Raw genomic sequence first — 72,089 nt, 5'->3', positions numbered from 1 at the left:
GTACTTACCAGGAATGGTATATGGCTGGCTGTAGTTACATGAAGATTTGGGTAACTTGACATCAGTCAATACAGTGTGTTGTACTTACCAGGAATGGCATATGGCTGAGTGTAGTTACATGGAGATTTGGGTAATTTGACATCAGTCAATACAGTGGGTTGTACTTACCAGGAATGGCATATGGCTGAGTGTAGTTACATGAAGATTTGGGTAACTTGACATCAGTCAATACAGTGTGTTGTACTTACCAGGAATGGCATATGGCTGGCTGTAGTTACATGAAGATTTGGGTAACTTGACATCAGTCAAGACAGTGTGTTGTACTTACCAGGAATGGCATATGGCTGGCTGTAGTTACATGAAGATTTAGGTAACTTGACATCAGTCAATACAGTGTGTTGTACTTACCAGGAATGGCATATGGCTGGCTGTAGTTACATGAAGATTTGGGTAACTTGACATCAGTCAATACAGTGTGTTGTACTTACCAGGAATGGCATATGGCTGGCTGTAGTTACATGAAGATTTGGGTAACTGTACATCACTCAATACTGTGTGTTGTACTGCACATGGTCCAGCAGCAGAATAACATAATTCAATGTCCATGTTAACTACAAACACTCTCTCACTCTGGTAGTTCACTACTTTGTATCTGAAAAACAGTGTAAAAAAAAATTAAAACCTGTTGGATTTTGAAAAGAAGAAAGGAAAAATGCATATAAAAAAAAAACACCCTACATTTGAATTTTTTTTTTAAATATTCATATTTTTCAAAATTACAGTTTTACAAATAAACTTCTTTTTTTTTTTAAATATTCTGATTTTTTCAAAATTAGTTTTACAAATAAACTTTTTTTTCTTTTAAATATTCTTATTTTTTTCAAAATTAGTTTTACAAATAAACTTTTTTAAGAAGATGAAATAAAATCTCAAATTCAATGTCAGCCAAGTACTCACTTAATATTAACAAGTCCTCCAAAGGAGAAAGTATCCTCTTGTGCATACTGGAAACTATACAGGGATACAGTCCTGTTAAAGTTCTCTACACCAACTGTAAACTCCTTACTACACACATCAAGGTCAGCATAAACTTTGAAGGTCGTATCTAACTTGGCAATGTCAACGCAGCAGTCAATTTTAGTACATCTGTCACCAAGGTTACATACAATACCAGAACCAGGCAATGTGGTGAGTGTTGGTGCATTCTGACATCCTGTTGGAAAAATACATGTATACTATTTTGACAGCACAAATGAAACTCTCTTAAACACTTATAGTTTTCAGTTGTTTTCCAGTCGATTTGCAAAATGAACAAATCATTATACAAAAGTAAAACATAACTTGCATTTTTATATGTTCAAAGTTTACAGGTGTATAAGGTGCAGAGAATACCACAAACTCTCTAGACTATATATAATCTCACCTGAACTAATAGCCCAGCCTTCTGAGTTGACGGGTGTATAAGGTACAAAAGATGCCACACAGTGGTTAGGCTGTATATAATATTACCTGAACTAATAGCCCAGCCTTCAGAGTTGACAGGTGTATAAGGTACAAAAGATGCCACACAGTGGTTAGGCTGTATATAATATTACCTGGACTAATAGCCCAGCCTTCAGAGTTGACAGGTGTATAAGGTACAGAAGATGCCACACAGTGGTTAGGCTGTATATAATATTACCTGAACTAATAGCCCAGCCTTCAGAGTTGACAGGTGTATAAGGTACAGAAGATGCCACACAGTGGTTAGGCTGTATATAATATTACCTGAACTAATAGCCCAGCCTTCAGAGTTGACAGGTGTATAAGGTACAAAAGATGCCACACAGTGGTTAGGCTGTATATAATATTACCTGAACTAATAGCCCAGCCTTCAGAGTTGACAGGTGTATAAGGTACAGAAGATGCCACACAGTGGTTAGGCTGTATATAATATTACCTGAACTAATAGCCCAGCCTTCAGAGTTGACAGGTGTATAAGGTACAGAAGATGCCACACAGTGGTTAGGCTGTATATAATATTACCTGAACTAATAGCCCAGCCTTCAGAGTTGACAGGTGTATAAGGTACAGAAGATGCCACACAGTGGTTAGGCTGTATATAATATTACCTGAACTAATAGCCCAGCCTTCAGAGTTGACAGGTGTATAAGGTACAGAAGATGCCACACAGTGGTTAGGCTGTATATAATATTACCTGAACTAATAGCCCAGCCTTCAGAGTTGACAGGTGTATAAGGTACAAAAGATGCCACACAGTGGTTAGGCTGTATATAATATTACCTGAACTAATAGCCCACCCTTCTAAGTTGACGGGTGTATAAGGTACAAAAGATGCCACACAGTGGTTAGGCTGTATATAATATTACCTGAACTAATAGCCCAGCCTTCAGTGTTGACGGGTGTATAAGGTACAAAAGATGTGTGTGGCTAGAGTGTTTATAATCTTACCTAAACTAATAGCCCAGTGGCTTAGACTGTATATAATCTTACCTGAACTAACCGCCTAGCCTTTATGGAAGACAGGTGTATAAGGTACAGAAGATAGGCTGTATATATCTTACCTGAACTAATAGCCAATCCTTCAGAGTACAGAGCTGTATAAGGTACAAAAGATGCAATACAGTGGCTAAGACTGTATAATCTTACCTAAACTAACACCCTTTAACCTTCAGAGTTGACAGGAGTATAAGGTGCAAAAGATGCCACACAGTGGCTAGACTGTATACAATCTTACTTGAACTAATGGCCCAGCCTTCAGAGTTGACGGGTGTATAAGGTGCAGAAGATGCCACACAGTGGATAGGCTGTATAAATTCATCTAACTGTAAAAATCTTTCAAGTTCAATGATGACAAGATCTGACAGGGGATTTGAGTTGGTATAACTGTTAGTAGTTAACCAGGTTGACAAGTCAAAACCTAAAATAATGGATCATGTGGTCTTATTTCTACAATTAGAAGTATGTGTCGAAAAAAATAAAATGTTAAGCTAGAATAATTTTAGAAATATATTCTTTTAAAGTTCTTTCTCTGAAAAAAAAATGCAATACGGAATTTTGTTTTATACTAAAAAGGTATACTTCAGGCCAACCTTAAAAATATGTTTGTTTGCAGTTTTCCGACTGTACCTTCAGACTGAAGGGTCGGTAGGTAGGGAAAATATTTTATTTTATCAGCCAAAATACAGTTTAAACAAGCAGTTACACTAAACCAAGTTTCTTGTGAAGAAAAAAAAACATTTTAAAACAACAAACACTGGCCATGCTGAAAACCAACATGAAATGAACAGGCATTTTCAGATAAAAAACTTTTTAACCAAAACTGAAACTTTAACATAGTGTCATTATCCAATTTATGACATAAAATATGGTATAATTATTAAATACTGGAACACTTATAAACAAGAAATGTCATTATGACTAGAACTGTTTTAAAGAAATATATTCAGACATGTATATGCTTCTTGACTAGAATGTTTTCAGAGTAGAGTATTTTCATCAGAAAAATGTAGATATTAAAGATTTATAAGACAATGTATTAAAGAGTATTTTTAATAAAAAAAAAAATGACCATTGAATCTTCCTCAATTGAAAAAAAGGCAACTTGAAAAAAAAGTATTAAGACATTCGACTGTTTTCATATTTCTAACAATATTTAATTATATGTGATAAGGTTATATTTTTTCCAGGCTTTAATGAAAACCAAAGAAATCTAAAGTTTGGGGTGAAATCCATAGCACCCCATTAAAAGTAAATGGTCTGTACTGAAATGTTTTTAATGCATAAAAAAAATTGGCAGCATAGCTCCTAAGGACATGTTTTAATTGAATTCACACAGGCGACAGTTTGGGTATATTTAATATTGTAAGAAAGAGAATAATTGCAATGAGTGGGGCAGCCCCCCTTATCCTAAAGGAGCATACTCATTGCAATCGAAGATAGATTTAATATAGAGAGAGTATATTTATTTTTCAAGCTAACCATTCATTTTCTCTACATCTTTGTGTAGTTAGGGTTGCTTCTTATTGATTTGGCATGATCTATATCCATTACATTTCAAATGAGCCCTTCCTCCGTATAGGCGTGTTTACAGATATCCATGAAGATTTAAGTCACGGAGGAGTGGTTTCATCTTTGTCGTCTTCACAACGATTTGTAGAAAATATGCCATACTTCAAGCTGCTGTCGAATTATTTAACCACTGAAATTGGTTCCATAAAGTCAGGCTCCACAGATTCTGTACCCGATTTGTTTGAGACAGAATGGTTATCGTGTCAGTTATGAATATCCGCTGCATCATCGTCAATGATATCATCACACATCATTACATGTGCCTGAATCTGTATAAACAGTTTATTAATAAACTTTTTTGTTTGTTATTTGTCTTAAAATTGACACGAGACGACAGCGTAAAGTACTCCTCCGTGACTTCATGGATACCTGTAAACAATTTCCATGTGCTTTATCATTAAATGGTCACATGAACGCTTGACGGGAAACTAAGAAAAACCGAACTTGAAATGCGTAATTGACCCAGACTTTAATCATTTCCAGAAAGGACCCAAAGTTCCGGATCATGTCAATAGAAGTATTAAAAAAAAATTCTTCAAATTTAAAGCAATAAAATTTTCACAGTCGGGAGGATTTTCAAGGGTCGGTCGGTAAACTGCAAACAAACAATATTTTAATTTAAGCCTCAAGTGTTTAATATTGATCAAAGGTCATGTGGTAAGCAATGCTGATACTTCTGATTAATATAAGTAACTTGGTAAATTTTTTTATGTATGAGGATGGACAGGTAAAAATTTTGATTTGAGTACATTTACATTAAGTTTGAAAAAATATACAGTTATCAAAAAGAATAAACTTATAATTTTACATCATGCAGAAGTACTAATTAATAACAAAACATTGACTTTTCTTACTTGGATTTCCAGAAAATGCAAATCTTCTACTCCAATTACAGGACTTCTTTGGTAGTTTGACATTATCTAACACTGTATGTTTAACATCACAACTGTCTCTGTCAGAAGTCTCCATACACAGACCCATGTCAACAGATACCAGGTACATTCCTTCACTGGTTAAATCATGTATCACAAAGCTGGAAAATAGGATGAAATCAGGAATACAAAAGAAGAATCATAACTTCCTGTCGATATGCACATCTACATAGTATCTATAAAGTTTCATGAAATTCTGTTGTGTGGTTTTAGAATAGTTGTGATGACAAAAAAAGCTAGGACTGGCGGACAGATTGACAGGCGGTCGGGTCATTAACATTATATCTGATGCAAAAATTGTGCGGGGTATATATAATAAAACAGATACCACAATTCATCAATAAGCACCAACCAGTACCTTAACTATTGAAATTGTCAAAATAGAAATAGAATCATTAAAATTTGTTTAATTCATCACTATAGATAACAGGGAACAATTTTCAAAACTTCAACTACACAAACTACTTCATTCTTTAAACAGCGTTATTCATTAAAATTACTACTACAGAAAAAGTAAAACTTCATTAATAACTGTCAAATAATTTGTTAAACGTGATATCAAATATAATTAAAAAAAAAATTCTTCCAGCGAATTAAAAATGCACTAAATGATTTCAGCTAATAAATATTCTTATAGCATTTACTATATTGTGTCTGGTAAAGAATTCTCATATGAACAATATTCTTACTCCATTCTTATTCCCCCTTGTAAGGCAAAGGATTGTGGTTTTCCCCAATGGAACTGTAACAAGGACATAGTCGTCTGCATTGTCTCAATGCCAAGAGTGATTTCATATGAACAGGGATTCAGTTTCAATGTAGACTGGATTTTCTTATCAATAAACCCAATGTCAGAACACATAGTAAAGGAGGTACAATCTGATTGGATGTTTAATGATACATCTGCTGGTAGAGTAATGGAATCTTCAAGTTTACCACATTCTGAAAAACAAATTTTCAATTTTACCTTTTCACCTCTTTCTAATATTTTCTATAAAATTTCACAATACAAAACAAAGTTTGCTTTAAAAAAAATTGTTTTGATTTTTTTTGGTAGAAATGTAAAATCTGTAAGTTCAAGTTCCCCTACATCTGCATATGAAACATTTTGCAAAATGTATTTATATCCTATGATTTTGACATTCTAACTAATTTTATCATGAATTTTTATTTTTAAACCCGTCAATAGATGGAAAACCATATCTGTAACTATGTAAGTGTAACTATGTTACACCAAATTTTGCCATGTTTACAATACACTTTTCATATGCTTTTACACAAACTATGTAAATTTAACTCAAACTTGAAAGTGTATGATTCTCAGAGAATTTGAAAATAGTAACACATGTTTTAATCAAAACTTTTTGAACTATAAGTCATGTTATTGCAATCAATCAGTGTGCCCAAAACCTTTGGTGAAAAGCTAGACAGAATAAACTGTTGTAATTACTTACGATCATTCAGTCTGTCAGTAGCTGTTGTGAACGGTAACACAGATTGATCACATGCTGTTACTTGAAGGTATTCACTGATTCCAGTATCTTGTAACAGTTTAGTTATTGTCACTGAAGGAAGTGGGTCCACCTTAGCTTGATTCTCAGCCAATAAAAAGTTGTTCAGAGAAAATGCTGTAGGATAAATATGCAAATTTTTTCATAAAAAAAATGCCAAAAAACTAAAAATCAACACTCTTATTTTCAGAGACTAGAGCACACCTGCCAAATCACAGGCATTTAGAGCTTGGTTGAAAGTATGTAAACTGTTGTAGGATGAATTTTTGTAAAAGATTTTATGTCTGGAGAATTTCAGAAAAGGTATCAAAAGGTACTTGGAGACAGAACAATTATTTTAAGCCCTCTCCCTTTTTTCCAGACTCTGTTTTTTTCTTTTTTTTTCTGTTAAATTCCATGATTTTCGAGTTTCTGTATACTATGAACATACATATATCAAAAATAATGCGTATTTGTTATTCACTATCAATTCCAAGTTTCTTCTTCACGGCAATCACTGCTATATTATATAGAATCTCTATATGTTATATGAATATAAACATAGTATACATGCAGAATAACGTACACGAAAATAAGTCTCCTTTCCCAGAGTAATTATGAAAATTATGTTTAAAAGTTTAAAACCGGAAGTCTTGTCTATGACTTAAAAGTCAGTCTGAAGACGGAAACAATACCAAGACGTCTTTTTTTTCGTTTTCTCCCAAAATAACCCAAACTGAATAATCATAAGAATGGATGACAAATGCAACTATGCATGGTACCTATAGTACACAGAGGCATGATGATTAATTCATTGTGGAAGGAAGAGAAGCGTCACACCAAAATAAGGTCTTCCATTATGAAACTGAATTGTTTGCCGCAATTTGCAGCAGACTTGCTGCAAGCTTACGGCAAAGAAAAAGTTTGCAGGAACACAATAAATAGTGTTTGCAGATGTTTGCCGCTAGCTGCAAACTTCCGGCAAACATTGCTGCAATCTTACGGCAAGTTTGCAGAAACATCAATGTTTGCCATAAGATTGCCAGAAGGTTTAAAATAATAAAGAATGTTTGCCGCAAGATTGTAGAAAACTTTGACCATGTTTGCCGCAAGATTGCAGAAAACTTTGACCATTCTATATGTTTGCCAGAACATTGCAGGAATTACACAATATTGACTGGGCATGCCTAGTTGGCACTTCTTGGATGCTTATAATTTGAAATTGTGGCTAGGTCATGTTGGTTGTGTTTGGAAATGCATTTCACATATAAGAGATCAAGGAGGTATTTTCGTTCAATAATATGTGATAATCAGTATGTAATTTTGTAAGTACACATGATTCATAGAACTTCATGTTTTAATGAAATAATTAATGTTATCATCATACATAATTAAGCAAGCAACTATATATACATGTATGTGTTATTGAAAAACTTTACCCATTATAAGTTTGAATTTGTAACTGATGTTGACAGTACTGCACCATCATGATCATGTTTATTAAGATTAAGTTCAATTCTGTAATGCAATTATTACCTAGCTTTATATTCTCAATACACATTTGAGATTTTACCTTGTTCATTTTTTAATACAGGTATATTATGTTATTTGAGAATGACTCCTGCCCCTTTTTCAAAACTCAAATGCATGTATGTATTTCCTTAAATCTCATGAGTTTGCAAGAATTCTTTCAATGACGTATAGTTGGTATAAAGACAGGAATTGACTTTTTAAAAATGTTGCTGTGTAATTTTTGAAAAAGATAAATTGAATGTGTCTTCACACATGACATTAGTATATGTGTAGTTCCTGCAAGTTTGCCGCAAGTTTGCCGCAAGCTTGCGGCAAATCTAATTTGCATAATTATGATTGCAGCAAGCTTGCCGCAAACTTCATTTGCATGGTAAAATGATTGAGGCAAGTTTGCAGCAAACATTTGCCGCAGGGTTTTTTTTTCGGTAAGGGTTTTCTTTTAATAGTATAGATACCTAAATTGTATATATATATTTTATGATGAAAAAACGTTAATACACATAAAAATACAGGTCCAACGATACACACATCAACTGTGCACCCATTTTCCACAACCAAAGCAGAAGACAGAATCTGTACATTCACAATTCCTACTACAGATACAGCAGGGGTACTGTTTTCAATATCAAGATTGACAATTACTTGCTTTCACTATTTTTGTAATTTTGAAATCAAGCGAGAGAACAAGCATTTTTAATATTACCATACCAAAGGCAACGAGGCAATGTGCTGACATCTTTAAATAAAAGAATGAAAAAAAAATAATTCAAGTTCGGACAAACAAAGAGTACGAAAGTATTTGCTTATTACAGTGAGTTGCTTATAGGTGTTACTGTAAAACTTAACCTATAGCTCAACCTGTTTTTAAAATTGACAACACAATAGGGACATTTAAATTGACCAGTTGGTATTGTTAGATTTAAATCTACCTTGATGCTACCTGTAAAGATTTTTATTCACCTAACCCAAAGTTTCAGCATGCTTTTTTCCTGAACTTTTTCTTACCTAGGATTATTCTATTAAAAAATTGATAGGGAAGAAAATAGTTTTGGTTTTCATTGTTTTAAATCCCTGATATATATAATTTATCTATTTTTTACCTAAAATTCTAAATCAGTAAAAGATTAAATTAAATATGTATTACTATGTTTGAAAATTAAACTGTTTTTACACACTAAATGCTTCTTTAAAATTCTAACCCTTATATATAGTATTGTCCAGCTGCCAGTGAAACAAGAAATAGCTGTTCAGGTGTTTACAGTTTAAATTTTCAGATAGATATGTTGTTCATTTGTTCACATGTCCCTTCAAGATTCTCATTTTGGATTATTATTTGCAATGCTTGAAATCTTTTGGTGTCATTGTGCATACAATATTGGATTTATTTTATTTGAATTCACTTCTAATAGATTTTTTATAGCAATTTTGCTTCTTAAAATGTGATGTGTTTTTTTCAAGATTTTATTGTCATGAAGGACATCAAGGAGGAAATAATTCATTCAAACTGTTTTGTGGGGCTTACATATGATGTTGTACATGTAAAATTCGAAAATAAGTTTGGAGTATACCTTGCTGTGTTTTTTCTTTGAAATCTATTATAATATTAGTGGGACTTTTGTGCATAAAATGCTGTGTTTGCTCAAGGAAATTCAAATTTTCATACGATGGGATTTAGTTATGTTAAAGATTAAAAAATTTCAAAACTGGAATTCAAGTAGGAGATATGGTGTGAGTTCATCCAACATGTTTCTGTGGCTTTAAATGTGATTTTAAAAACATTCATTATTAATTTGGGATCTATTACAAACTTAAGATGATTTACCATTTAAATGGGATCTTGGAAATGAAATAAAATGTTGAATTAATGCAGTGGATATACATGTAGTCTAATCTAGTGATAAAGTGAAAAATGAAAGTAAAATATTCTAAAATATTCCTAACGTGGGGAAATGTTTTAAGTGAATGTGAAATTGGAAATAGTCATTATAAAATTCTGGATCAAATATTGTTTGATTTGGAAATTTATAATAGGAAATGAAACAAGAGGCTGTCACAACGACAGCAAACCGGATTTATTAATATTTATTTGTGTCCTGGCAATATCGCAAGAACCATTACTGATGAATGGTGAAAGTGAAAATGGTCAATATCAAATTTGACCTCCATTTTGTCATCAGTATCAACATATTAAAATTTGAAAAGCTTAGATTGAATGGTTCATGAGAAAATGCAACAATGTGAATGGAAACGCCATTTTACAATCTTTCAAGAACCATAACTCCTGAACGGTAAAAGTCAAAATCGTCATTATTGAACTTGACCTCTATTTTGTTATCAATAACAACATATAAAAATTTCAAAAGCTTTGGTTGAATGGTTCATGAGAAAATGCACGGACACGACTGGAAACTCCATTTTTCAATCTTTCAAGAACCATAACTCCTGAATGGTACAAGTCAAAATCATCATTATTGAACTTGACCTGTATTTTGTCATCAGTAACAACATATCAAAATTTGGGAAGCTTTGGTAGAACAGTTCATGCGTAAATGCACGGACACGACTGGAAACTCCATTTTTCAATCTTTCAAGAACCATAACTCCTGAACGGTAAAAGTCAAAATCGTCATTATTGAACTTGACCTCCATTTTGTCATCAGTAACAACATATTAAAATTTGGGAAGCTTTGGTAGAACAGTTCATGCGTAAATGCACGGACACAACTGGAAACTCCATTTTTCAATCTTTCAAGAACCATAACTCCTGAACGGTAAGAGTAAAAATCGCCGTTATTGAACTTGACCTTCATTTAGTTGTCAGTAACAACATATTAAAATTTTAAAAGCTTTGGTTGAACGGTTCATCAGTTAATGCACGGACAACATTTGATTGCCGCCCGCCCGCCCGACCGACCGACCGCCCGCCCGACCGCCCGCCCGCCGTACATCCCCAAATCAATAACCGACATTTTTGTCACAAAAATCCGGTTAATAAAATGTTTACTGTGGATATAGAAAAATCAAGTGATATATAGTAAAAATATAAATAAAATATTACAAAATATTTGTAAAGTGAGGATAACTATTTGGAATATAGTAATGGAAATGATAAATTTTTTTTACAAGATTCTGAATTATGTATAGATTCTGCACCTGTTAAATTAGGATGTATATCATGGGAAGTTAATCAGAATTTATACTATGGATTTAGAAAAAAAATCTAGTGAAGTAGTGAAAAATTAATAAAATTGGGAATTATTTAAAAACTTTGGAATTCTGGATGAGATGTCAAATATCAGTGTAAAAAAATAAATGAAATTGTTTATTCAAATATGATTTTGATGTTTCATAAAGTGAGTGAAATATTACGATTGGATTATTTAGGGTATTAAACACTGCTAGTAAGTGGCTATGCAAACATTAAGATGAAATGTAGTGCATTTTAGGCCATGCAATTTTAAATAAACTGCAAGAAACAACATATATGATATAGTCATTCTTGTTTGGCTTGATAACTCCTAATATTTTGAATGACAGTAAAATAAAAATCTCTCAATAGAATAATCCTAGGTAAGAAAAAGTTCAGGAAAAAAGCATGCTGAAACTTTGGGTTAGGTGAATAAAATTTTTTACAGGTAGCATCAAGGTAGATTTAAATCTAACAATACCAACTGGTCAATTTAAATGTCCCTATTGTATTGTCAATTTTAAAAACAGGTTGAGCTATAGGTAAAGTTTTACAGTAACACCTATAAGCAACTCACTGTAATTACTTTTACAGCAAAATAAATTATGCATATGAACTTAATGATTCGATTAAAATCATTGATAAAAAAAATAATTATCATCTATCATATAAATTTTTTTTTCTAAAAATCAAGTTATACAGTCTCTTTTATTTTGGTGTCCATATATCCCTATAAAATGTACAAGCAAAGTTTGAGGTATGCTTTCATTTATTACAAGGAGTGTTAGCAATATCACAATTTTTGTATATTGTATATAAAATAAGTATATGTATGCTAATTTAGGCTCCTTTTTAGTTCTTTTCTGTTCTTTTTGGTATGTTCAGTAGGTCAGACCATTTCAAATGAACCTATAGAAATTCCTCTAACATACCTGGATCAAAGAAAGTTGAACCAGTGAAGCAATACTGTTTAGGAAGTTGTGTACCACTGAAGATCGTCATTTCAAAGTCACATGACCCTGATGTTTCAAAACATATCTTCATTGTCATATCCAACTGGTATTTTCCTGCTGACTGTAGATTTGTGATTGTATATCTAAAAATATATACTGTATCAAACTTTGATGTACTACAGAATTCAATAAAAAAATAATTCTTTATACTTTCAACTTTCATGAGACTTTATTTAATGTCTTTACACACATTTCTTAAAATATGCAGTATTTTTTTTTATATATATATATTTCTATAGATTTAGAAAAAAATGCAGTTTTGAGGATGGTTGTGACAAAATCTGCATAGAAGCAGATATGAAATTTGTCTTTTGTGGAATGCTTTTAATTTAGGAATACTGTGCTAACAACTGGGTGAACTTATCTCCTTTCGATTTGAAAATTCATAAACAATTGAAAAAATTGAAAAACAAAATTTTAGTGTTTTTTACACTCAACATGCAAATTTCAAACTGAAATACCTAGAAAAGTCATACAGGTATTTTTTTTCTTTGCATATTGCAATAGTGCATAATTAAATTGACTTTGTGTCAAAATTTTTAGGAAAAATCAAGAAGAGATCTTTTCTTTATCTGCTCTTAGTTATATCTTATTCAAAGTTACTGTAGAATTTAAAGAAACTGTTCAGATGAAAACAATTGTATTCTATTAATGATTTGTTTTTTTATAGTATTCCATGTCAGAATTTCTCATAAAAACCATATCTTCTTTTGTCAATATCTTACACGAGTCTAACAACATTCATCAATGTCTTTGTCTCTTCAACTCCTACAAAAAAAAATGTGTTTTTGAAAGATACTGCTTTGATCAGACATCTTCATTGAATGTTGTATGAATTTCTAAATAACTCAAGTGATTAAACCACAACTTACAAAATAAAGGTACACAATGGTATGTGACGCTTTAGTATTCTTTCTGAGGTAGCACATAGTTGGATATCAAATTGCATGGGCAACAAGTGAGAGAAAATCTTTACACTCATACAATTAGCCTTGTTTCCCAATGTAATTTAATACATTTTGTTTTAACAAAACTTCATTTTCCGTTAGAATAACAGTAGATACATGTAAACTGATTTGAAGTAATTAAAGCTCTCTAATATTCTCTAAATAGCAATAAAACTGAAAAATAACATCACAAATAGGCAGCTACGAAAAAAACTTACCAAACGCATATCCATTGAGATCAACTGTTCCTGTTACCCTTTCTATACCAAACTTAAGTTTGTGGTTACAGGGATCCAGTTCAACAAATGAATGGAAGCCTTGTTGAAGGAAGTCAGTGGACATACAACAATCTACAGCAGTACACTTATCATGGAGGTTACAAGCTGCATTGGCAGGAAGTGTTGGCAAGGTCATGTCTGCTGCACAATCTGAAAAGGAAGTAAGTGTACATACAACAATCTAAAGCAGTATACTTATCATGGATGCTACACGCTGCATTGGCAGGTAGTGTTGGCAAGGTAATGTCTGCTGCACAATCTGAAAAGGAAATCAATGTACATACAACAATCTACAGCAGTACACTTATCATGGATGTTACAGGCTGCATTAGCAGGAAGTGTTGGCAAAGTGATGTCTGCTGCACAATCTATTAAAAGTATCAAAGTATTGAGAGTTGAACATATTATAATGTCTGTACCATCTTTCAGCAGCAGATTGTGATTATAAACAATCATCAAGTAGTGTGGATTCATTTATTTTTCTTGGGTACTAATTTTCATGGATTAAAGAGCATTGTATTTGTGTGGATACTGTGAAAGTACTTTAATTCGTGGGTATCAATTTTCGTGGTTTGAGTAATATTTACATGTTCGTGGATTTTTAAATTCGTGGATATTAGTTTTCTAAAAAATAAAAGAAATTGAAAAGTTAAAGCCTTTAGAAACGAAGGTTACAAATAGTCTGGACTGAAGGAAATTACAATGTAAACATTGACCCGTGTAAATAGTAGTGACAACACTAATTAACCCAAAATAAGGTGATCAACAGATTAAGGACCATCAAAGGTGTTAATTAGGCCATAAACATGTCACCTAAAGTAATCAGTATCATAAACAAATCCTACAAACGTATCTTGAATTGCCAAATAATTCTTATCAAAATCAAGGCCAGCATCAAATTATTATATCCCATATGAACGAGAACTATGAGGATATAAAATGAACACTTTATCATACTAGCATATCAATACCGGAAATCTGACCTTCATCGAAAAAAAATGTTTTTATGAGAATTAAAAGATCAAAAGTTGTACAGTTTAGGTTATTAAAGATGAAATTAGTATAATCCTGCATGCAGTAGTAGTTCAATGACTGCTATTAAAGTATTCTCAGATTCGAGTTTATTCAATATATTCATTAGATCATATCAGTAGTCAAACCTTCATGGGTGATCTGTCCATATCTTGATTTGGACAATGGTGGTTTTATTTCGTTGGACACTTAAATTCGTGCAGGAAAACAACGAAAATTGGTACCCCACGAATAAAAGTACTTTCACAGTATATGATTTTGTGGTTTTTAAAAAGTCTGCATACAAATCTATATAAAATTTGTATTTTGTTAGCCATTTAAATTTGTGGGTCACCTGTTCCCATGAAATCCATAAAATTGGTACATGTACTGCATGAATAATAATGAATCCACAGTATACAATGTTCTTAAGATTCAGTTTATTCAACAAAAGTTAAATAATGCTGAACAGTTCAGGATGTACTTGGGTAATTAAAAACAACATAGAATTCAAAATTTATACCTTAAGTCAGAAGAGCTCGAGTTAAGGAACAAAATAACTAAAAAAAATATTGATAGTTTGAGATATTTGATTTTTCAAAATTGGTGAAAAAAGGCTGACTCTGACACTATGAAAATATAAGTGGGTGTTATAGGGCAAAATATTTTATCTTAGGAAAAAACATAAGGAGTCCCATCAAAAATTTCTTAACCTCACCAAAGTACATCCTTAAGTCAGAGAAAAGATTCATAATTGTTTTTTTCTCTTAGAATTGGAGTTAAATCTAATAGAAAATTATACAAATGAAAAATTTAAAGACATTACCTTTTTTCCATCTATCTGCATTGATTGGTGAATAATCCGACAATACACAAGGTGTTCCCAAGACATAGGAGTTTATTCCAAGTAATTTAAACAGATCAGTTCTCTCCTTGGAAGTAAATGTCTTTCCTGATTTTTTATTAATACTTTTCAGATGACTAGACAATGAAAATCCTGAAATCAACAAAAATCCAGTCTTTAATTACAAGATACTATTTCAATTTCTCTTTACTGATGATATTTGAGAATACATTAATAGGGTAACTTTAAAGTTGATGAATAGGAGGACATAGGGTTCATGAAACAAATTGCATTTGTCCCACTGGTGACTTTTTGGTGTCAATTATGTTGTCATTGTTTTCCCAATTTATTCATCTTAAGCTGTGATAAGTTCAGAAATTTTTATGCCCCACCTACGATAGTAGAGGGGCATTATGTTTTCTGGTCTGTGCGTCCATCTGTTTGTTTGTCCGTGCATCCTTCTGTGCATCATACCGTTCGTCTGTCCCGCTTCAGGTTAAAGTTTTTGGTCAAGGTAGTTTTTGATGAATCTGATGTCCAATCAACTTGAAACTTAGTACACTGGTTGCTTATGATATCGTCTTTCTAATTTTAATGCCAAATTAGATTTATTTATTTCACGGTCCATTGAACATGGAAAATGATGTGCGAGTGGGGCATCTGTGTACTTTGGACACTTTCTTGTTTCTTTTGTTTTGAGAACTGAATTTGTATAGCAAAATATTGTTCTATAAAATATTGTCCTGTAAGACAAGACAATATTTCATGACTTTGTATCATTAAGTTTTGTCCCCAACTATGAAATAATGTTCAGAGATGGACAAATTGCCATATGAAATTTTGTACATATACAGAAAATATTCCATTCATAGATAGCATGTAATTTTGTTTTGTTAAAGGGAGGTTATTCAAGGGTATATATTGTGTATATTTCATAGATGGAGTATCATGAAATTTTGTCTCTTGAAAGCAGGTTATAAACATTGAGTAATGTCTTTTATTTTATTGATAATAGCAAACAAACCTGCATTATTAATTTATGCAGCAATTTATGGTTATACACATGCTATTCATGAAAAAAAATAAGATCGAGAAAAGCTCACAAATTAATGGCAGAGTATTTCTCAGGGAAGATATAAAAAGATTAGGGAATATTTTCATGCACTGTTTCAGTGTCATGGACAAAATGGGTGGGGTGGGGAATAATAAAAATGGAGAATGTGTCCATGGGATAACCAGGTGCTCCGCAGGGCGCAGCTTTATACGACCGCAGAGGTCGAACCCTGAACAGTTGGGGCAAGTATGGACAAAACATTCAAGCATGATACAGCTCTGAATTTGGATTGTGATAAAATTTTTGACATTACATGGGGTTTTTTTACACAAAACAAATGTCAAGATTTTACAAATCAATTAAAGATTTCTTCTTCAAACTTATTTAAATCTAAAATTAAATAGTTGACACAGCATAGGTTTCTGACACAGAATGAATGTGGTCTAATGAACTTAAAAGTTTTTTTTTTGCCTTTGAGCAATTCACTATGCTGTTGAATATTAATCCTCTCAAAAAAATGTTTGAAGAAATTTTCTTTTTTATTTATGAAATCTGAAATGAGAAAAATTTAAACCCCCTCCCCCCTTTTTTTCACATCCCTGTTTCCCTTTTTCCAAAACTGATATCAATTCTAATTTCTAATGGAGTTTGCAACAATAACTACTCTTTTAAATACATCATAAAATATTAAATGTAAAATAAAATGCTTGTTATCACTGAATGGTAAAGATTGGTTGGTAGTAAAAGGGAATATACATTGTTTATTGTATAAAACAATAAAAAAAACTACATCAGCAACATTTTATATTGGCAAATTTCCAATGAAGTTATTTACATACAGTTATTGGCAAATAAAAATAAAAAATGACATCATAGTCATGTCTGGCAAATGTCTAAAAACATTTTAGATAAGATAAGGAAAAAAAGTTTCATCAGCAACATTTTATATTGGCAAATTTCCAATGAAGTTATTAACATAAAGTTATTGGCAAATAAAAATAGAAAATGACATCATAGTCATGTCTGGCAAATTTCCAACATATATTATCAACTACTATTCTATACAAAGAAAGATAACTCCAATTGAAAATTAATTGCTATTGCACAATATTGTGCAATTAGATATTTCTTGCTATTGTGCAATACTGTGCAATTGAAAATTTCTTGCTATTGCACAATACTTGATATGGAATCCTGATTTGGACCAACTTGAAAACTGGGCCCATAATCAAAAATCAAAGTACATATTTAGATAAATCATATCAAATAAGCCCAAGAATTTAATTTTTGTTAAAATCAAACTTAGTTTAATTTTGGACCCTTTGGACCTTAATGTAGACCAATTTGAAAACTGGACCAAAAATTAAGAATCTACATACACAGTTAGATTTAGCATATCAAAGAACCCATTTATTCAATTTTTTGATGAAATCAAACAAAGTTTAATTTTGGACCCCCATTTGGACCAACTTGAAAACTAGGCCAATAATTAAAAAATCTAAGTACATTTTTAAATTCAGCATATCAAAGAACCCCAAGGATTCAATTTTTGTTAAAATCAAACTAAGTTTAATTTTGGACCCTTTGGACCTTAATGTAGACCAATTTGAAAACGGGACCAAAAACTAAGAATCTACATCAAAGTTAGATTCGGCATATCAAAGAACCCCAATTATTCAATTTTTGATGAAATCACACAAAGTTCAATTTTGGACCCTTTTGGCCCCTTATTCCTAAACTGTTAGGACCAAAACTCCCAAAATCAAACCCAACCTTCCTTTTATGGTCATAAACCTTGTGTTTAATTTCATAGATTTTTATTTACTTATACTAAAGTTATGGTGCGAAAACCAAGAATAATGCTTATTTGGGCCCTTTTTTGGCCCCTAATTCATAAACTGTTGTGACCTTAACTCCAAAAATCAATCCCAACCTTCCTTTTGTGGTCATAAACCTTGTGTTAAAATTTCATTGATTTCTATTTACTTATACTAAAGTTATTGTGCGAAAACCCAGAATAATGCTTATTTGGGCCCTTTTTTGGCCCTTAATTCCTAAACTGTTGGAACCAAAACTCCCAAAATCAATCCCAACCTTCTTTTTGTGGTCATAAACCTTGTGTCAAAATTTCATAGATTTCTGTTCACTTAAACTAAAGTTATAGTGCGAAACCAAGAAAATGCTTATTTGGGCCCTTTTTGGCCCCTAATTCCTAAAATGTTGGGACCAAAACTCCCAAAATCAATCCCAACCTTCCCTTTGTGGTCATAAACCTTGTGTTAAAATTTCATTGATTTCTATTCACTTTTACTAAAGTTAGAGTGCGAAAACTTAAAGTATTCGGACGACGACGACGACAACGACGCCAACGTGATAGCAATATACGACCAAAAAATTAAAATTTTTGCGGTCGTATAAAAATGATGCCCTGCTTGCTTATAATGTTATAAAGAGACATTATTCAAGAACAGTAACAGTGACACGGAATAAATTCAAATTTAATCTGTGTTTTGGGGTAAAAAGCATTGTGTATAGGTTTCATATAATCCCATATAATAAGGTGGAGGCAAATTAAAGATAGATAAAGGAAACATATTTAGGGACATATGTAAGGACAGATGGATGTACAGACGGACATACAAGGATGACATTAAAATGTCCAATCACTGCTGTGGGGGCATAAAAAAAATATTTATATTTAGCCGAATTTATCAATGTATTAACTCTGCCTTCTACTTTACATATTCAGACTATTTCAGTTTGTTTCCATGTCAGCTGAGTTTACACAAGGTTTAAACACCTTAAAATTAACCTAAAATTGGATTACAACCAAATGATGTAACTTCAAGAGAAACAAAGTTTATGATCAAACACCCCTGTAATCATAGCCTAAGTAAAAGAATCCATTCTATCTCATTCTATCTCACATAGGACAATAAGATAAGTTAACTTACCTGATGTGGAATATGGTAGGTCCCAAGCACATTGTCTCCATGGGATTATAGCTTTAGTAAAGGGAGTTATCATTATCTCACATACTGAGGGACTGTTGAAGCATATCTGGACTTTAAGATTGACTCTGTATTGACGCTGTACTGGGAACTTCTCTATTTTGTATCTAAAAGATAAACAGACTTTTTAATAACCAATGAGATCCTAAGTATGGATATTAATTATATCGACCTCCTTTCTCAAAATGGTGTAAAATACTAAATTTTTTATGGCAAACTATGTTTTTGTTTAAAGTATTGATAACATAAATCAAATTTCTACTTACGTCAACTTTACAACTCCTTTCAAATTAAACTTCTTCTCCACACCTAAAACAATAATTATTATATAGAGAAAATAGACACCAGACATGCTTAAAGCGGAATAATGATTTTCAACAATTCATCAAAATCCCAAGCCTGTAATTTCTACACAATTTAGCAAACGAAACTAAACATAAACTTGATGTGTAACTCATCATGGTTAACTCACATACCAAAAATTAGCCCAATATTGAAAGGCGTTTAGAAAAAAACTGTATAACTGTAAAGACCGTAATTTCGGCAAAAATTAGCAGGCCGAACAAAACTCAAACTTACTGTAACTCATCATGGTTAACTCACATACCAAACATCAGCCCAATATCTGAAGCATTTACAAACAAGAATGTGTCCATAGTACACGAATGCCCCACTTTCACTATCATTTTCTATGTTCAGTGGACCGTGAAATTGGGGTCAAAACTTTAATTTGGAATTAAAATTAGAAAGATCATAGCATAGGGAACATGTGTACTAAGTTTCAAGTTGATGTAACTTTAACTTCATCAAAAACTACCTTGACCAAAAACTTTAACCTGAACTTCGCACTATCATTTTCTATGTTCAGCGGACCGCGAAATTGGGGTCAAAACTATAATTTGGCATTAAAATTAGAAAGATCATATCATGGGGAACAAGTGTACTAAGTTTCAAGTTGATTGGACTTCAACTTCTTCAAAAAATACTTTGACCAAAAACTTTAACCTGAAGCGGACGGACGAACGGAGGCACAGACCAGAAAACATAATGCCCATCTACTATCGTAGGTGGGGCATAAAAAAAGTCCATATAACTGTGATTTTCAACAACTTATCAGTCCAAAGCCCGTTTTTTTTAGCAAAAATTAGCTGAGCGGAACAAAACTCAAACTTGATCTGTAACTCATCATGGTTAACTCATACCAAAAATCAGTGTTTAGAAAAAAAAGCTCATATAATGGTTTGTTGCGGAATGATGGAATGACGGACAAGGGTAAAACTATATGGCCCGGACAACTTTGTTTTTTTTCAAGCATCATTGATTCGAAGTAGTACTCTCCACCTAGATACTTGACTTTAACACAAAATGGATTGTATGAATATATGCAATTCTGTTTATAAATATTGTGAAAATTTCAAATGCACAAATTGTCAATTAAATTTCACATTTGTGCACATGCCCAGATATGTAACCAACATGGTTTAGATTAACCAGAATAATCCAGTTGTTTTATTCTGATAATTCAATCATTAATCTATACTTAAGACAATTATTACAACAATCAGAGAATTATTATCATGACCTATTAATGCTCCAAAACAAGCCATCAACTTTTAAATTTTGTTTTCATGTGTTTTCATGAATTTCAATAATTTATACCGAATAAATATCTGAATAAGTTTATTAAACTTGAATACCCTTAATATCAATGTGTTTTAATAAATACAAGTACGTATAAAACGTCCTTGATCAAAGTAAGGAAAAAGAACTCAGGACGAAAAGACCAAGGGCAAACATGTAAACAGGGCAAACCGACCTGATACCAAATTCAAGTATGTGTACTACGAATGCCTACACTAAAAACATTCAGTTACAAGTAAACAAATAACGTTCATGTAAGATGAGATGAAATCTAATAATTAACATCAATAAAAGGGTATTTATTTTTAAATTACAGTGAGTTGACTGTTGGTGTTTCTCTCCACCAATTGCAACTCATTCAAAATTTTGACCAAATTGCAATTTGTTTTATTAAACCAAATTGTTCAACTGGACAGAATATTGAACAAATTGTTCAGTCAAAATGTGAAAGTGCAAGGTGATAAATTAAAACATACTTACAATCCTATAAGACTTTAACTCCACTTTAATGATGTTGTGACAAAATTAGTTTATCAGTTTGTATAGTTATATACTAGCCATTTCCATGCAAAAGAGGAACTGTTTATTTTGAATTGCTATAAAATTGTCCAAACTAAGCTTTCATATAGTTTTTCTTTCTAAAAGTATTCTATATTTATAAGAATCAGATATCATTTTAAATAAAACATCATATATTCAGTAAAATATGTGTGAAATAACAATATGCTATTGATAAATTTTCAGGGGAGATAACCTAAAATATTATTCTTTTGAATAAAGACTTTTTGAAAGAAAAGTTATTATCTCCCCCATGGAAACTTCCTACAAACATATATTGCAATTTTACTGAATATGAAATGTTTTAATTCACATAATGTCTGATTCTTATAAATATAGAATACTTTTATAAAGAAAAACTATATGAAAGCTTAGTTTGGACAATTTAATATAGTTTTTCTTTCTATAAGTATTCTATATTTATAAGAATCAGACATTTTGTGAATTAAAACATTTCATATTCAGTAAAATTGCAATATATGTTTGTAGGAAGTTTCCTTGGGGGAGATAATAACTTTTCTTTCAAAAAGTCTTTATTCAAAAGAATAATATTTTAGGTTATCTCCCCTGAAAACTTATCAATAGCATATTGTTATTTCACACATATTTTACTAAATATATGATGTTTTATTTGAAATGATATCTGATTCTTATAAATATAGAATACTTTTAGAAAGAAAAACTATATGAAAGCTTAGTTTGGACAATTTAATAGCAATTCAAAATAAACAGTTCCCCTTCAGCATGGAAATGAATATAATATAACTATACAAACTGATAAACTAATTTTGTCACAACATCATTAAAGTGGAGTAAAAGTCTTATAGGATTGTAAGTATGTTTTATTTTATCACCTTGCACTTTATGACTTGGCTGTGGTTTTCTACAGCAGTTGGTTCAAATTTCTGACCAGTTGAACAATTTGAATTTATAAAACAAATTGCAATTTGGACAAAATTTTGAATGAATTGCAATTGGTGGAGAGTAACACTAACAGTCAACTCACTGTAAAACATGAGAAAATTTAACACTAAAAAAGCGATTGTTTTTCAAATCAAATGATGCAGATGCTTAATCATGTGTAAAAATGGGTGTCAATAAGTGGCACGGAAGTTGTTATGAAATTGTAATACACAGAAAGGGATAGGCATACAACCTTGTAACTGTTCAATGATTTTACAGGTATGCAATGATTTTTGCAGTAAAGGCTTTCAGAAGATTTGAAGTCTATTTCCATCAAAAACTACCTTGACCAAAAACTTAAACCTGAAGCAAGACAGACTGACGAACAAAGGGACGGACGAACAGACAAACGGAGGCACAGACCAGAAAACATAATGCCCATAAATGGGGCATAAAATAGAGATTACTTACCAAAAATGGTGGCATCAGTCAAATCTAACTTTAGACTAAATTCTTCAACACCAATTTTGCCGATGTTTGTACATGGATCTAGGTCAATGTATATGTGGAATGGACGTCCCAGGAAATCAACGTCAGAACACAAATCTACGGCTGTACACGCTTCAGCAATGGATCCTACTGATGATTTATGAAGTGTTGCCATGGTAACATCAAGCGGACACGCTGTAAAAAGATTAAAATCATAAATATATGTTTCTTATAACAGTTTTAATGACTATTTGGGTTTTTTCATTTTAGGTCATGAATTGAAATTACTTTACCTTTCTTTTGTTCAAAACTTGAAAGGGACGCAGGTTTTTTGACATGAAGTTTATTGGAGTACAGTAATACATGCTCAAATATATTTTATATTTTATATTTTTACCTTTTATGCATACAGTTGGGTGCAGACCAAGCATTACATAAAGTAAATGCAAGTTAACGCCGTGTAAATTAATCTGTTAAGTTAACTATAAATTTGCATTTACTAATAAACACACGTTTACTATAATTACGTTAACGCACCCAAAATGGAAATTTTCATAAGTGTATTTTTACGTGCACTTGAAAGTAAACCTGGGTTTACTTTTTGCATTACTTAATTGCGTAAATTAAGAAATAAATGTCGTTTTCATTTCTACATTTATTTTATCAAAACAATTTTTATCTTAATATTTTACGTATATGTGTTTCAAACCAGAATAGTTCAAAAACACTTTCAATTCGAAATATTACATTTATTAATTACAAAAACTCAGTTCCAATAACTTTACTGAGTAGCAAATTATCTTTATTTTCCTTTCAAAAGTTACATAGATATAGGAAGATGTGGTGTGAGTGCCAATGAGACAACTCTCCATCCAAATAACAATTTTAAAAAAGTAAACCATTGTACAAATATTGAGGGTGTAGAAAGGTTATCCAACACATCGCAAAAATATTTTTATATGATGAGATATAAATAGAATGGTTTACATTGCTCGTTCCCCATTATGAACAGTCTCTTCATAAATATAAATCCTTGCATTTAATACATTGATTTTTAATCTTAATTTGCCTGTTTGCCTTGGATTTACATGATTAAAGATTCTGTTTTGCCAAATGTTCAAACAAAAAGTGTAGAGTGTACGTATATGTATGGGGATATTAATAAAGTGTTATATAAGTATGTACATTTGTACCATCTCATCAATTTAGACAGACTTATCCATTAAGATTATAAATGATATCTGGGACGTCAGAAAAATATACTTGATCTGAACCTGAATGAAATATTTGCCACTGGACGTTAGGCTACGAAGAAAATCAATCAACCTACATAATTATATACATTGTGTTCTAATATTGAAGTAATTTGTATTATACAGTCCCTCTTGACTTAAAATGGTAACTGAATTAGGGACGACATCAAAAGATCGATGTAGGATAAAAAACTTAAATCAAATAGTTTGGGGGTGGGGGTGGGGGGGGGGCAACATTGCTGCAAGTTTTGTTAATCTAAAATCGATTTTACATATATCCCTATTGGTCAATCAATTTTTCCCAAATTAAGTTAAGAGGGGGGGGTGTGGGGGTCAGTGAAAAAACTATGTGAATTAAGTTTTTTATCCTTCATTGAACTTTTGATGTCGTCCCTTACTGTGCTGCTATATATATATAGAGGTAATTGCCGAAGTGCAAATATGGTCAGGTTTGGTTAATGAGGTCAAATAAATTTGTTATACAAGTCATCCCGAGTCAAGACAGTCTGAGATCTGAAAACTGCTGGATTTTGGTGATGATTTAATTACTTGAATGAAGGAAGGACATGCTTGAAATGTATTTGTGCAGACAAAGAAATTTACTATGATTAATTTTCAATTAATTAAAGAGGTGTAATAACATTACTAATTAGCTGTAATCGTCAATATGTTAAATCCAAAAGGAACAGTTGGTCATTTAATTTTGATGTACTTTATCATTTGATACATAAGGTCAGTGTATCCAGGATACAATGACAATTTGCGTTAATGCGTGTTTAATACAAACAGTAAACGTGCATTTACTTTTGATGAATTTAGAAGACATGCCTTTTTTCACTTTAACGCGGAAGTAAACGCAAAAGTAACACCTGTTTTCATTTATGCCTACTGAAATTTCAGAGTTAACATAGAAAGTTGAAGTGCACACGGGTAAACTTTTTCTGCCCATCTACTTGTAATGTTTGATCTGCACACAACTGTAGTTCATAAGTAATTACTTCAACTAATGGATCAGGAATTGTCTACCACTCCATAACTTCTTAGTTCTTACAGTTTTAATGGGTATATTCTGACTTAAGTTTTCCCTGTAGTACTGTTTTGTATAACCTTGTATATCTTTGTCCACTTTATTTCGGCCTATAGTGTCATCTATACATTTTTCAACTGATGATTTGAATGCCATAATTTGCATTTTTATTCCAGATGTACATATATATATATAAACAAGTTTAAAATAAAAACTACGTTCAAACCTATGATTGCATCAACACGTTGGATAAAAAACACAATTTTTATATGTGTGCATGTAAAACAAATTTCGTTGAAGAAGGGTCTAAATACAGCACAAACAACATTTTCCAAAAGACCAAAAAAGTTAAAAAGTATATTTTAACAAAACGCATTTGATTAACAGGTTGAACAACTGATGTTCTTAAACCCTACTGACTGCTATCGGTGATTGCCAAATAAATTGATCACAAGATGTAACAAAATGGATCTTAATATAAATTTAGTACTAAACAGAAAACAATAAACTTGTGGACAAGATGTTATACCACAAACATGAGGTGTCAATATTTTTTTTGTACACCAGATCTGGATTTCGACAATAAATGTCTCTTCAGTGATGTATATATAGTGTCTAAAAATATCAACAATTAACATTGAAACTATCTAGGTGTGGATCAGTTTGTAAATAAACTGATATATATATATATAAATCAATAAATTGCAGAAAGAAATAATTTTACCATCCTTCCATCCACCAACAGATGGACTGTACTTAGCTCCTGACGGTTGACACTGTGTGGGAGACATCAGTTCACCAATTTTTAGGTATTCTAACAGCTTGGATGCCATGACAGGGTTTAGTAGTGATCCTTTTGGTATGTTATGATAGGCATACCAACTGTTTAAGCTGAATCCTAAAGCAAATCATTTAGTTTTATTTGTTTGAGAATCATTAAGTAATTAAAAGTTTAAAAAATAAGAAAGTAGCATTTTAAACCAAATATTATCTATACTATTATAGGTAGAGACTGATTTCATTGAGCCGAAACTCGTCTGAAACCATAGTTGGAAATATTTGTGATACGACCTAAAAATGTAGTGTTTTGTACTTCCTTAATTTGTCTTTGAGACAATTGTACTTCCTTAATTTGTCTTTGAAACAATCTATAGTCCGCAAAGAAAGCCAGTTTTTGAGAAAATATCCAATTCCGAGGCTTTATCAATCTGTGTCTTAAACACTTTTGCGCATGCTCAGTCACGTACTGCCCGCAGAATTTCACTTTATATATAAATAATATAAGACAGTGATGTAGATTACAAATTACACCATTCCAATCCCTTTTGTTTACCACATAATCAATATTACCCAAAAATAAACAAGGTGCGGGTTGATTCTGAATACTGAGTCACACAAGCAACAAAAGTGTATTCAGTATTTGCTATAAACATGGGTATAAAATTTATCACACCTGAACTTTGTCATCGTACAGGGAATAACTATGCGACTTATAATCATCGTGACTTTACCAAATAACAATATGAATTATAAAAATCCAGGCTAAATATAGAGCGTATGTTCTTCAATTCAGTCAGGAACCTGTGATGTTGCGGGTATGGTCTACTATAGATAATAAGAAATTATAATTATTCTATAAAACATCTTACTCTAACTTCAGAAATTATTGTGTGCTTTTATTATGCGATTTTTCAAGAATGGACAAAATTGTGAGTTTAAATATCTATATTTCAGTAATCAAATACAAGTTCTTATTATTGCAATACTCACCGAGTCGCATTATTCACATTAATAAAAACCTCAATCATTTTCTGAATTAACAGTATTTCTTAGGGAATCAAGAAAAGGTACAGTAGCTTTCTGGATAATCTCTTTTAGAATAAATGAAAACACCTTTTCATTTAAACTGTACATTGAAGTTCTTCATAAAAATGTCTTGAATCCCTCTTAACATTTTGCCATTTTATTTGTCTATAACCCTTATAATATAGACCAGCTGAAATTCAAATATTTCCATTCAGGTCTATTCCATTAAAACAAATGTATGCGAATTGAAAAGACTTTAAAAATCTATTTCCAATATTCTATAGCTGATCACTATATGGTATGGATTTTGCTCATGTTGAAGGTTGTAGCTGCTTAAATCTACTTCATTTGGATTCTGTTTGGAATTTGTCTCTTTAGAAATTATACCACATCTTATTTAATATATTCTCTCTTTGATACATTTGTCATTCATCATGTGATTGTATGGGTTTTTTTATTGTTAAAAGCAATATGTCATGGTGCCCTCTAGTTTTTATCATTCTGGTCCTTTGGTCTCATGGGGAAAGTTGGCTAGTTAGCAATAAAACCACATCTCCATATTTTAGAATACAACCATAAATGACCTGCACCACATGTATAATTATGCAATTCCCTCCATCAATTTTATAGAATAGCCATAACTTTCTAAAAATGTTAAAATTCTGTAAGTACCTGGTACTCCATAACTTGTATCATAGTGACATGCAGAAATTGGTAGAACTTGTCCCTCAAAGACTTCAAATGTCACATACTGTTGACTTCTGTCTAAGTAGATACTTATGTTCAGGTCTACACGGAAATACTTTGCATTTTCATTATAGTCAACAAGAAAACTGTAATAACAATAACTCAAAATTAGGATTTAAAAACCAAGGTTAAAAATTTCCACCCAAAACATCTTCTTGCTTCTCATTCAAATTTTTGCTCTTCTTAGTATTAATCTAAAGAGTTTTGCAACACGGGTACATTACCATCTAGCTGGTATTTATATAAAGTGAACACATTCATTTTTGTTATCAATTTTTGTTGTTGGAAAAATAATATCTGATAATGGAAATGAGGAATAATGTCAAAGAGACAACAAACCAACAAAAGAGCAAACAATAGCCGAAGGCCACCAATGGGTATTCAAACGCAGTGAGAAAATCCCCACCCAGAGGTGGTCCTCAGCTGGCCCCTTAATAAAATTGTGGACTTGTTCAGTGAAAATGGTCGTCATACTAAGCTCTAAAACATATAAATGAACTAAAATTTTAAATATACATGACTAAAAAAGGTCAAGAGGCTCCTGACTTGGGACAAGGACAAACAATGTGGTGTGGTTAAACATATTTTGTGAGATCTCAAACATCCCTATATACCTCTACCCAATGTAGAATAAAGAAACGTAACAGTAAAATTCAGTTTAAAAGAAGTGAGAGTTCGATGTCAGAATAGGTAACAAAAGATTCCAAGAAAAACGACAATTATACATAAATTAACAAGAACCACTAGCAGTTACTGACATGCCAGCTCCAGACCACTTTTAAACTGATGAAAGATTATGTCTTCATTATATGAAAATAAAATACAATTCCTCCTGTAAGGGGTTTATTATCATACCATCATAAAATATATATGAGAAGAACATAACCTGTATCATGCCAACAACTGGTTTTAGAATAAATGTGTTTATATTTTGATGCAAAAATCATATAACTGAATCAATATTAAAACCAAAATATGCAATTCTTTATGACCTCACAACAGTGTTGTAACTATATCCCTTCAGAATTAGTCATTAACTAGAGGCTCTCAAGAGCCTGTATCGCTCACCTGATTCTACTTGGGTTTTTGAAATCATATAAAAAAATATAAAATTTGGCTAAAAGTGACAACACAACCTCATTTATAAGGAAAGGAACATGTTTAATTTCATTCAAAAGTCCCCCACTGGCGGCCATCTTGGATGACGGATCGGCTACAAAGTAACAACACTTGGTCAGCACCTCATAAGGAACATTCATGCCATGTTTGGTTTTATTCCATTCAGTGGTTCTCTAAAAGAAGTCATTTGTATGCATATCCCATAGGGTCCTATGTTAAACTAAGTCCCCTGCTGGCGGCCATCTTGGATGATGGATCGGCTACAAAGTAACAACACTTGGTCAGCACCTCATAAGGAACATTCAAGCAATGTTTGGTTTTATTCCATTCAGTGGTTCTCTAAAAGAAGTCATTTGTATGCATTTCCCATAGGGTCCTATGTTAAACTAAGTCCCCCGCTGGCGGAAATCTTGGATAATGGATCGGCTACAAAGTAACAACACTTGGTCAGCACCACATTAGGAACATTCATGCCATGTTTGATTTCATTCCATTCAGTGGTTCTCTAAAAGAAGTCATTTGTATGCATTTCCCATAGGGACCTATGTTAAACTAAGTCCCACGCTGGCGGCCATCTTGGATGATGGATCGGCTACAAAGTAACAACACTTGGTCAGCACCACACAAGGAACATTCATGCCATGTTTGGTTTCATTCCATTCAGTGGTTCACTAGAAGAAGTGATTTGTATGCATTTCCAATAGGGTCCAATGTTAAACTAAGTCCCCCGCTGGCGGCCATCTTGGATAATGGATCAGCTACAAAGTAACAACACTTGGTCAGCACTCCATAAGGAACATTCATGCTATGTTTGGTTTAATTCCATTTAGTGGTTCTCTAGAAGAAGTCATTTGTATGCATTTCCCATAGGGTCCTATGTTAAACTAAGTCCCCCGCTGGCGGCCATCTTGGATGATGGATCGGCTACAAAGTAACAACACTTGGTCAGCACCCCATAAGGAACATTCATGCTATGTTTGGTTTTATTCCATTCAGTGGTTCTCTAAAAGAAGTCATTTGTATGCATTTCCCATAGGGTCGGTCCTATGTTAAACTAAGTCCCCGGCTGGTGGCCATCTTGGATGATGGATCAGCAACAAAGTAACAACACTTGGTCAGCACCTCATAAGGAACATTCATGCCATGTTTGGTTTCATTCCATTAGGTGGTTCTCTAAAAGAAGTCATTTGTATGCATTTCCCATAGGGTCCTATGTTAAACTAAGTCCCCCGCTGACGGCCATCTTGGATGATTGATCGGCTACAAAGTAACAACACTTGGTCAGCACCCCATAAGGAACATTCATGCTATGTTTGGTTTTATTCCATTCAGTGGTTCTCTAAAAGAAGTCATTTGTATGCATTTCCCATAGGGTCCTATGTTAAACTAAGTCCCCTGCTGGGGGCCATCTTTGATGATGGATCGGCTACAAAGTAACAACACTTGGTCAGCACCACATAAGGAACATTCATGCCATGTTTCGTTTCATTCCATTCAGTGGTTCACTAGAAGAAATCATTTGTATGCATTTCCCATAGGGTCCTATGTTAAACTAAGTCTCCCGCTGGCGGCCATCTTGGATAATGGATCGGCTACAAAGTAACAACAATTGGTCAGCACTCCATAAGGAACATTCATGCAATGTTTGGTTTCATTCCATGTAGTGGTTCTCTAGAAGAAGTCATTTGTATGCATTTCCCATAGGGTCCTATGTTAAACTAAGTCCCCCGCTGGCGGCCATCTTGGATGATGGATCGGCTACAAAGTAACAACACTTGGTCAGCACCCCATAAGGATAATTCATGCTATGTTTGGTTTTATTCCATTCAGTGGTTCTCTAAAAGAAGTCATTTGTATGCATTTCCCATAGGGTCCTATGTTAAACTAAGTCCCCGGCTGGCGGCCATCTTGGATGATGGATCGGCTACAAAGTAACAACACTTGGTCAGCACCTCATAAGGAACATTCATGCTATGTTTGGTTTCATTCCATTCAGTGGTTCTCTAAAAGAAGTCATTTGTATGCATTTCCCATAGCGTCCTATGTTAAACTAAGTCCCCCGCTGGCGGCCATCTTGGATGATGGATCGGCTACAAAGTAACAACACTTGGTCAGCACCTCATGCCATGATTGGTTCCATTCCATTCAGTGGTTCTCTAGAAGAAGTTCAAAATGTAAATTGTTAACGACGACGACGACGGACGACGACGACGGACGACGACGACGGACGACGACGACGGACGACGGACGCCAAGTGGTGAGAAAAGCTCACTTGGCCCTTCGGGCCAGGTGAGCTAAAAAGGTTTGGTTAGCTTTGAGCTAATGCAATCATTTTTGGATGTGAAATACCTGAATGTATAATGATAAAGATAAAACTTTATATTTCAAGGGTACTATATTTCATGGTCTCATAATACTGCCCTACCAAAGTAAATAGTCATAGTGGTTTTGCAAACCCTAACTTCCCATTAATAAAAATATTCAAAATACTACATAAATCTTAAAAATTCCTTGAGCAAAACACAAGAAGCAGTCCATTTATTTTCAATTCAAACAGCTCCCTTTATCCATCACAAACACACACCAGAACATTCATTATTAAAATGTGCAAAACTTACTCAACTATGAAGACATCTATCAAATCTATAGTATCTCTTTGTCCTGTAAAATAAGATGAACAATTTTAAAAATAAAAATAATTATATTACTGGTCTCTGTTTTCTCTAATATTATTTTAGAGGGGGAGAAAACATTAATTTGAAAGTAGTTGTAAAGTTGAAATCAGTAGGAATTTAATTTATGTAAGCAATACTTAAAAACAAAAACACAGTTCAGTTAGTATTTTACACCATTTTGACAAATTACTAACCAATTTTAAGAATGTGTTTTTAATCTTAATGCACTGTGGATTCACTGAAATTCATGGGGTACCAATTTTTGTGGATTTCGTGGGTATAGGGAAACCACAAATTTAATATATTTTCATTGAAGTAAAAATTGACTTTTGGCTTGTAAACCATTTTTTGCAAAACCAGGAAAACAATTATTCAAGAAAATGTCATTTTTCCTCAAGTCACAATAATTGGTAAAATGAAAATAAATGTATCTACAGTACAAGGTGTAATCATAGTACTTGTAACTTCACATCCAGTTGCATACAAAAAAAAAGTATTCCTTTGAATTTGACAGTTATAAGTAATTAATCCTACATTTCATTGCAATAAAACATTTCTAGCTATAGGTCGTAAACATTTATCTTGGGTATTTCAAAGCACCATTATTTTTTTTATTTGGGGTTTCTATAGAATATTTTTGAAAATTGAGGTTACATGGTTACTAAAGCTTGTACACACAGGTTACAAAAAAGAGAATATTTGATTGGTTAACTTCCGGTGATGGCTATTTTCTTGTATGCAATGAAATGTTAAGTGAAATTTTTTTCTATACTATTGGATAGGATAAAACTTTATTCATGCCAAGTATTTCTTTATCCGAAACATAGATAAATTCTGCCAAATTTTTTCAAAGGGCCAATTTAACAAAGACTATATAATAGAGGAAAATCAATGGTGGTATTACACCTTAAATGACATACTCATCACAAGAAAAATATAATAAAATCTGTATTAGCCTTGCCAAATGTAAAGAAACTTCATCTTACCCCAGATGTAGGTTGAGAAATCAGAATCAAGGACAAGCTTTTCTATACCAATCTTGAATGACCTTTCACACATATTGAGGTCAAAGTAAGCATGAAATGACCTTCTCAGTAGTGGAATATATAAACAGAAGTCGATGTAAGTACAGCGTGATGCAATGTGGCCCTTTGATGTGGCTATAGATAGTGGAGACAGTGCTTTTAAGTTTCCTAGTCCTCCAGGACATTCTAAAATAAAGGAGCAGTATTAACAACATATTCCCCCTGAACACTCTGAAATAATGGAGGTAGCGTTAATTAACTTATTCTCTAGAACACACTGAAACACAGGAAGCAGTTTTGATAACCAAATCCTCAGTAACCCCAAAATATAAGAACGACACTCTGAAATATAGTAGGCAGTGTTAATTACCTTATCCTCCTAGAGACTCTGAAATAAAGGAAGCGTCAATAATTACTTAATTCTCTAAAACACACTGAAATATAGAAAGCAGTGTTTATTTCCTTATTCTCCTGGACACTCTGAAATATGGGAAACAGTGTTAATTACCTGATCTCCCGGAGACTCTGAAATATAAGAAGCAGGAGCAGTATTAATAACCTCTACTTCCTTGAGATTCGGAAATATTGGAAGCAGTGTGAACTACCTTTTTCTCATGGACACTCTGAAATATAGGAAGCAGTGTTAACTACCTTATTCTTCTAAACACTCTGAAATAAAGGAAGCAGGGTTAATTACCTTATCCTCCTAGACACTTTAAAATATAGGAAGCAGTGTTAATTACCTTATCCTCCTAGACACTCTGAAATATAGAAAGCAGTGTTACCTACCATATGTTCAGTGTATTGTTAAGTTATAGTCAAAACTCTAATTTGGCATTAAAATTAGACACATCATATCACAAGGAACATGTTTACTAAGTTTCAAGTGGTTTTGTCTTTAACATCAACAAAAACTACCTTAACCAAAAAATTAAACCTAAAGCGATATAGAGGTATGATAAGACAGACAGAAGAACAAACAAACGGACGCACAAACAGGAAAACATAATGCATCTAAGTGGGGCATAAAAAGGAACCAGGGTTAATTACCTAACCCCCATAGGACAAGCTGAAGTATTTCAGAAGTAGTTTTAACTTCCTAATCCTTCTGGACTTCAAGAAAATCCCCCCTTTTTAATGAATAAAACCCCATGACTTGAAATCCTAAAATCTAAAAATTTATAAAAATGGAAAGGGAGTTTACATCAATAGATTTAAATAATCTACTAAAGTTTCATGCAAATTAGTTAAAAAAACATTTTAAGTAATTGTCCAGCATGTAGATGGATTGACAGACGGACTGACAATGGTATACAATAATGTGTCTCAAAAATGAGGGTATTAAAACCTTACCATCTCTCCACCCAACAAGATCTCCTGGCTGTGATTGGTACATTTTATTGCTGATATCACACTGTGGATCTTGCAGGTATTCAGCTATACCAAGTCTCTCTAAAATCTGCTTAACTACAATGTCTGTCAATGGGCTCTGGAGAGAAAGTCCTTGCTTAGCCAAGAAATTTGATACTGAGAAACTGTTAATACTGCTGCTCCAATCACAGGCAATTTTTGGAAGATACATGTCCTTAACAATTTCTAAGGTTATATCGCACACTTTTCCTGCTTCTAAACAGACACTGGCATTCATACTAAAAATGATCTTCTTCTCAGCTTGCAGATCAATCACCAAAAAACTGTATGTGTAAACAAGAGAATAATAACTTAAGCTCCATTGATACTGTATGCCAGCCAATTTTAAAAACAAAAGTAGATCTAGAATAACCATAAGTCAAAATTATCAATTTAAATAATTCTATTGCTTAATATAAGATTATATTGAACCAGTTTTTAAAATACTCATGTAACTTGATTAAAAAAAATCTTACATTTGTTTATCATGATCTAGCAAAATTTTAAAATTCAAAGGAAGTTTACTTTCATCTTTATTTTTTGGTCACTGGTGGATAATTGTCTCTTGGCAATCATGCCACATTTCCTTATTTTTCTACTGATGATGTCCCCGCTTACTTATAACGTTATAAGGAGACATAACTCATGAACTGTAAAAGTAATGCTACCCAAATTCATACTTGATCTGAGTTTTGTGGTAATGAGCATCGTGTATACCCTTCATAACATATAGTGAAGGCAAACTTAAGTTAAAGAATTGCAACAAAAATTCAGCAATATTTTTCATTTGCAAAGGTGCATACATGTATCACTAGAACGGAAAAAATGACACCACCAAAATTCAATTTTGAACTCTGTTTTATTGTTATAAGCATTGTGTATAAAGTTTCATAACATTTGATTGAGGCAGACTAAAGTTAAAGAATGGAAACAAAAAATTCAGCAATTTTTCCATGTTTTAAGGAGACATAATTCTATGAGGTTAAAGTGACACCACTAAATTTCAAACTTGATTTGTGTTTTGTGGTAATGAGCATTGTGTATAAGTTTCATAACATTTGGTTAAGACAAACTAAAGTTAAAGAACGGAGACTAAAAATCCAAGAAATTTTTCTATTAGTCTATATCTACAATACTTACTCTAAAAACATAATGTTGCCTAACTTAGCACTTCTTTTCACACCTGAAAATTAGAAATGACAAGATTAGACCTTCTTTAAAATCAATTTAAAACTCTTCTTTCATGTTCACAAATGAAACCAAAGTAACATGTACCAGTTCTCTGGCAGAAAATAAATAACTATAAATAAGGCAAAATAAAAATTGTAAAAATGAAAAAAGTTTCTTAGCTGTGTGTTCCAATTTCCTGAATTGGATTGCTTTAAATTTTAAAAAACGAGCAATGTCCAGAAACTCTTCATCCCAGTTATGATGCCATGCATATTTTACACATTGTGATTTTAATTAAATAAACAGCTGTGCCATGAGCGCATGATACCATAGTCTTGTGTGTAAGTTTTATGCAATAATCATAAATAGTAGTTTCTGAGAAACATCGTGACATGTGAAAACCCACCTTTTTTTAACAAAAACTCAATAACTCTAAAATAAAATTTTGAATCATCATCAGTGATGCTCGAATCAAAAAAGTTAAAAATGCCAAATAAATTACAAAGTTAAAGAGCATTAAGGACCAAAAATTCCTAAAAGTTTTGCCAAATACAGCTAATTAAGGTACATCTATTCCTGAGGTAGAAAAGCCTTAGTCTTGAAAACCCACCTTATTTAACAAAAAAACTCAAAAACTCTCAAATAACATTTTGAATCATCACCAAAAAGTATACAGATCTTTAGATTAATATAATTAAGAATGTGTAAAGTTTTACTGTGACTTGACTGTTAGTGTTGCTCTCCACCTATTGCAACTTATTCAATATTCTGACCAAGTTGCAATTTGTTTTATAAAACCAAACTGTTCAACTGGTCAGAAATTTGAACAAACTGCTGTAGAAAATCACAGTCAAGACGTGAAAGTGCAAGGTGATAAAATAAAAATATACTTACAATCCTATAAGACTTTAACTCCACATTACTGTTGATGTGAAAATTTAGTCTATCAGTTTGTTTAGATATTTTATAGTCATTTTCATGCTAAAGGTCAAATGTAATTTTGAATTGCTATTAAAATGTCCAAACTTAGTTTTCATATAGTTTTTCTTTCGAAAAGTCTTCTATATTCACAAGAATCACACATTATGTGGATTAAAACATTTCATAATCAGTAAAATATGTGTGAAATTACAATATGTTTGTAGGAAGTTTCCATGGGGAGATAATCATTTTTACTTTCAAAAAGATTTTATTCAAAAGAATAATGTTTTAGGTTATCTCCCCATGGAAACTTATCAATAAAGTATTGTTATTTCACAGATATTTTAATGAATATATGATGTTTTAATTCAAATGATGTCTGATTCTTATGAAAATAGTAGACCTTTCATAAGAAAAATTAAATGAAAGCATAGTTTGGACATTTTTATAGCAATTCAAAATTACATTTCACCTTTTGCATGGGAATGACTACAAAATATCTATACAAACTGTTAGACTAATTTTGTCACAACAACATATAAGTGGAGTTAAAGTCTCATAGGATAGATAGTAAGTATATTTTATTTTATCACCTGGCACTTTCACATTTTGACTGAACAGTTTGTTCAATATTTTGACCAGTTGCACAGTTTGATTTTATAAAACAAATTGCAATTTGGTCAGAATTTTGAATGAGTTGCAATAGTCGGATAGCAACACTTACAGTCAAGTCACTGTAAGAAATAATCATAAAATGTTTTTGAGATAAAGCGCGACATGTGAAAACCCCCGTTTTTTTTTACAAAAAACCTCAATATTTCTAAAATAAAATTTTGAATCAAAACCAAAAAGTATACAGATCTTTGGATTAATATAAATTTAAAGTGTGTAAAGTTTTAAGCAATAATCAAAAATGGTTTTTGAGATACAGTGCGACATGTAAAAAAACCCTCCCCTTTTTTTACAAAATACTCAATACCTCAAAAAAACAAACTTTTAAATCATTCCCAAAAAGTATACAAATCTTAAGATTAACATAACTAAGAAGTGTGAAATTTTAAGCAATAATCAAAAATCGTTTTTGAGATACAGCGCAACATGTGATAAAAACACCCCCCTTATGTTTCAGTTACAAAGTCCAGTAACTCAAAAAAATTTAATCTTATTTTCACCAAAAAGTATAAAGCTCGTTTGACCATCATAAAAAACAACTATATTAAGTTTCATGAAATTTGGATAAGTCGTTCTAAAGTTATGGTGGGACATGTTTACATCGGACAGACAAACGGATAGACGCTGGACATTTGTATACCATAATACGTCCCATCAAATTTTGACGGGCGTATAAAAACCTTCTAGTGAATGGTTCAAAGCACTTATCAATTGATGTTAAATGTGATTAAGCTGTACAAATGTGTCATTCCAGGAAAATTTTGGTGTGAAAATCCTTGAGTTATCAAACTAGAGGCTCTAAAGAGCCTGAGTCGCTCACCTTGGTCTATGTGAATATTTAACAAAGGAAGCAGATGTATTCATGACAAAATTGTGTTTTGGTGATGGTGATGTGTTTGTAAATCTTACTTTACTGAACATTCTTGCTGCTTACAATTATCTCTATCTATAATGAACTTGGCCCAGTAGTTTCAGTGGAAAATGTTAGTTAAAATTTACAATTTTTTTGAAAATTGTTAAAAATTGACTATAAAGGACAATAACTCCTTAGGGGTCAATTGACCATTTCCATCATGTAGACTTATTTGTAGATCTTACTTTGCTGAACATTATTGCTGTTTATAGTTTATCTCTATCTATAATAATATTCAAGATAATAACCAAAAACAGAAAAATTTCCTAAAAATTACCAATTCAGGGGCAGCAACCCAACAAAGGGTTGTCCGATTCATCTGAAAATTTCAGGGCAGATAGATCTTTACCTGATAAACAATTTTACCCCCCCTCAGATTTGCTCTAAATACTTTGGTTATTGAGTTATAAGCCAAAAACTGCATTTTACCTCTATGTTCTATTTTTAGCCATGGCGGCCATCTTGGTTGGTGGCCGGGTCACTGGACATTTTTTAAACAAGATACCCCAATGATGATTGTGGCCAAGTTTGGTTTAATTTGGCCCAGTAGTTTCAGAGGAGAAGATTTTTTGTAAAAGTAAACGACGACGGATGACGGACGCAAGTGATGGGAAAAGCTCACTTGGCCCTTCGGGCCAGGTGAACTAATCAAAAGTGTCTCAGCCTCAACAGAGATTTTTTTAATCGGTTTATAAAGCTATAATTATAAGATTTACCACTATCAGATGAATAGAAGGCTTTATTTATCCCAAAATTATCTATCCCAGCTTTGATTCTGCACTGACATCCATCCATCAGTATGTAGAAGTGGAAGGACTTCTTAATAAACTCAATATCCACACAACATTCTACACCTGTGCAATAATCTGGTATGTGACATGTAACAGGAATGTTGTTAGGTATCTTGGGTAGTTTTAGGTCTAGCGGACATTCTGGAATTATAATAATATTGTATAATACTAATATCTACACAATTATTTAAACAGGAATTAAAATTGTAGTCATTTTATTCCTTGCATCTTTTTTTAAAAAGAACATAATTATATATAAGAAACAGGATATCGTTCCTTTTTGAATATTCACTGCAATATAAAGTGTTAATCCATTCAGCTGAACGTCACAAGATGGAACAACAGCAGAAATTCTCTTGCGCTTTTTTTATTTGTCCTGGCTGTATATGTTGCTTTGTGTTTATCAAGAACCTTTTGGAATTTTGTGTCATGAAATTATATACTTTACCCCTTACTTTTCCAAACAATAGCATGACAAAATATGACCATTACAGCATAGAGGTCATAAGATTAAACTTATTCCCTGTAGAGTAAAATGTTTGTTATTTCAACCTTAATTAAGCCATTAGTTTGTTTTTAGGCTGACCAGTCTTGAACCTCTAATCAATCTTCTGCCTAAAAGTACTAATCTTTATTCCAGTCATCTGTTGAAGGAGAGTAGGGAATTACTCCTGCTACAGGATGGATCTTCTGCCTAAAAGTACTAACCTTTATTCCACCCATCTGTTATAGGAGAGTAAGGGGCACTACTACTGCTACAGGATGGATCTACTGTCAAAAAGTACTAACCTTTATTCCATCCATCTGTTGAAGGAGAGTACGGGGCACTACTACTGCTACAGGATGGATCGACTGTCTAAAAGTACTAACCTTTATTCCAGCCATCTGTTGAAGGAGAGTAGGGAATTACTCCTGTTACAGGATGGATCTTCTCCCTTAGAGTACTAACCTTTATTCCAGCCATCTGTTGAAGGAGAGTACGGGGCACTACTACTGCTACAGGATGGATCTACTGTCAAAAAGTACTAACCTTTATTCCATCCATCTGTTGAAGGAGAGTAAGGGGCACTACTACTGCTACAGGATGGATCTACTGTCAAAAAGTACTAACCTTTATTCCATCCGTCTGTTGAAGGAGAGTAAGGGGCACTACTCCTGCTACAGGATGGATCTTCCATGTATTGTTTTACTCCTGCTGCTTCAATGAACAGATCAGAGACATATTCTGGCATTGCATCAAGAGCCTTGCCTACTTGATTTTTTAGGAAGTCAATTGCTGATATGTCTGTAAAAGATACATTATTGTTTTACTAGTAACGGTTCCAAAATTATGTCTTCTATTGTCAAATGGATGCCCTTCTGGTTAAAGAATTATTTCTGCCATTTGAACAATAAACAAATAAATTATTTATTATTATTATGATGCCTTTAAATAGTGCTAATAAGATTTCCAATTCAATACATGAGTTGTTGTTTTAACTTTTTTTCTTAGGTTGGGGATGGAGAGGTTATAAAAATGACCTTAACAAATGCAAATAATCCTTCTAAATTTAATCATAAACATCAACTTCTTTCAAAAAAAAAATTACATACTTACTTGACAAAGTGATTTTAGTCTCTAGATTACACAAAGGTTTTGGCAGCAGTATATCTTTCATAAGATTCAAAGTAAAAAGACATGACTGCTTATTGTCTACACATAGTGATACTCCAGCATTCAACAGAAACATCTTCTCTGTCTTTAGATCATCAATTTTGAACCTTTGATGAAAGACCATATATATTTATATATACAAGAAATTATTTGAATCTTGAATAATTTTGAAAATGAAAAATTGATAAAAAATTAATGATGAAAACTACTTAGTTCATACTGAAATGATAGTGAAAGTAAAATTCACCTTAGCCATGTGTGCATATCTAACCCTATTTAGTTGGGTTAGTTTTCATCAAACATTTCTAATCAATTTTCCAAAATTCAAAATTATTCCAGATTCAAATAATTCCTTGTTTATAACAGACACAAGGAAATGCAGTCAAATCTGATAATCAAAGTGCTAGGTAAAGATTGCTCTCATTTTGCAATTTTGGGAATTATTAAATTAAATAATACATTGAATTGTATCTCGTAGGCAAATTAAAAATTTAAGTTGGATTATCTACTTTTCTTCATGATTGTACATGTGTTGTTTAACCTATTATTATTACAGGTTCAAGTCAGTACCATAGAGTTTTGATTGAATTTCATGCAATATTTACTCCAAAACTACCATATATAGAATTTCTAAATAAAACTATTCAAAATCTTAAGATATTATAATTGAAAGTCTCACTGTGACTTTAGTATAAACAACAATAATAAAAGCAATGTTCTTTTTTTTGGTTTTGTCAAGCGTCTTTATCAGTTTGTGAAATGAACAAGGATATATGGGTTGTCCAATTCTTAATGCAGAGTAACGGACACAGGAACTATGTGTCTGAAAATCAAAGAGCACACATGCTACAAATCATCCCTTTTCGGCTGCTGAACAAATATAAAGTCCCTATGGTAAGCAGCTTCTGAGAAAACTGGGGCCAATATATTTGTTGGACAACAAGATGAATGGATGAGCAGACAAACAGAATGATAAGGTGAATGCAATATAGCACCCACTTCTAGATTTAATTAATGACAGGTCAAGTTTTTCTTCAGTTTTCAAAGGAATGAATGTTTTCGCAACAGCCCTCAGTCTTAGCATTTTCTAACGCATGTCCTACTTTCTACCTTTACACAGGTTTGGGGTTTTACTTTGGAGTACCACAGATTTTCAACTGGAATTTGCTTTGTTTGTAATAACGCTTACATGTATTGCTTTATTGATATGCAAAGAAAATATTAAACTGTGATTCTTTGTCCCAAACCTGTGTTTGTTCAGTTTATACTTCTAACTAAGAACTGGTTAACATATCTTGGGCCCCTTATTGATCTCTGATTAGTGCAAAACAGATGCTTCATTTGCACTGTATCTTTTCAGCGTTTGGTTCGGGCCCCAAAAAGGGAAAGCATATAAGTATTTGCAACATAGTTCCAGAATAGAATAAGGAGCAATATATAGGGAGGATTGGGACTAGTAATGTGGATTAATGGAACTATTTTGTTTAAATAGATTATTAATACACAATACGTTTTTGTGCATGCCCGTACATATAATTTTAATTGGGAAACCCTGTCTGCTATTTGGTGCAATCAGCTTGGGGGTTTCCCAGTTGCTGCTGCATGTGAAATCTCGTTTACTAATTGCTTTTCGAGATTATCCTAATTAACCAATCAAAATTAACACTGCATTTTAATTAACCAATCAGCGCTTAATTAACAGGGCTTTTGTTTTAGGCACAAGCACATAATTATTCTGAAAGCAATGCTTGCTTTGAGCAGACATTCAAGTTTTCTGGGAAATTATTTATTCCCACCCTCCGCTCCCTAGAGGATAGTGTTTACTTTATTGCTATGTCATTTCAGCCTTTTATTAAAATATATTGTTAATAAGTAGAGTAGTAATGTTTTCAAAAGAAATCACAGTTATTATGTACTTTGTGTTAGGAGTACCACAGATTTTCAACTGGAATTTGCTTTGTTTGTAATTATGTTTACATGTATTGCTTTATTGATATGCAAAGAAAATATTAAACTGTGATTCTTTGTCCCAAACCTGTGTTTGTTCAGTTTATACTTCTAACTAAGAACTGGTTAACATATCTTGGGCCCCTTACTGATCTCTGATTAGTGTAAAACAGATGCTTCATTTGCACTGTATCTTTTCAGCGTTTGGTTTGGGCACCAAAAAGGGAAAGCATATAAGTATTTGCAACATAGTTCCAGAATAGAATAAGGAGCAATATATAGGGAGGATTGGGGGGACTAGTAATGTGGATTAATATCATATCTCTATCTAAATAAATAAATGATTCAGTAGTACAAACAGTGTGATTTAATAGAAATATAAAACTTACGTTAAGCGAATAACATCAGCTAATGTTATAAATTCCTCTGTTCCAAAATCGTAATTCAACAATTTCTTCTTGTAGGGTAAATTTTCTATTCCAACTAAAAATTCATAATTACAAGCATCCAAACTGATGTAAAAATTAACAGAGAGATCAAAGTCAGTTATATCTAAACAGCATGTGAAACCAGTACATGTGTCCATCAGGCTACACGTCAGAGGTATGCTGGAACTTATTGTTGGTAACTGTTTTGGCAAGGTCAAATTGCACTCTGAAAATAAATTAATAAGAATTGATGATTGATAAGTTGATGCAAAATGCATTGAAATGACTATTTCATGTTCAAGTGATTTTGAGATCAACACACTATGAACTAATGTTGTTTTTTTATTTAATAAAATACTTTCTCCAATGTTTGTGCTATTTCACATTTCCTGAGCAGTGTCAGAAAAATATTTGTCATCACTAGTGAAATATCTGTTCTCAGTAAATGATTGGTCGAAATTTAATCATGACGTTTATTTTTCTTGAATTCATCTGAATATCCTAGTGTGACCATGCCTGATGACGTCACATATAAAGAACACAACTTTCTGCAATTGTTTGAAAAGGTAGGATACAAATCATTAGAGAAATAGATTCCATCACTATAACTTGTGTATTACTATATTTCTCCACTCTCAACAGTTAAATTTTAATTATTTAGAATATCTAAATTTAACTGTCTCCAGCGGCGAAATGTTGTAACACACTTGTTGCAGTTATGGAATCAATATTTATCAAGGTCCAAAAAAAAATCAGAAGTTAAGAAAAGGTAAATTTGTGACATAAAACTGTCTACTTGAAATTGAAAGCTAAAATTTACTTTTGAAAATATTAATTGTTAATTCTTGATCTAGATGAACATTTGTGTAAAGTACACAAAATTGTGGAAGAGGGATTTTAAAATTAATTTCTCGAATTTATTAACCCTTACCATGCTGTGATCGTCATATGACAGGCTTACCCAAACCACCGTTATTTGGCTCCAATGGCTCTCCATACTTTTAGAGGTCAACTTCATGATACTAATTTCGAAATGTATGCATGTTCCCTCAACCTTAGTCTATCTATTGTCATGTTTCTCATGTTTAACTTGCATTTAGAGCTCGAATACGAACTTGGAAAATTGAATTGGCATAAAACTTGGTTTTCTGGAGGGGTGGGCCTTACTTCGGTGTCTTACACAGAAAGTTCAGAGGCCTAAAACTTGCAAAAACAGGGCTCAACATTACCTTTTGTCTAAGACAAGTTAACACAGACATCAGGCAAATAAATTCACAATACTACTTGTCCGATGGAACAAGTGAATAAAGGGCTGTGCTTTAACGTATGATACGCCCGTTGCTCTTTTAACTTGTCTTTTATGCTTTAAATAAAATTATATGATCAACTAGAAATATATATACAAATCAAAAGGGAAGTTACATTAATATATTCACCAAAGTTTCATAAAATCCCCCTTTTTTAAGTATAAAAATTCATTACTTAAGAAAACGTAAAATCTAAAATTTATAAAAATGGAAAGGGAGCTGATGTCAATAGATATAAATAATTTATCAAAGTTGCATAAAATTTTGTGAAAGTGTTAGTTATTGTCCCAAAATTGGAAAATCTACCATTTTTTAAGCATAAAAATTCATAACTCGGAAATGTAAAATCTGAAATTTATAAAAATTGAAAGGGAGCTTACATCAATAGATATAAACAATTCACCAAAGTTTCATGGACATTGGTGACAGCCTTTTTGAGTTATTGTCCGAAGTGTTGAAAATCCCCCTTTTTTTATGAATAAAGCTCCATAAATCCAAAACTTAAAATCTGAAATTTATAAAAATTGAAAGGGAGCTTACATCAATAGATATAAACAATTCACCAAAGTTTCATGGACATTGGTGACAGCCTTTTTGAGTTATTGTCTGAAGTGTTGAAAATCACCCTTTTTTTATGAATAAAGCCCCATAAATCCAAAACTTAAAATCTGAAATTAAAAAAAAAACGAAAGGGAGCTTACGTCAATAGATATAAAGTTTCATGGAAATTGGTGAAAGTGTTTTTGAGTAATTGTCCGAAGTGTGGACGGCGGACGGACAGACGGACAACAGTATACCATAATTTTTTAATCGATGTCAGATATTAAATATATCAAATTCAAGACTTATCAATTCCCAAATTTTGGAAAGATTCTTTTATTGATGATAGGAAATGAAATAGATATTCATTGATTGAACATGCTGGCAGCAGCTGACCAGGGGAATATCAGTACGGGGATAGGAACCCAACTTTAACATACTGGAGGATTTCATTCGAACCACTCAGTGAGAAGCGTTCTTATCAAAATGATAAATCCTGAGAGATCCTGGTCACTGGAATCACGATCTCTAACATGTTTTAATCAGTTGAAATTCACAAGGTGGCTGGGTTTTTGAATGGGACAAATAATAAAGCTACGAATTTCACTAATACATTGATGATAGGGATCATTATGTCCATACCTTGTATATAAACCTTTTAAATGTATTGATGGTGGCAAACCAAGTTATAATAATTTTATCTTGATTTTTAAATACATTGATACATGATTATGAAGTACATAAAACATTCCACTGAGAAAATATGCCTTTTTAGATTTTATTAAGCAAAATCAAATGAAACATACTTTAATTATAAATAAAACTGAGGTACTTATATTAGTAAACTTGTATTAAAAGGCACCTGAAAATATGCTATGCATGACACTTTTATTTTTAATTTTTATATGTGCTATACATTTGTTGGAAAACAACGTTTTTATTCTTTAAAATTTTAAAGTTATGGTAAAACTCCATATGGAGGTGGTCCTAATTAAAGGAGGCTTATACTAAGTAAAAAAGAATATTTAGAATGGATAGGTTCACAAGACAACCTAGTGATTTGTGAAGTGATGATGATTTAATGATCGACACATGATAGTGACATTGAGTCAGATAACTCAGTCTTGCAAATAATATTTCAGTCTGAAATGATAAAAGAATTTTGATGTGGTATTCTTTATTTAGTTACAAACAAATTCATATAGCATAGCAAATTGCTCCCTTCATTATGTACGATCAAAGCTCAAGTGTTATTGGTGCATACCATCAATATTTAAGATTTTCAATTTTGAATTCAGACAAGTGAGTTAAGAGTTCGGACAAGTTGGTTTTCTTGCAACTTGTCTGAAGGGACAAGTTAGAAACTAGAGGCTCTAAAGGGCCTGTGTCGCTCACTTTGGTCTATGTGACTATTAAACAAAGGAAGCAGATGGATTCATGGCAAAATTGTATTTTGGTGATGGTGATGTGTTTGTACATCTTACTTTACTGAACATCCTTGCTGCTTACAATTATCTCTATCTATAATGAACTTGGCCCAGTAGTTTCAGTGGAAAATGTTAGTAAAAATTTACAAATTTTATAAAAATTGTTGAAAATTGACTTTAAAGGACAATAACTCCTTAGGGGGTCAACTGACCATTTCGATCATGTTGACTTATTTGTAAATCTTACTTTGCTGAACATTATTGCTGTATACAGTTTATCTTTATCTATAATAATATTCAAGATAATAACAAAAAACAGCAAAATTTCCTTAAAATTACCAATTCAGGACAGTAATCTAACAACGGGTTGTCCGATCCATGTGAAAACATCAGGGCAGATAGATCTTGACCTGATAAACAATTAAACCCTGTCAGATTTTCTCTTAATGCTTCGGTTTTTGAGTTATAAGCCAAAAAGTGCATTTTACCCCTATGTTCTATTATTAGCCGTGGCAGCCATTTTGGTTGATTGGCCAGGTCAAGCCACACATTTTTTAAACAATTTACCCCAATGATGATTGTGGCCAAGTTTAGTTTAATTTGGCCAAGTAATTTCAGAGAAGAAGATTTTTGTAAAAGATTACTAAGATTTACGAAAAAATGGTTAAAAATTGACTATAAAGGGCAATAACTCCTTCAGGGGTCAACTGACCATTTTTGGTCATGCTGACTTATTTCTAAATCTTACTTTGCTGAACATTATTGCTGTTTACAGTTTATCTCTATCTATAATAATATTCGAATTAATAACCAAAAACTGCGGCCAGGTGAGCTAAAAATGATAATGTAAAAGGCCTGAAAAATAGTGCAAACCCGCAGGCATATAGCTACTGATCGTAATTATTATTGAAATACACATAGGAAACCCAACTTCCGATTTCGGGTCCAGTTGAAGTAAAAAATCGGAAAAAATTGTGAAAACTCTGTATTTTTGGTCTAAATGACCTTCTTTAGACTGATGTACCCAGATCATTTTCACTCCAACTTACAACTAGCTGTTGTGGTTAATGTGTTAACTGGGGTCCATTCTTCATGCAGACTACAGCTGGATACAAATATCAGCATCCCTGGGTGTTCAGGGTCAAGAAATAGGATGAAAAATCGTCGAACAATTGTCGAAATTACATAAGTATTTCTGATTAATTTTGTCACTTAAATTTGTAATAGAAAAAACTGTAATTCACTTTTTACTTTTTCAGATCATTATAAATTACTTGTCTCAAGATGCCTTTTTTTCTTCTGGACTAAATCTAATTGGGAAAAGTATACATTACTCCTCATACTGCAATTTTGATTTTTCACAAGGTAGTTCTGACTCAACATGCTCTCCCAATTTCAAATCTATAGCTAATCTACAATTATAAAAACTTGCAAACGATATTTAAAATGTACCTACTGTTAGTCCATCCATTTACAGATCCATTAAATGGTACTTTTGTCCTGCTACAAGATGGAGTCTTCAGATATGGTGTCATTCCCAGAGCTTCCAGCATCTTGTCACGAAGTATTCCCTTAACAGCTCCACTTATACTATTCTGAGCTTTAAATTCACTTAATGAGAAATCTGAAAAATTGTATAGGAATTTAAACAAATGTGTTGCAATAATTAAGGCCTTCTCAAAAGTTTTCCTTATTAAACAAAAACAAAAAAATGCAAATTTATATAGGAACAATGATAAAAAAAAATCAGAAATGTCAGAAATCAACTTTTTATGATTAAATCAGTGGTCATATTGAACAGATTGAAAATATTGAGTAAATATTGAATAAACACAACATCACATGCAGTTTTTGAGTATAAAATATGAATAATTTGTCTATTTATAAGGTGTATAGTTATAAGATATTTTTTTACTCAAGTGTATAGAAACCATAAAATAGGCAAAAAAAACTTAAAGTTGTCTTAAAATCATCAAGTCTCTAATTTCTATTCATCCATTAACTAGGCAATCAGTGAATGGTCAATTCTTTTCTAAAAATGGTGTTTGACTTCTATAACTGGCTTCAAACAGTCTATATTGTTGAAGAGGAAGGGGAAACTTGCATTTTTTAAACTTCTATCTTAATTTAATTTTCATTTCAAAATGGAAAACTGGTCCCATATATACAACAAATAGTTTAATCATAAAGAAGCTGAAAAGAAACTAGTTGGAAAAAAATGTTTCTATGATTGAGATAATTGCCTTATTGGTGATCAGCATCTTTTCAGTAAATAAAAGTACATTTAATAATCACATACAAGTAAACTTTCTTTCTTCATAAGTCATATGAATGAAAGCATCAACTTATATCTTACCAAGGCTTGTTTGTGTCCAATCACATCCAAGTTTAGGAAGTTTGGTATTTTCAAATACGGGTACAGAAACCAGACATGGTCCGCTCTCCTCAAAACAAACACTTAAGTTCATGTTTAACATGTATTTCTTCTCAGCCTGCAGGTCATAAATGATGTACCTGCAAAATATAAAGTTCATAATTAAACTTTCACATTAGCTGCTTTGTCCAGATCTAGATAGAATAAATCTAGTATAAGGTTTTAAATATCCTCTCCGATGTAGTATAACCACCTCTGAATGAATCAATGATTTCATAATCAATCCCTTATTTGAAAATACTTAAGAAAATTTGTTTAACTTTCACTATATTTGCCATTATTGCAGGAAAACTCTTAAAGCCAAATCCTACGATAGTTTCTTGTGAAATGAAAATTTGATAGTCACATACCTGCCAACACACTGTTTCAAGGAGAATGACTTTTTATCCTCAAAGGAGGTCTCATTCTCCCACTTGGACAAACTTTTTTAACCCCCCCCCCTTTTCCCTTTTTTTCATCCTTTGAGCTGTTTTCTGTGATTGGTCTTTTCTGTTGTATTGCAAAAACAATCTTATTTGCATAGAAAAAAAAAAACATCCTAACTAAACAAAAATATTGTATTAACTAACTGAATCTGGGTATAGAATATTAAATTTATCCTTTTGTGCTTGATAATTACAAAACTTTGTAACTCAATACAAAATTTTCAAACTAAAAAGCTAGGTCAACACAATTAGATGAGCTTGAGATCTCCCACTTTGTAGCTCCAAAAGGTTGGCATGTATGAAATAAGGCCATACCTGTCAACTGGCACATACATGTTTTTCTGGGGTGATAACCTGAATTAACTACTTCACCAGGTACTTTTCAATACCAGTATGGGTCATGAATTAATATGAGATTTCATCAAATGACTGGTTTTCACCCATATTCTAGTGCCACAAGACTTCTTTGAAAAACAGCAAATACAATATTCTTTCTGGACAGGAAATTTGATATTTGCTCTTAATTAAAAGATTTACAGCTATCAAAATATAAGTTTGAAACTCTTCTGATTGCAAGGTAATAATTTAATTGTACCCAAGAAAAGTTGAAGCATGTCAAGCTTGACATACAGTTTTATGTCCTGATTTATAAAATTTGCTGTTTGCTAAAATAAAAGTTCTAAAATATTTCAGTTTTTGTTTTTTTCAATATTTGTAAATAAAAGCTGATTAGTAAAAGCTTGTAGAATGAAAATTTGCAACCATCATTAACATTAACAAAGTTATTGCAGGTCAAAAGGTTGTACGGTTGGTAGGTGACCTGTTAACATGCAAATTTTTTGCACCGGTTTAACAACCCCAATTTCCTAGAGGAAGTCCAAATCCCGGCCTTTCATCACAATCGACCACTTTTGAAAAACTTACATAAGGAAATTATCTTTTAATTTGTTCATGTCCTGAATATGCAAGAAATCTTTCCAATTGGATGTTAATTAACAGCAATCAATTAGAATTAAGTTGTATGAAATACATTGATCTGACCAATACATTATACTTACTCCATTTTCAGGACTTTTAATATTGACATGGTTTTTTTCTCACCTGAAAAACATAAGGGCTATTCCAGTAAAAATTATCCAGGGGGGGTGGAACGCCACTTATTTTTTGACCCCCCACCTATGGAAAAGATTAAAAAAATACACCCCCACCTAGAACATGTATTTTCTTCCAAGACCCCCTACCTAGAGAAAAAAAAAAAAAGTTAGCTAGTTTTTTAAAGTATACAAAAATGTTGCATCCTGTCAAATAAATGTAAAATTTGTTGGTTTATCTATTTCAGTGCATCCAAAAAGGGGGGGCCCCCTGGCCCCCCCTAAATCCGCCTCTGGTCTCAATGGCAATCATACCACATCTTCTTTTTTATACTAGCTATGTTGCTATTAAAATATAAAATGAAACATGTAACAATGTTATGGAGCAGCAGACGACAGATGCAACATGACGGCAATAGCTCACAGTGACCGAAAAAGGGGGGTGCGATTTTAATTATGGCCCATTTTATTTTTAAAACTGTCAATAACATTTTCAGGTACGACATATTCTTCAGGTGGGGAAACTGGAAACCATTTGATGTTTCAGAGTTTAGTTTGAGCCATAAAATATTTTTGGTAGGCACAATGTAATTCTTTTTTTATTTTTTGTATTTCTTATATACATTTTTTTTTTCAATAGGCAAATGTTGAGGAAGATGATATTCTCTCCTGTGTAACAAGGCCATATTTTTCCGCAAAAATTAGGCCATTTTTTTCCTTCAATACCACCCACGCAACATGCGCAATAAAAATCTAATTGTCTGTGCCAAATATAAATATTTTTTATGGACCGCATAGTTTGGATGTCACCCACACATATTTTTTTGTGGGGAGACGGTATACAAGAGAGAGGGTACTTGAAGTTGTTATAAACTGTATGCAATAAAATATTATTTGGGACAAAAATTGCAAAGAATTGGCCAGTCCACCTTATTAAGGACATATTCTTTGCAAGGAAAGAGATTTAAGTACAGCAAATTCTGCCATTTCAATTTCAATGAATATACAATAACTTCTTCCAACCGCAACAATATTTAAGTTAACCTTTATTTACAATGTTTAAACTGGTACTGTTGCCTTGTTCATGTTCATGTTGGTTTTTTTTACATTAAATTTGGGTCTTCGTCGATACCATACTTATTCCAGACGTTCCGTATCAGAGGACATTTCAGGCAATTCCTCTGCACTTCTTGTATCATTATATCTTCATCACGGTGACAAGAATAACAGTATAGAGTACCATTAATTCATAGAACAAAACAACAAATCGCTGAAGAAGTCATGTTTACAAAATGTCAAAATGAGCCAAAGACCAAAAAATGACAAGGACAGTTAAGCGTCTTTTATGGAGACAAAAACTATATTACTAAAAAGTCTTTGGGGTTCTTCAATCGAAATAATAGCAAGCTAAACTAAATGAGATTATTATAAGGGCTAAATCTCGTCTGTACTAGCCAAATTTAACAAATTTAAAGTTGTTTATAAAAAAAATATATATCATGAATGATGGTTAATTACGTTTTTCGGGTTATCAGTTAGACCGCATGGTTTTATTATTACAATAGGAAAACACCCGAGACGTGAAATCGCATGGTTCTATTATCATAGGAAAACATCCGAGACGTCCCAAAAATATATAGGTGCTCCTATTATTGGAGGAACATTACACAGTTGTGTACACACACATGGCGGCATGGAACACGATCGGAAATTCATTTGACGATATCTAAACGTTTCGAAACGAAGTGAAAAGTATCGTGCGCCACGTGGGCGCTTACATTTGTCACTGTATGCGCCATTTCTTGTCAATATGCGCTATAGGCGCAGGGGGCACGTCCTTCCCGATCACTGGTTTGACACGAACTCAAACGGACGCTTAGAATTAGTGGTCTGCCAACTTTATTTGCAGTCGGACGACCTTTTCAGGAGAATCTTCCTTCATAACAGGGGGAACAATATGTTTAACCTATCATTCAGAAACCCCCCACCAACAGAAATGAATTTAAATCGGGATCACCACCCTCCAGAATACAATTATGTTGATAACCCCCCACCTATGGAAAAAAATATCGTCGGCGTTCCGCCCCTCCTAGGTAAATTTTACTGGAATAGCCCTAAGCAACATTTCCATTAAAAAACTTTCTTAGTCACTGACCCTGTCTGATGGCATCAAGAGATTGCAAAAAATGGTTAAAGAGGGTTTGAACCCTAACTAGGATATGTATGTTGAATTTTTTTTTTTAAATCAGTGCTCTAGAATATGATTAAGGTATCAGTAAATATCTTTTTTTTTTCTCTAGCCCATTTGTAATTTATTTTATTACATGAATGTATTTCTTGTGTTTCAAGTCCTCTGTTTAACACCACATTTCAAAACATTCTCACCTTTCCAAAATTATTTTTACAATATAATATTTGAAGTTACTAAATGACAGTTCTTCAATAAAATAAATGGATAAGAGCACTTGTAATCACTACTGTACATTCAGAAATAATTCTTTTCAAACTGTGAAACATATTGTTTTTTAAAATTCATTGAACAATTTACAACTCTCTTATGAAACCGAAGAAAAGATTGATTGATTGATTTTGAGTGTTTTAACACCACTTTAAGTGCCACTTTTGGCCCATTTCATGCTGGCCAGTTTTTATTGGTGGAGGAAGCCCGAGTGCCTAGAGAAAACCACAACCTTAGAAAAGGAAACTGGCAACCCTAGTCAATTAAGATTGGAGTCCATTGAACCAACACGAGCAGGTTTCAAACTGACAATCTCTGTGTTGACCGACTAGTGATCAAGTAGTAACTACTCAGCCACTGAGGCCCCCCGAATAAAAGAGAATATGAAGGTACGTAAAAACATTTTAGGGAGGAAATTATTCTTATCAAGTGTAATATGAAACTGTACATCAAGACATTGAGGAAGGTGTAATATTTTTTTCTTTTTAATGTTGGCCTAAATATGAATAAAAGAAATAGCCAGTGGATATAAAGCATGCAAAAATTATGTCAATCAAATAATCTCTTATAAAATCTATCTCCAATGTTACTTAGGTTGTAGCTGCCCAACTCTGTGACTTTGTGATTGTGACGGTATTTATTCCCCACCTTTGTAAATTATTGTCATTTATTCAGTTTTGGTTTATTTGTAACAGTCAGTTGTATAATGTTTTAATGGAATCTGAATAAAATACCATTATCACAAATCTTGTGTAAGTTATTCTGCAAATGAGTAAGTTAATAGGAACAAGAATGTGTACCTAGTACATATATGTTCAGTAGACCGTGAAAATTGGGTTAAAACTCTAATTTGGCATTAAAATTAGAAATATGTGTACTAAGTTTCAAGTTGTTTGGACTAGAAGTTAGAACCCAATATTTACCTATGTTCAATTTTTTTTTTACTTACCCCAATTATAATCCAAAATTGTGAAATTAAATGCTCGTTTCTCAATACCAATACTCAGTTTCCAGTTACAAGCATCCAATAAGGCATAAATACGGAACGATTTGCCGATCTTTCCTACATCCACACAACAATCAATACCCGTACAATAATCTGGTACATAACAACTAACTGTTCCTCTAATCTTCGGTAAAGTCAAATCTGCTGATTTTGGGCAAGCTGTAAATAAAAGATTATCCTGTATCATTTGATTGCTGTTTCAGTGACATTTATATAATATATTATATGATTCATGTTTACCAACAATTTCTTTTTACTTTGATTTTACAAAATATAAAAATTATTTTTTTACTTTAATACTTTAATTGAGACTTTACCTTCAGGGCTTTCCATTGAAATGGAAGTAGAAGGCTGAATTAAAATTATAGGCGGCTATAACATGCGTTCGGCGAAGCCGGACGCCCACCAAGCTGCAAGCTTGGTGCCTTACGGCAGGGGGTCTGGGGGCCGCTCAAGGCCCCCAAAAGCTCTGACATAAATAGAGCAAAATCCTGCATTCTCGCAATCTCCTGGCACCTAATTTAATCTTTCAAATGACCATTTTTTATGTAGGAAATTAAAGAAAGAAAAAAAAAAACTCAAAGAAATTTCATTTTTTTTTATGTCAGTTTTTTATTTTCATTACCTTATGCTTAAAATTCATTTACTTTTAAAGGAGTTTTATTTAAATAATCATCCGGTTTATTAGAAATCTTGATCGATTTATTTTGCATAACTACGTGCATTTGTAAACAAATGACCCCCCTTTTCTCTTTAAAGACTGTTACGCGTATTTAAATCATACAATTATTTCTCAAGCATTGACAGAAAATTGATTTATCCTCTGATTTTCTCTTTTTTTTTGTAAACTGTTCAATAAGTCGGATACATAAATCATTTGGAAATGTTATTTATTTGAGGTCGAGTCGACAATATTCTACTTTCGTTTTTGACCTTGATTCTCTGAACACCACGTGGGCTTTGAAAAAATGAACTTCAAAAGATACTGTTTTCCAGATTCTGAACAATATGATCTACTACACTTTCTTTAATTTGACTAATATTATTCCATAACATAAGATTGTCATCCTATCTGATTGTCTTCACGTTTTAAAAGCCCAAAAAAGCCAACGAGTTAATGACCATCGGAACGTGTCTATTGTTATCCTTCAATGACCACCAGAACGTCTCTCTTGTTATTTTTGAAAAGAAACGATGCATTCTGACTTTAAATAGACAACCAATCAGTGACCTGAATTCATGTGAAACTATATTTAGCCCAAGGTAAACATTGACTTTTCATCCTTGTTTATCGTGACCGCGACTTTGCGACAATTACATCTCTCGGCTGCCTGTAAACATTTGAAAAAGATATTTTTTTCTTTTTGAATTTATATTTTTGGCAGTGAAGTAGCCGGCACTTGAAACCACCGTAAGCGGCGGATTTCCGCCGGCTACCGGCTTCAATGGAAAGCCCTGTACCTTACCTTTAAAAGTCAAATAATTTGTCAAACAGTTTTAATTTCTGACATCTATTTTCACAAATTAAAACAGGTCTTTGCTTATTGCTAAGTTTTACCGTCTAGGAAAGTTTAATAGGTCAATTTTTTCAATGAAAACTTATAATATCTACTATTTTCAGAAACACATTTTTACTAGTTTCTGCAATATCTTTGACACTTTCATCATTTTCTATACTTAATCTTGTGAGAGCAAGTATTATTTGTATAGAAATCTGGAATGTTTGTATTCAAGTAACAGAATTTTCCTTTTGATTTAATTTGATCATAAGATATCCTTCATGAAAAAAAAAAAAGTTTATATTTTTACCTTCAGCTTTCCAACCATTGACTGCACCAGAGTAAATTCCATCAAACCTATTACAAGAAGGTGAGTACAAGAACTGGGTTAGTCCTAAATCATCAAATAATTTGTTGGCCAGAGCCGTGGACAAGGACTGTCCTGCTTTTAATCCTTTGTTTTTTATCCAGTCAACCAGAGAGTCTAAAATAAAAAAACATGTCAATACAAATATATATTAAGAGATACATCTAATGCATTCAGCTTTGGCTGTTTTCTGCTCTTTGTTCCGGTTGTTGTCTCTTTGAAACATGTCTCTAGTGTTATAAAGTTCACTGCACTTTATTACCGTATTATCTGTTACAGTAATTATAATTGACAGATCAGCAACTCTCACATGTCTGCACATTTTTAAATAAACATAATTAAATAGATCAATTGAAGTTCTTATACATTATTTTATACAGATGTTGTCATAGACTGTACCCTGACCAACAAATGATGTACTTGTTACTAAATTATTCATAGAAACTGGGTTGTATTATTACATAGCAAATGTATTACATCTTTGACAAATGTCTCTTTGACACATGTCTCTTTGACACATTCCCCATTTCCATTCTCAATTTTACTATCAACTTGTACCATTGCTTGTCTCAACCATAAGGGATCTTTAACCTGCACAGGTGGTTTACTCATTCTATTTAGAGACCCTGGTATGATCCCCCGATGTATACTATAAGCAGAGCTCCAGATAAGAATTCACAAATATGGTTTTTTACCCACCATTTTTTTATGTAATTGGGTGATAACATTTTTAATTTTATCAAATCCAATTCACCCCTCAAGCAGATATCAAATTGGGTTTTTCATCACCAAGCTCCTTCATGTATTGGGTTTTTCATCAACACAATATTGAATATTTAGGAACTTTTTTATCAACCTCAGATGTTTTCCATCTTAAATATGTTTCCTTTTTTGTATATGTGCTAGCTGTTGTATGTTTAATTTGTGCCCCGTTTTAAACGTACTGCCAGTTTTGTATTTTCTCACAACTTATATAAACTGAAGCTGGTGTCACTAGTTGGACAGTAACTAATTCCCTTTAGAGATCCCATATGTTCCCCCTACAGTTTAGTTGTGGTAGGTGTGGCTAAGTGTTTATTTTTATGTAATATATACTTTAAAATTATACTTTACAAATGAACAAATTACACCCGTAGGAGGGCCAAAGGCATTATACTTGAATGTTTTTGTTTAATTCAATTTACATAAATCTGGGTTAAGTTGTCCCTTATTAGAACTTTTGGTTTCCGATGCTTTCCAACTACACATGTGAATTGGCCTTTCACTTTTTCCAACTGATATGTTTTTGACAAAACCCTGTGTTTATCCTTCTAGCAATGTCCTCGTTAAGGTACGCAAACACGCCCTTGCGTTCGATTGACGCTTACTAAAAACACTAGCTGAGTCTTGTTATCATCATAACTTTCCCTAAGCTATCAAAAGAAGCTGAAAACATGCTATTATTCAATATTTTTACCGGATATTTACTTTCCTTTTCATTGAATGTTTTTATAAATCCCGAGCAATTCGAAAAAATATGCCAACATGACATACGCTAATTGGATAAATGCTGAGAAGATAGACATGTTTTCATAAACCAGTGTACCTCTTGAGCAACGGAAAATTTCAACAGGACCCATTTCAGCTGCTTTATATAGGGCTCTATTTATAGAACGAAAGGACATTTCCAATTATAAATATTATAAAAATAGATTTACGCGACGTCTGTAATCAGATAAGGGTAAATAACGCAAACGATAGCAAATAAAAGCGTTAAGAACTCATGGATTTGGCATATAATTGGGTTTTTTCTTTGAATTTATTGGGTTATTGAACCCTGCAATGGGCAATTGCATTGGGTTTTTAATTATTTGTAGTGCATGATCACGCAAATACGCAGCTTATCTGGAGCTCCGACTATAAGTTTGAAAGGAAAAACCATGCTCTACTGACTATAATGCCTAAATATTGAAACAAACAAGAATGTGTCCAAAGTACACGGATGCCCCACTCGCATTATCCTTTTCCATGTTCCATGGACCGTGAAATTGGGTAATTATCTAAGTTTACGAGGTCCAATTTGTCAGCCATCATCACGTAAAAAATGATGAATCAAAGAATTCAACTTTATATATAACTAATATAGTACAAAGGTGTAGATTAAAAATTACACCACTCCAGGCCCTTTTGTTTTCCACGTAATTAATATTGCCAATAATTAAGAAGTTCCGGGTCGAGTCCGATCCCGATACCAATAGTATATTCGCCTGTTACCTATTACCTTATCTGTACGTTTCGCATCTTACAGGTGCACCAACAAACGGTGTATTCAGGATTAATATGCTATATACACGGGTCATAATCACAGGGTTGACACTACTAAATTGTCAAATTGTTAGCTATTGTGGTATATCAAAGAATTCAACTTTATATATAACTAATATAGTACAAAGGTGTAGATTAAACATTACACCACTCCAGGCCCTTTTGTTTTCCACGTAATTACAGTGAGTTGCTTGTAGGTGTTATGGTAAAATTTTACCTATAGCTCAACCTGTTTTTAAAATTGTCAACACAATAGGGACATTTAAATTGACCAGTTGGTATTGTTAGATTTAAATCTACCTTGATGCTACCTGTAAAAAAATTTATTCACCTAACCAAAAGTTTCAGCATGCTTTTTTCCTGAACTTTTTTTTACCTAGGATTATTCTATTGACAAATTTTTATTTTACTGTCATTCAAAATCTTATGAGTGATCAAGCCAAACAAGAATGACTATATCATATATTTTATTTTCTTGCAGTTACATGTAATTTAAAATTGCATGACCTAAAATGCACTAAATTTCATCTAAATGTTTGCATAGCCACTACTAGCAGTGTTTAATACCCTAAACAATCCAGTCGTAATATTTCACTCACTTTAATGAAACCTCAAAATCATATTTGAATAAACAATTTCATTAATTTATTTACACTAATATTTGACATCTCATCCAGAATTCCAATGATTTTAAATAATTCCCAACTTTATTCATTTTTCACTACTTCACTAGATTTTTTTCTAAATCCATAGTATAAATTCTGATTAACTTCCAATTATATACATCCTAATTTAACAGGTGCAGAATCTATACATAATTCAGAATCATTTCCATTACTATATTCCAAATAGTTATCCTCACTTATATTTTGTAATATTTTATTTATATTTTTACTATATATCACCTGATTTTAATATATCCACAGTAAACATTTTATTTCATTTCCTATAATAAATTTCCAAATCAAACAATATTTGATTCAGAATTTTATAATGACTATTTCCAATTTCACATTCACTTAAAACATTTCCTCATGTTAGGAATATTTTACTTTCATTTTTCACTTTATCACTAGATTAGACTATATCCACTGCATTACTTCAACATTTTATTTCATTTCCTATAATAATTTCCAAATCAAACAATATTTGATTCAGAATTTTATAATGACTATTTCCAATTTCACATTCACTTTTAAAAAACATTTCCTCACGTTAGGAATATTTTAGAATATTTTACTTTCATTTTTCACTTTATCACTAGATTAGACTATATCCACTGCATTACTTCAACATTTTATTTCATTTCCTATAATAATTTCCAAATCAAACAATATTTGATTCAGAATTTTATAATGACTATTTCCAATTTCACATTCACTTTTAAAAAACATTTCCTCCCGTTAGGAATATTTTAGAATATTTTACTTTTATTTTTCACTTTATCACTAGATTAGACTATATCCACTGCATTACTTTAACATTTTATTTCATTTCCAAGATCCCATTTAAATAGGGAATCATCTTAAATTTGTAATAGATCCCAACATTAATAATGAATATTTCAAAAATCACATTTAAAGCCACAGAAACATGTTGGATGAACTCACACTATATCTCCTACTTGAATTCCAGTTTTGAAATCATTAAATCTTTGACATAACTAAATCCCATCGTATGAAAAATTGAATTTCCTTTAGTGAACACAGTATTTTATGCACAAAAGTCCCACTAATATTATAATAGATTTCAAAGAAAAAACACAGCAAGGTATACTCCAAAATTATTTCGAATTTTATATGTACAACATCATATGTAAGCCCCACAAAACGGTTTGAATGAATTATTTCCTCCTTGATGTCCTTCATGACAATAAAATCTTGAAAGAAACACATCACATTTTAAGAAGCAAAATTGCTATAAAAAGTCTGAGTAGTGAATTCAAATAAAATAAATCCAATATTGTATGCACAATGACACCAAAAGATTTAAAACATTGCAAATAATAATCCAAAATGAGAATCTTGAAGGGTCATGTGAAGAAAAAAAAAACATATCCCTCTGAAATTTTAAACTGTAAGGGAGGGTAAACACCCTGAACAGCTAATTCTTGTTTCACTGGCAGCTGGACAATACTATGTATAAGGGTTCGAATTTTAAAGAAGCATTTTGGTGTAAAAACAGTTTAAATTTTCAAACATAGTAAAACATATTTATTTTAATCTTTTACTGATTTAGAATTTTAGGTAAAAAATAGATTAATCAAATATATCAGGGATTTAAAACAATGAAAACCAAATTATTTTCTTCCCTATCAATTTTTAATAGAATAATCCTAGGTAAGAAAATCTTCAGGAAAAAAGCATGCTGAAACTTTGGGTTAGGTGAATAAAAATCTGTACAGGTAGAATCGAGGTATATTTAAATCTAACAATACCAACTGGTCAATTTAAATGTCCCTATTGTGTTGACAATTTTAAAAACAGGTTGAGCTATAGGTAAAATTTTACCATAACACCTACAAGCAACTCACTATAATATTGCCAATAATTAAGAAGTTCAGGGTTGAGTCCGATACCGATACCAATAGTATATTCACCTGTTACCTATTACCTTATCTGTACATTCTGCATCTGACAGGCGCACCAACAAACAGTGTATTCAGGATTAATATGCTATATACACGGGTCATAATCACAGGGTTGACACTAATAAATTGTCAAATTGTTACCTATTGTAGTATTTTAATCAGTAAGACTTTCTAAGATAACAATACCAATACTAAAAATCTGGACTAAAAATAAGGCGTATAGGTACAGTTTTCAATTTGTTAGCGGGCATGACGTAAAACAGCGAATCAAAGAATTCAACTTTATTTATAACTAATATAGGACAATGCTGTTGATTAAAAAATATTCCATTCCAGGACCTTTTGTTTTCCAAATAATTAATATTACCAATAATTGATAAGTTCCAGTTCAACGGGTTCAAACAGAAAGATTAAACAGAGAAAACTGTGTATCTTATAATCGGCATGACTTTATCAGATGACAATACTAATACTAAAATCAAAGCGCGAAACCGCTGTAAAGGCAGTTAATTACAGGTTGTGTGTATTTCTAGTCCAGTTATATCATTATCTTCCATAGAACAGAGGTGGTTTGTAGTATTTAAGATTTAGAGTTCTCTTGTACCTAGTTCACCTATATCTATAGTCTACTGTTTACAGTATATTTTCTGTACCTCGCCATGAAATGCATTTTTAAGACATATGAACTTTTCCTTTTTAATGTAAATAAAACTATTTTTAATTATTGATTATATATACATATTCAATTACTCCTATCCTATGAAAAATAATTCACAAAGATTGACTAGTCTCCGTTCTGTGTGTATTGCTAGAACATCAAGTAACATAATGGTTAATGTACATAGTAACATGTCAACTCTTTTGAAGACAGAACTTTTTTAAAATTCTCCCTCCAAGCAAAATTATTTTTCAGTATAAACATGATAAAGTTATCTACCTGTATTAATGACCTAGAGACTCTCCAGAGCCTGTGTCGCTCACCTTGGACGGTCTATGTGCATATTAAACAACGGACACATATAAAATGACAAAATTGTGTTTTTGATGATGGGGATGTGTTTGTAGATCTTTCTTTACTGAACATTCTTGGTGCTACAATTATCTCTATCTATAATAAACATGGCCCTGTATTTACAGTTGAAAATATTTTTTAAAAATTAACAAAAAATACAAAAATTTATGAAAATTGTTAAAAATTGACTACAAAGGGCAATAACTCTTTAAGGGGTCAACTTAAAATTTTGGTCATATTGACTTATTTGTAGATCTTACTTTGCAGAACATTATTGCTGTTTACAGTTTATCTCTATCTATAATAATATTTAAGATAATAACCAAACTCTGCAAAATTTCCTTCAAATTACTAATTTGGGGGCAGCAATCCATCAACAGGTTGTCAGATTTGTCTGAACATTCCTGGGCAGATAGATCTTCACTGAAGAGACAATTTCACCCTATGTCAGATTTGCTCTAAATGCTTTGGTTTCAGAGTTATAAGCCAAAATCTACATTTTACCTGTATGTTCTATTTTTGGCCATAGTGGCCATCTCGGTTGGTTGACCGGGTCTAACCACACATTTTTTAAATTAGATACCACAATGATGATTTTGGCTAAGTTTGGTTAAATTTGGCACAGTAGTTTCAGAGAAGATTTTTTGTAAAAGTTTATGGACGACGAAACCAAGTGATGAGTCAGGTCAGGTGAGCTAAAAAGGAGTTTTTAATCAAGGTAACAATGACATCTGGTGGCCATAAAAGCTGTCTCATTAGCATTTTAACCACTTCCCATATTTGCTTTTAAGACAATAGAAGAAAATTATTCAATGCAAAAACAAAACTTACTTGTAAATATGAAATTCTCTTTACAGTATGAGTTTTTCTCATTGTTGGAGATTGTACAGTAGTACAGTCCTGTAACTGCTTATACCCATTTCTTATCCCCTTTAGTTTGATAAACTCACAGAATATCATATATTTACATTGTGCCACATCTCCTTATTTTTATATGCATTACAATAACATGAACAATTGTAATTCAAATCTATATATCAAAGCAAAATGAATTTCACTACTTTCATTCATGCATCCTTTGGAAAAATATAAGTTCTAAAATGACACAATATATGTTTATTTATATAAAAATAATATTTAGTTTTCGACTCTTAACAGGTATAAACAAGAATGTGTCCCCAGTACACGAATGCCCCACTCGCACTATCATTTTCCATGTTCAGTGGACCGTGACATTGGGGTAAAAACTCTAATTTGGCATTAAAATTAAAAAGATCATATCATAGGGAACATGTGTACCAAGTTTGAAGTCGATTGGACTTCAACTTCATCAAAAACTACCTTGACCAAAAACTTTAACCTGAAGAGGGACAGACGGACGGACGAACGGACGAACAGACGAACGGACACACAGACCAGAAAACATAATGACCCCCTACTATCGTAGGTGGGGCATAAAAATGCACAGCTGTGTCATGATTTGTGAAATCTGTGCTGAAAACATAGGCATTTATGGTGTTTGAGTAATTCCATCTGTGAAGCTCAACATTAGCTCGTCAGTTGGTGGTGGACAGTTATAAATCTTTCCTGCAGGATGAATGTACATCTGTTCAGGAAAACCAATTTCACAAATCAAAACTTTCCTCTAGATTTCTCCTACAATATTCATCCAGTTTAGTTCTTTTGGTTTAACGGGACACCGTCCTGATTTTTAATTTTGTAAACCATTCAGTCTCTTGCTTACAAATGGTGCATGAAAATAGGATGGGAATGCATGGCAGTAGACAAGTCTCTATAAAGTGGGTATGTGCCCTGAAAAAAGTTTTATAACATTAGCTTTTTTGAAACTTGTGAAAGACTTGTGCAACACACATACCTAAATAACTATAACATAGGTGGAGAGCATCATTCATGTCAATGTTTTGTTCCTGTTTACATTGTCATTGATATTTTTCAAGAAAGCCCGAGGCATAGCTCATGAATTCTTGTCATTACAACCGAAATTTACATAATTACTGCTAAAATAATTATCAGTATAATATATCTCTTGTAGAAAAACCATACAATTGTAGTATTAACCAAAAAATGTCAAACAGATGATATTGAATCGTAATCCCAAAAGTTATGACGTCTTGAATTCACCCCCCTTTTTATTCTAAAACGATAATTGCGGTTGCAAACAGACTTTGGTTTACTTGCATGGCGATTATATTAATAACAGTATATATTTCTTAAAGAAAATAAAGTTTTACCATGAATAGTTTCCTGAACGTAGTCGTTTTCAGTAAAATGTGCCTTGCAAACAACAGCTGAATTTGATATGGGTTCTACGATTGCATCGCACATGACAATCTACGTTTGAGCCATGGCGTTGATCCAACTTTTCCTTCTTATTAAGTCATTTAGAAATGCAAGTCCTCCTCTTAAATGACACTCAGGTACACACCAACAAGGACTAGGCATCGTTAATTGTGTGATTGTTTTGCAGTGCAAAAACGGAAGTCATGCGCAACACACAGTGGCAGAATAATCAGACAGTTGATTGCGGCCGCTTAACTGGAAGAAGAAGAAGAAGAAGAAGGACGGAACTGACTGGTCTCACTAATAAGAGACAAGAAGAATTTTAGAGACAAACAGCGACAAGAAGTTTAATTTAGTGACGAAGCGACAATAACTAACAAGGGACAAGCGAATCGTAATTCTCTCACGAGGCTATTCTCATTTGATGTGATAGGGTGAAGCTACACCTATCAAATATGTCCCTATGAAAAAGAAGAATTTCACTGTTAGAAAGGAAATGATATTGCATGGTTTTGATTCAATAAATTCTTTAAAAGGAAATTGAAATTTTTTTGTTTTGATGGCCAATTTTTAGCGTGTGCTTAAAATATATATTTTTTTATATCTAATAAAAACTAATCCCTTTCTTCTTAATAAAAACATATTTTTATCTATCAATGTACAGTAATATAAAAAATGTTTTATAACCGCCCCTATAATAAAAAATAATGCATGTTTTTTTAAATATCTATGGGGAATAAGTTGTTGCAATGACATTTTTTTTATTTATGTACAGTCGCTATATAGTCTTCTTGACGCTTCTTCCCGCTAAATTAATTATATTGTCGCTTCTTGTCGCTTTTTTATTTTATTGTCGCTTCTTATCACTTTTTGACGCTTCTTGTTTTTAATTAGTGGAACCCTATTCAGGAACGATAATTTCATATTTTACATGACTGAGACCGAAATAACTATAACGTCATACGGCTTCACGTACAGAAATACTTTAAATTGTATATTATGCAATATAATTCACGGTCAGTCGACTTTTAATTATAATATCATGTTATATCAACGAGTGAAATGATTTTAAAATATCTTTAGATCGCAAATAGTACTCGAAATTGAACGGACCTCTTTCCACACGGAATTCGAATAATGATAGTTTGTAATCAGATTGACTGCTTATAATGCAAAAGACACATTAATAAACAGATTTTTAAAACGAACAATACACACTGATCGTTTCTTTATTTCCCAATGTAAATGAAAGGAACAAAAACCAATACATACCACAAAAAGTAGAGGAGAAATTTAAACATTTCCGGATCTATTTCTTTCAAAATGACCACCAGCAAAGATTTGCGTAAGGAAAGATGAACCTCATGACTTGAAAGTCAGGCCTTAAAGCACTGCCTTTAATAAGGCTTGTGCATAGTTATATACTTTAATTCAGTCACAGACCCGCGATATCACGGGTGTGTTCTAGTATGTACTAAGTTTCAAGTTGATTGGACTTCAATTTTATCAAAAACTACCTTGACCAAAAACTTTAACCTGAAACTCCCACTTTCATTTTTATATGTTCAGTGGACTGTGAAATTGGGGTCAAAGGTCTAATTTGACTTCAAAATTAAAAAGATTATATCATAAGCAACAAGTTCACTAAGTTTCAAGTTCATTGGACTTCAGATTCACCAAAAACTACCTTGACCAAAAACTTTAACCTGAAACTCCCACTTTCATTTTCTATGTTCAGTGGACCGTGCAATTGGGATCAAAAGTCTAATTTGACTTCAAAATTAGAAAGATCATATCATAAGCAACAAGTCTATTAAGTTTCAAGTTGATTGGACTTCAGCTTCATCAAAAACTACCTTGACCAAAAACTTTAACCTGAACGGACGGACGCACAGACAGACGCACAGACGAACGGAGCCACAGACCAGAAAACATAATGCCCCTCTACTATCGTAGGTGGGGCATCAAAAAATGAAGCCTAATAAATAGCAGATATTAGGCTTCATTAGCTGATATTAGCAGACTATTGCACCACACAATTATCCATGGCAACATTTTCATAAATAACAGGTAGGTAGAAAAATATGATTTGTTTGTAATTTAAGCACGCATTAAGAACATGGTTACATGATGAGTTAAGCCTTTTTCAACTGTTTTTTATACTTCGTTGTACTGTTATACCACTGTCCCAGGTTAGGAGAGTTGTGTCAGTGGCAATCATACCACGTTTTTTTTTTTATATTTACAGTTCATTTTAAGGTCATTTACACTGCCTGTTTGTGTCTAAATCAGATACTATTGGGAATCGAAAACACATAAAACGGTAAACATTTAACATCATTGATAACATAGCAGTATAAAACATAATTACATTATTCTTTCATTAATTGGTTAAAAAAAAAACTCAATTTATTAGTACTGGCTACAAAACATGAGAAAACCAAAGAGACTCATTTTTCCTCCTGCGTCTAAAGCTAATTAATACATTTTTTTTTTCTTTCTGATAGTAATTTGCATGTGTGTAAGGGGAAATAAATTAAATTATGGACATACTTGTACTGCCATTCCATCCACCCATGTCCAGATCACAAAGAGGTTGTGGAAATTTCTGTTGTTTTAAGATGTCAAAGTTGAATTGACACTCTGTGTTCACGTCCAAACAAATAGACATGGACATATCCACAATTAGCTTCTTCTCAAACAACAACTGGTCAACTGTAAATCTAAAAATAGATATTTCTATTCATTTTAGGTAGTTCCATACATTTTCATAATATCTAAATGTTTCTAATGTTTTCTAAGGATCCACACTTTTAAGTTTCTCTGTTTTCCTTTCTTCTTCCCTATTTAACTGTACATGTGTACTCAAGTGATTTTAAAAACAAAAGACCTAAAGAGCCTCGATCACCTGATAAAACAAGTGAAACTGTGAGCTACTGCTCACTGATGCTACCCCCGCCGCAAGTGGATAATATTAATAGTGTAAAAATATGCAAGTGTTCGGTAAACAGGAAGTTGTCGAGTGATGAATCTAAAAACGCATCACACGGTATAGCTGACTTATATAAATCCTGAAACCAAATTTCAGAAATCCTTGTATTGTAGTTCCTGAGAAAAATGTGACGAAAATTTTCAACTTGGCTATCATGTGTAAAATCATAAAAGTGTTCGGTAAACAGGAAGTTGTCAAGTGATCAATCTGAAAACGCATCACACGGTATAGCTGACTTAGATAAACCCTGAAACCAAATTTCAGAAATCCTTGTATTGTAGTTCCTGAGAAAAATGCGACGAAAAATATTCATGGGACGGACGGACAGACGGACTGCCGGAAGGACAGACAGGTAAAACAGTATACCCCCCTTTTTTAAAGCGGGGGTATAAATATGCCATTTATTTTACTTTTGTAGAAATCAGTTTATTATAATCTTATTAAGTGGCATTTTTGCAGATCTTGTATAGTGATAATTTTGACTGTTTACAGTTTATAATACTTATCTATTAAAGTTTTTGTTATCAATTGTCATTTATAGGTAAATACTACTCTAAGGGGTTAATTGACTTTTTCAACCAAACTGACTTCTTTATAAATCTTTTTTTAACTGAACGTTTTTTAAATTGTTGATCTTTATCTATTTATCTTTCTGCAAAAATTTCCAAAATGAGCAAACATAGTCATTTGTGTTTCCAAGGTAACTTTGTATAATAATTGTTGTTGCCAAACTCAATTGACCCTTATAAGCCCTAATCAAATCAAAGTGATGGAAATCACTTAAAGAAAGATTGGAAGAGTACTTTGAATAATTACAAATCATATTAAGGTATCATGGGTATGGTGTGGGAAAAAAAGCGCTAATGCTGATAATTGCATAAACTGCAGATCTTTAGGAGGAAAAGCCCTTTTCCAGCAGAAAAAATTAGCTAAATGTGAATCAAATTGAATGATATTGGGTCCCTTAATTTGCACAACAAATTCATTCAAAATGCCGGTTATAACTTTACCAAATAATGCACCCTGTTACATGTTTCAACTTAAACATGTTATCCATGGAAACAAAACAAAATTGGAAATTATAGATTCTTCTATTTAAATAAAGTTTATCAATTTTTCTTAAAGCTTGTAAGACATAAGACCAAACATTTGACATGAAGCTAAGAACTTTAGTGTCAACAAGAATGTGTCCTCAGTACACGAATGCCCCACTCGCACTATCATTTTCTATGTTCAGTGGACCGTGAAATTGGGGTAAAATCTCTAATTTGGCATTAAAATTAGAAAGATCATTTCATAGGGAACATGTGTACCAAGTTTGAAGTCGATTGGACTTCAACTTCATCAAAAACTACCTCGACCAAAAACTTTAACCTGAAGCGGGACAGACGGACGAACGAACGAACGGACGAACGGACGCACAGACCAGAAAACATAATGCCCCTCTACTATCGTAGGTGGGGCATAAAAAAGTATTCTTAAAATGTTCTTTTCGGACGTTTTTTAAGTTGAAACATAGGTTTACTTTTTTCTCCTCTGAGAATTGCTTACTGATTTTAATCAAGATTATATGACATTTAAGATGAAAAGTTGTAGGGTGTATTTCAATCAATTTATAATTTAAATATTTTTTCAGCAAAGGGCAGTGAAAATATACTTTTCAACATAAACAAATTAATAAAACCTTATTTTATTGAAATGAGGATTCCTTTTTGATTGCAAAAATAGATATACACTTCTTATACATGTATTTGAATGACTAGAATTGTTAACAGACATTTGAAGGGACATATAAACAAAATAAATTCTGATAAAAAAATAAGTGAACTAACCTGAATGATTGACTAATTACAGATGATTATTAACGATTTATCAAGTAAATTATTGGCCTTACTTTTATATATTTATATACCGATTTCAGATTTTATTTTAAAATGGATAAAAAGATCTTGTTTATCCTTAATAATTAATCATTTATCTTTCTGACACAATTTACCGTATCACTTTATATAGTGTAGATCAAAAATAGAATGCAATAAATAAATCTTTCATTTCTATAAATCAAACATCTGATATATAAATTTGTATATTCAATTATGAGGTCAAATGTGTGTGTATTGAGATGTATATTGAAGGGTCTGTATAATTATGTAAGACTGTGGTTGATTAGTTATGGGGTCAATATGATTTGCATTTAAGGAGGTGGGGCATTGTTTGTAAGTACACACCTTGTTTCTGATTTTTTGGTGATCATGACAGTTGTAAATCATGCTAGTATTGTATCATTACTCAATCACCTAATCAAAATGTTAATAACAAGAATGTGTCCACAGTACACGGATGCCCCACTCACACTATCATTTTCTATGTTTAAAGGACTGTGAAATTGGAATAAATTCTCTAATTTGGCATTAAAATTAGAATGATCTTATCAAAGGGAACATGTATACTAAGTTTCAAGTTGATTGGACTTCTACTTTATCAAAAACTACCTTGACCAAAAACTTTAACCTGAAATTTGCACTATCATTTTCTATGTTCAGTGAACCGTAAAATTGGGGTCAAAACTCTAATTTGGCATTTAAATTAGAAAGATCATATCATAGGGCACATGTATACTAAGTTTCAAGTTGATTGGACTTCAACTTCATCAAAAACTACCTTGACCAAAAACTTTAACCTGAAGCCAAAAACTTTAACCTGAAATTTGCACTATCATTTTCTATGTTCAGTGAACCGTAAAATTGGGGTCAAAACTCTAATTTGGCATTTAAATTAGAAAGATCATATCATAGGGCACATGTATACTAAGTTTCAAGTTGATTGGACTTCAACTTCATCAAAAACTACCTTGACCAAAAACTTTAACCTGAAGCCAAAAACTTTAACCTGAAATTTGCACTATCATTTTCTATGTTCAGTGAACCGTAAAATTGGGGTCAAAACTCTAATTTGGCATTTAAATTAGAAAGATCATATCATAGGGCACATGTATACTAAGTTTCAAGTTGATTGGACTTCAACTTCATCAAAAACTACCTTGACCAAAAACTTTAACCTGAAGCCAAAAACTTTAACCTGAAATTTGCACTATCATTTTCTATGTTCAGTGAACCGTAAAATAGGGGTCAAAACTCTAATTTGGCATTTAAATTAGAAAGATCATATCATAGGGCACATGTATACTAAGTTTCAAGTTGATTGGACTTCAACTTCATCATAAACTACCTCGACCAAAAACTTTAACCTGGCAAAGAGCTGTTTCACACAATCTCATTTTCATGTTCAATGAACCATGAAATGAGGACCAAAAAACTAAATTTGAGGTACTTTTTAGAAATTCCCTATCATAATGACTATGTATGTAAAGTTACAAATGGATGCAACTATAACTTCATCATAAACTACCTCGACCAAAAACTTTAACCTGGCAAAGAGCTGTTTCACACAATCTCATTTTCATGTTCAATGAACCATGAAATGAGGACCAAAACCTAAATTTGAGGTACTTTTTAGAAATTCCCTATTATAATGACTATGTATGTAAAGTTACAAATGGATGCAACTATAACTTCATCATAAACTACCTCGACCAAAAACTTTAACCTGACATGGGACAGACGGACGAACGGACGAACGAACAGACGAACGAACAGACGGACGAACGGACGCACAGACCAGAAAACATAATGCCCCTACTACTATCGTAGACGGGGCATAAAAAGCCTGCACATCAACACACCTTCAAGATAAACATTCTGGAATGAACTGCTCCAAAAATAATACCAAAATTTTTCACAGTTTATATGTGCACAGACATGATAATTATAGGGAACTATATTTCAGTGTGTATACATTTCATATATTTAGTAGCTTACCTGAGCTTGTTGCTAGGGATGCCTTAGGAAATATTTGGAACAAGTTCCAATCTTTCAAAAAATGCATAAATGGGTATGTTAGATTTCTGCTACAACATGTGATTCTTCCAAAGGAGGTCATCAGTGACGCTCATATCAAAATATTTATAAAGTATGTCAAGTAATTGCAAAAGCGTACATCGCCAGTTGAGCTTAAAATGACAACTTACTTTATTTTGATCACAGACTGAAGACGTACAACTATTTCTTCGCCTGTAAAAAAAAGTGTACACACAACAAAATGCTCTTTTGATTATGATTGATTTATTTGTCAAAAGTCTTAAAATTCAAGATCTTACCGCAAATATCATGAGAAATGATCTATGAAAATATGAAGTTATGAAGTTATATCATTTTAGATCTGCCATTTTATCATAAATTTTTAAAAAGCTGTCAATTTTGAAGAAAGAAAAAAATAATCAAAGTGCTTATAAGCACTGAACGGTAAAGATTGTTTCAATTTTATCGATGGGAAATTAAATCAAATATTGCATTAGTTGAAGTTGATTAAAGGTAGATAGGGTGTCTTCCTCCATCTTGGATTTGGAAATTCAAGAAAACAAAGGGATATAGTTACGATACTGTTGTCAGGTCATTTAAGATTGCATATTTTGGCGTTAATATTGATTCACTTATAGGGTCTTTGCATCGGAACTAATGACATTTATTCAAAAACCAGTTGTTGGCATGACACGGGTTATGTTCTTCCCATATATGTTATGATGGTATGATACTAAACCCCTAACGGGAAGGATTTTGCCTGATGTTCATATGATGAAATCATAATCTTTCAGTCAGTTTAATTGAAGTCTGGAGCTTGCAAGTCAGTTAACTGCTAGTAGTCTGTTGTTATTTATGTATAATGGTCATTTTGTTTATTTTCTTTGGTTACATCTTCTGACATCAGACTCGGACTTCTCTTGAACTGAATTTTAATGTGCGTATTGTTATGCGTTTACTTTTCTACATTGGCTAGAGGTATAGGGGGAGGGTTGAGATCTCACAAACATGTTTAACCCCGCCGCATTTTTGCGCCTGTCCCAAGTCAGGAGCCTCTGGCCTTTGTCAGTCTTGTATTATCTTAATTTTAGTTTCTTGTGTATAATTTGGAAATTAGTATGGCTTTCATTATCACTGAATTAGTATATATTTTTTTAGGGGCCAGCTGAAGGACGCCTCCGGGTTCCGGAATTTCTCGCTACATTGAAGACCTGTTGGTGACCTTCTGCTGTTGTTTTTTTCTATGGTCGGGTTGTTGTCTCTTTGGCACATTCCCCATTTCCATTCTCAATTTTAAGGTCTAGATCTTTAATAAAATGTGCAAATCTTTAGAGTTGTAGATAATTTATTGTATTTCTGGTTGTATTTTACAAAAAATAGAAAACTTTTGTTTGATTAAATTTTTTCCAACTTTGCCACTTAAGGGGAGGCAACTCAAATGCAAAGGGCAGATAATTCAGATTAAGGTAATTTTACAATAGAATGTGTTAGGAATTATTTACCGATTTTATAATGTAGCAAGAGAACAGGTACGGTGACCCCATTTTTTTCTTTTTCTTGATTGAAAGCATACTATTAAAGCTATCTTCTCATATGTTATCTTAAAATTCTATGTTGTAGTTTACGCTTTATTGCAGAAAATTGGGTTTTCCATGCATAATCTAAACAAAATCTGTCAATTTTTAACAGTGTGTTGTGTGAAAGTAAGCCCTGTGACCCATTCTTTTTATTATTTAAAAAAAAAAGCATTATATAAACTACATTTTGGCAAATTATTAAAAAATTCTATGGATTATAATTTAGACACCCCATTTACCTTAACAGCGATTCTAGACAAGGAAAGAAAACTCCAATTTTTAAATTGAGATGACTTAACCATGACATCTCATATATAATTTT

At 32.4% G+C, this 72,089-nt stretch overlaps 2 protein-coding genes and 2 long non-coding RNA genes across 4 annotated transcripts; all 4 read right to left on the bottom strand.

Moving 5' to 3' along the window:
- Positions 1-5,688: 5,688 nt before the first annotated feature.
- LOC143056122 (uncharacterized) lies at positions 5,689-15,190 on the bottom strand. The gene is made up of 7 exons (XM_076229207.1): positions 15,181-15,190; positions 13,736-13,819; positions 13,392-13,601; positions 12,952-12,994; positions 12,146-12,342; positions 6,458-6,631; positions 5,689-5,945 (listed from the first exon to the last, which is right to left on the bottom strand). Exons 1-7 carry the CDS (start codon positions 15,188-15,190, stop codon positions 5,689-5,691), a joined length of 975 nt encoding a protein of 324 aa, XP_076085322.1.
- Positions 15,191-15,294: 104 nt separating this feature from the next.
- On the bottom strand, positions 15,295-19,685 carry LOC143057225 (uncharacterized). Its single transcript, XR_012972674.1, has 3 exons — positions 19,638-19,685; positions 19,315-19,478; positions 15,295-15,459 (listed from the first exon to the last, which is right to left on the bottom strand). It is a non-coding gene; the product is annotated as an uncharacterized LOC143057225 (long non-coding RNA).
- A 13,392-nt stretch (positions 19,686-33,077) lies between these two features.
- On the bottom strand, positions 33,078-55,513 carry LOC143056121 (uncharacterized). The gene is made up of 13 exons (XM_076229206.1): positions 55,474-55,513; positions 55,018-55,191; positions 53,152-53,367; positions 49,712-49,754; positions 48,151-48,308; positions 47,251-47,418; positions 42,482-42,746; positions 40,089-40,252; positions 39,603-39,776; positions 38,417-38,632; positions 35,165-35,207; positions 33,968-34,308; positions 33,078-33,139 (listed from the first exon to the last, which is right to left on the bottom strand). The coding sequence occupies exons 1-13, from the start codon at positions 55,511-55,513 to the stop codon at positions 33,078-33,080; spliced, it is 2,064 nt and encodes a 687-aa protein (XP_076085321.1).
- A 6,568-nt stretch (positions 55,514-62,081) lies between these two features.
- On the bottom strand, positions 62,082-64,058 carry LOC143057007 (uncharacterized). Its single transcript, XR_012972594.1, has 2 exons — positions 63,233-64,058; positions 62,082-62,792 (listed from the first exon to the last, which is right to left on the bottom strand). It is a non-coding gene; the product is annotated as an uncharacterized LOC143057007 (long non-coding RNA).
- Positions 64,059-72,089: the final 8,031 nt, after the last annotated feature.

This window comes from Mytilus galloprovincialis, chromosome 13 (genome assembly GCF_965363235.1).
Source record: "Mytilus galloprovincialis chromosome 13, xbMytGall1.hap1.1, whole genome shotgun sequence".
Lineage (NCBI taxonomy): Eukaryota > Metazoa > Mollusca > Bivalvia > Mytilida > Mytilidae > Mytilus > Mytilus galloprovincialis.
The sequence above is the reverse complement of the archived record's forward strand: the minus strand, read 5'-3'. Positions and strand labels throughout refer to the sequence as shown.

What these genes read in the sequence shown, in the direction of transcription:
- LOC143056122 (XM_076229207.1), bottom strand. An exon ending in TCTCAATGGATATGCGTTTG is followed by an intron (nt 12,995 to 13,391) that starts GTAAGTTTTTTT and finishes TTTTTTTTGTAG; the next exon opens with GAGTTGAAGAGACAAAGACA. An exon ending in TTCAACTTTCTTTGATCCAG is followed by an intron (nt 6,632 to 12,145) that starts GTATGTTAGAGG and finishes TTTATCCTACAG; the next exon opens with CATTTTCTCTGAACAACTTT.
- LOC143056121 (XM_076229206.1), bottom strand. Translation starts at nt 55,513, where the DNA reads ATGAATAATTTAGTAACAAGTACATCATTTGTTGGTCAGG. An exon ending in GCTGATGTTATTCGCTTAAC is followed by an intron (nt 40,253 to 42,481) that starts GTAAGTTTTATA and finishes CTTTCATCAAAG; the next exon opens with GTTCAAAATTGATGATCTAA. An exon ending in CTTCTATTCATCTGATAGTG is followed by an intron (nt 35,208 to 38,416) that starts GTAAATCTTATA and finishes TCTAATTTTCAG; the next exon opens with GTGTGAAAAGAAGTGCTAAG.